General features: G+C 34.2%; 2 long non-coding RNA genes across 2 annotated transcripts; one reads left to right on the top strand and one right to left on the bottom strand.

Annotated features, from left to right (window-relative positions):
- Positions 1–45,807: 45,807 nt before the first annotated feature.
- Positions 45,808–48,699, bottom strand: LOC139873516 (uncharacterized). The gene is made up of 6 exons (XR_011767365.1): positions 48,556–48,699; positions 47,753–47,864; positions 47,503–47,610; positions 47,290–47,370; positions 46,854–46,933; positions 45,808–46,225 (listed from the first exon to the last, which is right to left on the bottom strand). It is a non-coding gene; the product is annotated as an uncharacterized lncRNA (long non-coding RNA).
- Positions 48,700–51,412: 2,713 nt separating this feature from the next.
- On the top strand, positions 51,413–53,946 carry LOC139873194 (uncharacterized). The gene is made up of 4 exons (XR_011767285.1): positions 51,413–51,631; positions 51,746–51,848; positions 52,159–52,267; positions 52,913–53,946. It is a non-coding gene; the product is annotated as an uncharacterized lncRNA (long non-coding RNA).
- Positions 53,947–72,089: the final 18,143 nt, after the last annotated feature.

Here is a 72,089-nt window from a genome sequence, read left to right as displayed (position 1 = left end):
ACCTGTTTATATCAAAAAGCCCCAAATTGCTCAAGAACACAAACCCTAGATTTCTAAAAAATTTTAAGTTTTTGGCTTCAAATCATGTTAAATAGCATCAATCTAGGTTATACATGCATAATATACTAACAATTTAACTGTAATTACACTAGAAATTAACAAAATCAAATTAGGAATATTATAGCTCAAGAACACTAAAAATCAAATTTAAAGAGGTTTAGGGATGTAATTGTTACCCTTCTTGATAAACTTCTTATCAAATTCATAATTAGAGCGGATTGTAGCAAGAAATTTGGTAGATTTTGGTGAAAATTTGATGAAAATTGGTGTTTATGTGTGTGTTTGCTCGTGTGTTTGTGTGTGTGGTGAGTGAGACAGAGAACCAGTCACTGGAAGTTTTGATCCTGTCCAGATTTTTGACACCATGCGACCGCATGGTTTTGAAGGCCAAACCCCATGCGATCGCATGGGGGTCTGGTTTTTTTTTAAATAAAAACCTTTACTACTAAAACATATAATTAATATATTTTAAAATTTTTGTTTCTTTTTAGGATGAGGGCGTTTCGGATCGTTGACCTAGTCCGTCCCTTGACAAAATTTTAAAAATTTGTCACGTTTTAAGCGCGGTTTTAAAAGTAAAGATTTTTGGGTTTTTTAATGTTTTTGGCATACTTTAATTCAATAAGATTAAAAATAATGATAATAAAAGTTCTCGCCCCGCCCTCGGGTAAAGCAATTTCGGTTCAACGACCTAGTTTTCAACTAACGACGAATTTTAAATATCAAATTTTTAACTTAACGAAATAAAGTAAATTTTGTTTTTTTTTTAATTCATACCAAACTAAAATTTAAAATGCATATAATTAAAAATTAAAAATTCACACCAAATTTATATTATATTTTTGTTTTTATACATACAAACTTATATTAAAAATATTAATTTTTCAAATATGTACAAACTTAAATATATTGCTTTTAAAAAGTTTACAATATTAATTTAATATTTATATATTAATTTTAAAAACAAAGTAAAAAATAAAATTAAAAATCTTTTTGGTCTTTTATCCCACTTTAATCAATCAAATATTATCAAAAATATACGCCCCTCTTTTCGGTAAAGTAATTTCTGCTATATTACCTAGTTTTACTCCTGACGAATTTCTGAAATATTTTGGGTTAATTGATTAAAGATATTTATACCTTAAGAATAAACGGTAAATTTAGCAGTGATGTAATAAATTTTTGTATGATATCAATAATTTCGGTTACGCATACCTAATTTTATTGAATACCAATTTAATACTTTATAGCGAACGATTCAGCGTTTATTATCAAAAGGTTAAAAGCAATAAAAAAAATAAAAACTGTACATACTTACCTGTGAGAAAGAATTCTCAGAGACCTGCTTTAGCCGACTCATAGGAGAGTCGTGTGATTTGGTTCCCCATAGCTACGTAAGCATAACCTCGAATCTTCAATATCTTTTCTTCTAAACATATGAACGGTCCTTCTCTGCATAGAGTAACAAATTCGGTATTTGAATATGTTTGATTATTTGAGCATTTACCTTAGTGTGACCATTTTCCGCATTTATAACATCTTTCAAGGTGTCGTGCTCTTCTTTTTGTTGCGGATTTTGATTTTCCTTTACCAAAATGTATCTTATGATGATCTTTTCTGAGTTCTTTTCTTACTCCGTCCATTTTTTCTCTTATGAATGATACCAGTTCACTCGGAAGTGTGTCATTATTACGTTTAGTAATTATAGCATGTAGCATTAGACCATGGTTCAGATCAAAGGAATTCTTCATCTCGTAAAACCTAAAAAAAATAAAAATTCAGAATGGGGGGAGAAGACTAGTTCTTTAGGGTCTGCTAGGGAAAGACCATTCGGATTCCATTCTCAGAAACTACACGAAAACAGAATAACTATCTCTAACAGAAATATATATTACCCTAAAAAGATTCGAACCTTCCCACACTTAATTAGCTGTGGTGTCGAAATTGTGATTAACTTCATCTTCAACTTCCATTAGATTATCTATGTAATGTTTAACTCTGTGACCATTAAGCTTAAATTCAATCTCATTTGAATTTATTAATTCTACTGTTCTGTACGGGAAAACTCTTTTGACTATGAATGGTCCAGACCATCTTGATTTCAATTTTCCAGGAAATAGCTTGAATCGTGAATTGAAAAGAAGAACTCTGTCTCCTTCTTTAAATTCTTTTGAACTTTTGATTCTTTTATCATGCCATTTCTTCGTTCTTTCCTTATAGATTAATGAATTTTCGTATGCTTCATATCTTAATTCTTCTAATTCGTTTAGCTGACTTAACCGTAGACGTCCGGCTTCATGTAAATCAAGATTACATGTCTTCAAAGCCCAAAATGCTTTGTGCTCAATTTCTACTGGAAGATGACATGCTTTTCCATAAATGAGTCTAAAAGGTGTGGTTTCAATTGGAGTTTTGTAGGCTGTTCTAAAAGTCCTGAGTGCATCCTCCAATTTCATGTACCATTCCTTCGGATTTGATCCTACGGTTTTCTATAGTATACGTTTTAATGCTCGGTTGGTATTTTCAACTTGTCCACTTGTTTGTGGATGATAAGCGGTTGAGATTTTCTGAGTTACTCCATATTTTTTGAGAACTTTCTCAAGTTGATTATTACAAAAATGAGTACCCCGATCACTTATTAAAGCTTTTGGTGTTCCAAACCTAGCAAAAAGACGTTTTAAAAAGTTGACTACAACTCGTGCATCGTTAGTTGGGAGAGCTTGTGCTTCCGCCCATTTAGATACATAATCAATGGCAACGAGAATGTAGAGATTATTATGAGATTTTGGAAATGGACCCATAAAGTCAATACCCCAAATGTCAAATACTTCACATACTTGAATGACATTTTGTGGCATTTCATGACGTTGACTTATTTTTCTGGCCCTTTGACATGCATCACAGGATTTGCAAAAAAGGTGTGCGTCTTTGAATATTGTAGGCCAATAGAATCCAGCATCGTAAACTTTTCTTGCTGTGAGTTGAGACCCATAATGCCCTCCTGTTGGTCCTGTGTGACAATGGTTTAAGATTTGACTGGCTTCATCCCCGAATACACATCAGCGTATTATTCCATCGGGACAGCTTTTAAACAAATGTGGATCTTCCCCGAAATAGTGTTTTATATCACTAAAGAATTTCTTTCGTTTTTGGTACGACAACCCTTTTTCAAGGTATTCACATACTAAGTAGTTTGCATAATCTGCAAACCATGGAATTTCAATATAATCTATCTTCAATAGATATTCATCAGGAAAGTTATCTTGTATGGCCGATTCATTCAGAACTTCTAATTCAGGATTTTCAAGACGAGAAAGATGATCAGCTGCGAGATTTTCTGCTCCCTTTTTGTCTCGGATTTCTATATCAAACTCTTGTAAGAGTAAATCCAACGGATTAATCGTGGTTTAGCATCTTGTTTCAAAAATAGGTATCTAAGAGCAGAATGGTCGGTATAGACCACCGTTTTAGCTAGAACGAGATATGAACGAAATTTGTCAAAAGCAAAGACAATAGCAAGGAGTTCTTTTTCGGTAGTTGTGTAATTCGTTTGTGATCCTTGTAATGTCTTACTAGTGTAATAAATAGGTTGAAATCGTTTTTCAATCCTTTATCCTAAACGCTCCCATTGCAAAATCACTTGCATCGCTCATGAGTTCAAACGGTAGATTCCAATTTGGAGTTATCATGATCGGAGCATTAGTGAGTTTTTCTTTAAGAATATTAAAAGATTTGATGCATTAATCTGAAAAGATGAATGGAGCATCCTTTTCTAGGAGTTTATTCATAGGAGTGGCAATTTTAGAAAAATCTTTTATGAAACGTCGGTAAAAACCGGCATGCCCTAGAAAACTCCTAACTCCTCTAACATTGGTGGGATGTGGAAGTTTAGCAATTACATCTACTTTAGCTCTATTCACTTCAATTCCTTCTTTTGAAATTTTATGACCGAGAACGATGCCTTCTTTAATCATGAAATGGCATTTCTTCCAATTAAGAACTAGATTTGATTGTTCGCATCTAATAAGCATACGTTCAAGATTAACTAGACATGTTTCAAAAGTATCACCGAAGACTGAAAAGTCATTCATGAAAACTTCCATGCATTCTTCTATCATGTCGTGAAAAATCGCCATCATGCACCTTTGAAAGGTTGCAGGGGCGTTGCAAAGTCCAAATGACATGCGTTTGTAAGCAAAAGTACCATAAGGGCACGTGAACGTGGTTTTCTCTTGGTCCTCGGGTGCTATTAGAATTTGAAAATATTCGGAAAAACCATCAAGAAAACAATAGTAACTATTTCCGGTTAATCTTTCCAACATTTGATCAATGAAAGGTAAGGGAAAGTGATCTTTTCTGGTGGCGTCATTTAATTTTCTATAATCAATACAAACACGCCATCCTGTTACAGTCCTAGTAGGAGTAAGCTTATTTTTTTCATTTGTGATGACAGTCATGCCACCCTTCTTAGGTACACATTGAACTGGGCTTACCCATGGATTATCAGAGATTGGATAAATTAAACCTGCATCTAGTAGTTTAATAATTTCTTTCTTAAAAACATCTTGCATATTAGGATTTAGTCTTCGTTGGCGTTGCACATACGTTTTATGACCTTCTTTCATAAGGATTTTATGTGTGCAATACGAAGGACTTATGCCTTTAATGTCATGAATCTTCCATGCAATAGCTGGTTTGTGAGCTTTTAGCACAAAAATGAGTTGAGATTTTTCATTTTCAGTAAGAGAAGACGATATTATTACAGGTAACTCAGATTCACCATGTAAATAAGCATATTCCAAATGGTTTGGAAGTTGCTTTAACTCTAATGTTGGTGGTTCTTCTATCGATGATTTGTATCGATATCTGTCTTCCTCTTTTAGCATTTGAATTTCTTCTTTTGTTGGTTCATATCCATTAGCCATAAGTGTAGCTAACATTTCAGCTTCATCAATTGGTTCAGTTCCTTCTCCTAAAGAACATTCTCCTGTTCCTTGTAATTCTGGAAAATGCTTCTAACAATTCTGCATGTAGATCTATAGTTTGAATATAATAACATGTATCATCTGTAGATTGCGGTTATTGCATTGCTCTATCAACAGAAAAGGTAACACTCTCGTCTTCTATACTTAAGGTCAGTTTCTTACCAAACACGTCTATTATTGCTTTAGCCGTGTTTAAGAATGGTCTTCCTAATATGAGAGGAACTCGAGAATCTTCTTCCATGTCCAGAATAACAAAATCTACTGGAAATACTAAAGTACCAACTTTAACTAGCATGTTTTCCATTATCCCTCTAGGATATTTTACTGATCGATCGGCTAGTTGTATGCTTATTCGTGTTGGTTTCAATTCTCCAAGGTCTAGTTTAGCGTATACTGAATATGGCATTAAATTTATACTAGCACCTAAGTCTGCCAATGCTTCTATTGAACTAAGACTACCCAGAAAACATGGAATTGTGAAACTTCCAGGATCAGATAATTTTTCTGGTATCTTATTCAATAGCACTGCAGAACAATTAGCATTCATTGTAACAGCCGAGAGTTCTTCCATTTTCTTTCTATTTGTGATTAGATCTTTCAGAAATTTAGCATATCTAGGCATTCCTGAAATCACATCAATGAAAGGAAGATTAACATTTATTTGTTTAAACATATCCAAGAATTTGGATTGCTCGACTTCAAGTCTTTCTTTTCTCATTTTACTCGGGTAAGGAAGTGGTGGTTGGTATGGTTTAACATAAGGTTTAGCCTTAACCGTGTTATCTTCATTAACCTTTTCAACTACCGGTTCTGTTTCCTTATCTTGCTCATGTTGTGGTTCTTGTGGAGTAGGAATAGAGTCATCAGAAATTATAGGTATTTCAGGTGGTTTAAGTATAATACCACTTCTTGTGGTAATGGCTTTAGCTGTTTCATTCCGGGGGTTAGCATTTGTATCGCTAAGTAAACTTCCTGGTTTTCTTTCACCTATCAACCTTGCTAGGTTGCTTACTTCTTGTTCCAAATTTTGAATAGAAGCTTGTTGATTTCTTAATGCTTGAGCATTTTGTTCATTGGTTTGTTTCTGAGATGTGAAAAACTGCGTTTGAGATTCAACTAGCTTCGACATCATATCTTCTAAATTTGGCTTTTTATCATCGGTTTGTGGTGGTTTATTTTGAAAAATAGGTCTTTGCTGATTGTAAGTATTATTGGATACTTGTTGATTGCTAGGACCTTGTTGGTTGTTGTATGGAACATTTCGATTATAATTCTAATTTTGATTTTAGATCGGTCTTGGCGGTTGATAATTATTCTGATAATTATTTCCAGGCCTTTGGTTTAGATATGAAACATTTTCTCTTTGTTCCATTATTTGTTCAATACTGAGATAATCTTTTGTCAAATGTGGTCCTCCACACTGCTCACAACTAATTCGTATTGAGTGAATATCTTTAGTCTTCTTTTCCATTCGTCTCTCGACAGCATCTATCTTTGCAGAAATGGAATCAAAGTCATGGCTAGAATCGGCTCTAGCTGCTTTAGATGATCTAACGATATCTTTTTCTTGGTGCCCCTCATGTGAGTGAGAAGTAGTGTTATCAATAATTTTGTAAGTGTCAGTTGCTGTTTTCTTCATAATGGAACCACCAGCTGCTATATCGATGTCTTTCCTTATAGTGATGTCGAATCCTTGGTAGAATATTTGTACTATTTGATAAGTGTCTAAACCATGTTGCGGACATCCTCTTAATAACTTTCCAAATCTTGTCCATGCCTCATATAGAGTTTCATTTGGCTTTTGCGTGAACGTAACAATTTCTCCTTGAAGTCTCACGGCTTTAGATGCCGAAAAGAATTGTTTAAGAAATTTTTCAACTAAAACGTCCCATGTATCAATCGCCCCTTCAGGTAACGATTCTAACCAATCTTTGGCTTCTCCCTTTAAAGTCCAGGGAAATAACATGAGATATATTTGTTCATCCTCCACTTCTCTTATTTTAAATAGAGTACAGATCCTATTAAAGGTACGAAGATGTTCGTTTGGATCTTCCTTCGGCGCACCACTAAATTGGCATTGATTTGTTACCATGTGTATGATTTCTCCTTTATTTTCATAATCTGGCGCATTAATGTCAGGTTGAGTAATTTCGTGACCTTGACCAGTGCGTTTAGCTCTCATTCGATCTTTCATACTTAGAGGTTCCAGATTTTCCATGATTGAATTTGTTGAATCTGAATCACTAGAGGATTATGATTTAATGGGTTGTTCCTCGACAATCTCTGTTTGAATGATTGGTGGTTCCGGAGGAAAGATTAATGGTTCAGGATCTCTGAATTGTCCCTGAATATCCTCCGGATTCTCAATTGTGAGGTCGGGTTCAAAAAATGGATTATCGAAAATTTGAATTGGAGTACTTGGTCGACTGGATGACGATTCTAAAGAAAAATTAACGGTGACAATATTGGCTAGATGTCTTAATCGAGTTACAGGTGGTGAACGTACGAAAGGTGGTGAACTTTTTGCTCGGTGAATTCACTGAATATCCTATTAGTTATAAAAGATAAAAATTATATAAGTTATCAAATTAATAGACTTTTCTGATTTTGCCCACGTTTCGAATAGCCAATAGATGCAGCAGGTAGCCAGGACCCTTTAAATCGGAAGCCCACAACTCTCCACTAACAAATCCAACTATTACTACGAACCAGAAAATTTTGGATGTCTATCAATTTAACCACTTAAAGTAATTTTTCGTCGAAATTTAAAGAAATTTTAGAGAAGAAATAGAAAATTCTATGTACTAAAAACTAGAGCGTCGAGAAATAAGAAAGAAAAAGAGCGCGTCAGAAAATGTCGAAAAATAAAAGGTCGAAAAATAATAAAAAGAACGTAGCGCGTCGAAACTTAAAAGTCTAAAAACTAAGAATTAAAAGTTGCGTCTAAAAATATTAAAGCTTAGAGAAATTCTAAATCCAAAACGGTAATAACTTAAAAAATACTAAAATCTTAAAATGGCGTCGCAAAATTCTAAAGCACTTAAATCTTAGTCTATAGAAAAAGTACTTAAGGGATTTTACGGCAAAGCCTAAAAATCTAGAAATAAAAATAACTACGGCAAATACTATATTTTAAAACTAATTACGAGCGATAAAAATACAAATTACGTACTAAATAAAAATACAATTTATAAAAAGAGAAAAAAATTGATAAAATTACTAATTTTTATAAAAATATTAATTTTATATTATATATTTTATAAAAGTATTAGGTTTATAATCTAATAAAACTAATTTAAACTAAATTAAATACTAAAACTAAAATAAACTATAAATTAATTAAACCCTAATTAGGTTAATATTAATAATTATTATTAATTTTAAACCCTAATTCGATGGAACTGATGTACCAGGCCTGCCTTTTCAAGCCATGCGATCGCATGGCTTCGAAGTTATATTTCCATGCGATCGCATGGGCTAGGGTTTTGGGCCAGAATCTGGGCTGCTACAGTACCAGGCTGATTGTTTTATTATTTTTTTTTTCTGTTTTTAGATTATTTAAAATATATAAATAACTTAAATAAAAATTTAATTTTAAAAACTAAAATAAAAATACTTTTTAACTTTTTATATATTTAACAACTCTTAAAAACAAATATATAGATTTTTTTTATATTTTCTTTTTATATATTTTTTATATTTTTAATAATTAAAATGTATTTTTACAAAAGCGTATTTTTACAAAAGTAAACTAAGAATCTTTTTTTTATAGCGTTGCGCTTTCGGCGTTTTAGTTTCCCCGGCAGCGGCGCCTAAAATACTTGATGTTATGCGAGGTGTATACAAAATAGTATTAATTTTATTGCGAAATACTATTAAATACGATACAATTTTACACAAGTTATTTATTTATTTATAGAATGGATATACCCAAACCTTGCTACAACACTTATAGGCAGTGTACCTAATCGTACAGTAGTGTAGTTTTTTGTAAGTCCGGTTCGTTCCACAGGGATCTTAGCCAAGTTTAACGCTATATTTTTAAAACTATATTTGTAAATATATAAATATATATAAGTAGTATTATTATAAAAGGGGGTTTTTACCGTTTAATGACCGATTTGTCAATTTTAAAACTTTAGTCGCAGTTAAAACCTAATGTAAAATATTAAAAATAAATATAACTTAATTTAAAGCGTAAAGTAAATAACGATAATGAAATTGCGATAAATAAAAGTGCGATAAAATAAAATTGCGATAATTAAAAAATACGATAATTAAAAGTGCAATTAAAAAAACGACAGTAAATAAAATGCGATAATTAAAAGTGCAATTAAATATGAAATAAAGGAATTATGCTTATTTAAACTTCCGTAATCATGATGTTTGACGTATTGATTTTAGTTTATTCCCATGGGTTAATTGTCCTTTGTCCTGGATTATTCAATATGTCCGTCTGGTTTTTGTCCATAACAGTCCATCAGTCATAAATATAAAGTGCGAGTGTCCTCGTCAAATTATCCTTATATCCGAAGTCAAATATTCCAACTAATTGGGGACTTAAACTATAATTACACCAAGTGTCCTTGTAAATAATTCACCCCTGTTTTAATAAGTCTATTAACTATTAATCTATTCCCGTGTCCGGTTAAATGAACGATTATTAGTACTTATAAATATCCCACCCATCGTGTCCGATCGAGTGTATATGGTTATTTATAGGTACGTCCAATTGTAAATCTTTATATTAAATTAACAAACTATCATTTAATTAAACAAATATAAAGCCCATTAATAGCCCATAGTCTAATTTCCACAAGTGTCGTTCTTTGTCCAAACCCCAATTATGGTACAAAGCCCAATTACCCCGTCTTAATATTTTAGCCCAACATCACGATTACTTCGGCTTAAATAAGCATAATAATAACTTAGCTACGAGACATTAATTTAAAAAGGTTGAACATAACTTACAATGATTAATAATAGCGTAGCATTACACGGACCGAATTTTGACTTACACCCTTACAACATTCGCTAACATACCCTTATTATTAAAATTAAAATTAAAATTAAAATTATAATATATATATTTATTTATTTATACGTTGAGATGAAGAGAAGAAAAAGATGTGTTTGTTCGCTGAAACTCGTCGCCTTTTATAGATGTGGCCAACATTTCAGGGTCATGCGATCGCATGGCTTTGATGCCTGATTCCCATGCGATCGCATGGAGGGCTGTTCCAGCTCACACTCATTTATTTTCCTGTTTGCCGACGGTTTATAAATATAATATAATATATATATAATTTTAAGAATTATTTATATATTATATTATATTTATGTGCATAGATGACTTGTAATTTTAAGTCCGTTGCGTCGAGCGTTGAGAGTTGACTCTGGTCCCGGTTCTGAATTTTCGAACGTCCTTTCGTACAATTTAATATCTTGTATTTTGCATTTTGTGGCTTGTACTTTTGTAATTTTGAGACGTTTCTCACCAATAATTTGAACCACTTTGATTGTACTTTGTACTTTTGAGCTTTTTGGTCGTTTGCGTCTTCAATTCGTCGAATCTGTCTTTTGTCTTCACCTTTTATTATTTAAACGAATATCACTTGTAAATAGAACAATTGCAACTAAAAGCTTATCTTTCTTGAGGGATAATGCTATGAAATATATGTTCGTTTTTAGCATTATCAGCGGCCCCAGTGGTTCGCGCGCCGTATAGACCTACACCCCCAGAGCTACAATAGTTGTTGGCTATGAATGCCAAGCTGAAGAGTTCAGATTTTGAACTCCGGTTCTTTTTGTTAAGAAGAAGGATGAATCTATGAGACTTTGTATTAAGAAAAGAGCCCGATCTCCTTCTAACGATAATCATGACGCCATGTGTGAAATCATGAATTTGCGAACGACAACCGAGAAGAACATCGATGGTTTGCTTCGCCATGTTACAAGGATCGAGGCTCGAATGGATGAAAAGGACCTAGTGATCAAGAAACTTTTAGAGGAGAATGCAGAGTTAAAGAAAGAGATAAAGTTGGTGAAGTACGAGGAAGAATGTAACACCCGTTGGGGAAAGCAATCGCTTGCTCATCTCAAGGAGAATGTTGATTTCTGGTTGGATATGGAAAGAAATTGAGTCAACAAGCAGCTTGCTCTAAAGGGGTGCGATAACAACGCAGTCAACAACCGCATTACTAACCTCTATGATAACCTCGAGTATCTCTATGAGAAGCAAAAGGCGAGGAATGAGAAAGTTGATGAGTTTATGAAGAAGGTGGAGGATGAGAAGAAGAAATATGAAGATTACTTCAATCTTAATATTTCCTAGACTATTTTTCCAGTTCCTTGTCTATGTAAAAGGTATGCCTTAAACTATTTCTATTTCCAAATCGTGTATTAAAAAAGCTTATTCAATGCCTCGTTCTAATAATATAAAGTGTTCTATTAATATCATGTGATATCAATGCTTTATTTTATTCATACTTATAATTGCCCAAACTTATAACTTGTCACCTTACCAAACTTATGTTTACTTCTATGTAGTGACATCATGGTTCGTCCAGCTGCACCTACAGTTAACAACATCGTATTGATAACTGAACAATTCCACCAGTTGCTTGCTGCCGCCCAAGGCAACGCTCAAGCTAATAATGTTAATCCTCAACCAAAACCTTGTTCTTACAAGGACTTTACAAACTTCCATCCTCCCGCTTTCAAGGGAAATGAAGAGGTTGTCGAACTAGTTCGATGGTTCGAGAAGCTAGAGTCCATCTTCAACATTTGCAACTGCGGGGATAACGATCGGGTCAAATATGCTACTAGCTCATTAGCTAGCAATGCTTTGACTTGGTGGACAACTTATGCTAAGTCCGTGGGAATTGACAATGCTAATGCAGTCCCATGGGACAAACTCAAAAGCATGATGGTTAATAAATTCTGTCCGAGAAGTCAAGTTCAAAAACTTGAAGCCGAGTTCTGGGAACTTAAGGTGAAGGGTACTGATATTGAAAGCTACACCAATCGTTTTCTCGAGCTTTCAAGTTTGTGTCCCGAGATGTTTCCTACCTAAGCTAGAAGGATTGAAAGGTATATTGAAGTTCTTCCCGAGGATGTTCAGAGGAATGTTATTGCTGCCGAGAAGGTTACTATTGATGCTGTGATTCTCATGGCACAAAATCTGATGTTGGCCAAGAGAAGAAGGGCGTCGGCTAATAAATAGGTTTACACTAAGAGCAATGAAGGTAAAAGGAAGTTTGAGCCATCTCAAGGTTCGACTCAGAATGTTAGTAAGAAGCCGGCGGATAGTACAACGACGAATTATAAGGGTACCTATCCTTTTTGTATTCGTTGTGAAAGGCATCACCTGGGGCGGTGTACTGCTATTTGTTCGTTGTGTAAGAAAGTGGAACACGTTGCTAAGACGTGTAAGACTCCTCCAAAGGATAAAGCTATTGTTCCTGCCAAAGCTCCTCCTACTTGTTACACTTGTGGAGAAAAGGGATACATTAGTCCAAATTGTCCTAAGAAGAAAGATAATCCCGCTACTGGAGCCAATACTACTGCTACAAAGGGGCGTGCGTGTGTTTATACTGCTGCTGAAGCCCGAGAGGAAGATGCGGTCATCACGGGTACGTATCTTGTCAATAATTGTTACGGAACTATTTTATTTGATACGGGTGCCGACAAAAGTTACGTGTCTAGTGAATTTTGTACCCTATTTATTGAAAAGCCTCAACCCTTAGAATCTAAACGATTAGTAGAAGTAGCCAATGGAAAGATCATGAAAGTCGATAAAATCTATAAAAACTGCAACCTATTCTTAGCCAACAAAGAATTTAAGATAGACCTTTTGCCGGTCGAGCTCAGAAGTTTTGATGTCGTAGTTGGAATGGATTGGTTACGTCCATTACATGCTGCAATCTTGTGTTTTGATAAAACCGTTAACATTTCATTGGGAAATGGAGAGACTCTAGTCATTTAAGGCGATAAGAGTGGTTCTAATCTCAACATTATCTCTTATATTAAAACACGCAAATACCTTATGAAAGGTTATCCAGCTATTCTAGCCCACGTTAAGATGATCAAATCGAAAGAGAAGTGTATTGAAGATGTACCAGTGGTTAAAGACTTTCCCGATGTGTTTCCCGAAGATCTTCCTGGTCTTCCACCTCCTCGACAAGTTGAATTCCAAATTGATTTCGCTCCCGGTGCTGCTCCTATTGCTAAAGCACCATACCGTTTAGCACCGTCTGAAATGAAGGAACTTTCTAACCAACTCCAAGAACTATTGGATAAAGGTTTCATTCGTCCAATCTCGTCCCCATGGGGAGCTCCTATTCTATTCATTAAGAAGAAGGACGGTACGCTGAGGATGTGCATTGATTATCGCGAACTCAATAAGCTTACTATCAAGAATTGTTATCCGTTGCTACGTATTGATGATCTATTCGACCAACTTCAAGGGTCAAGTATTTATTCAAAGATTGATTTAATGTCCGGTTATCACCAACTCAAAGTCAAGGAATCCGATATTCCTAAGACTGCTTTTCGTACACGTTATGGGCACTATGAATTTTGTGTCATTCCTTTTGGTTTGACCAACGCACCTGCCATATTCATGGATCTTATGAATCGTGTCTGCAAGCCGTATCTTGATAAATTTTTCATGGTGTTCATTGACAACATCTTAATCTACTCGAAGAGTGAGAAAGAACATGAGCAACATTTGCGCATGATTCTTGAACTCTTACGGAAAGAATAACTTTATGCTAAATTTTCTAAGTGCGAGTTTTGGCTTAAAACCGTACAATTTCTTGGACATGTTATTGATAGTAACGGAATACATGTCGATCAAGCTAAGATTACCGCTATTCAGAACTGGGAGATACCAAAGACTGCGAAGCATATTCATCAATTTTTTGGGACTTGCCGGTTATTATCGAAGGTTCATAAAATATTTTTCTCTTCTTGCTAAACCCCTTACGAAGTTAACTCACAAAGGGAAGAAGTTTGAGTGGTCCGAAGAACAGGAATCTGCTTTCAAGATTCTGAAGGAGAAATTAACCACAGCCCCGATTCTCTCTTTACCTGAAGGTACTGACGACTTTGTAGTTTACTGCGATGCCTCAAAGCAAGGCTTTGGTTGTATTTTAATGCAACGTGAAAAGGTTATTGCCTATGCATCTAGACAGTTGAAGAAACATGAGGAGAACTATACCACACACGACCTTGAGTTAGGTGCCGTGGTGTTTGCGTTAAATATATGGAGACATTATCTATATGGTACTAATTTTATGGTGTACACTGATCATAAAAGTCTTCGACACATATTTGATCAAAAACAGCTGAATATGAGGCAAAGCCGATGGCTCTAGTTATTGAACGATTATCACTGTGAGCTGAAATATCATCCCGGCAAGGCAAATGTAGTTGCTGATGCTCTTAGTCGAAAAGACGATGTTAAACGTGTTCGTGCTTTAAACCTGAAAATCAAATCAAATCTTATATCGCGAATCGGTGAAGCTCAATTGGAAGCTATTAAACCAACACTTATCGAAGGTGAAGGACCTATCGGTTTCGAGAACCAACTCCAAGTGAAAGCCAATGGTACACGGTACTTTGGTAACAAAATTTAGGTCCCTCGATTTGGTAATCTTCGTGAACTAGTCTTGGATGAAGCACATAAGACTAGGTACTCTATTCATCCCGGTTCCAGTAAAATGTATCACGATGTGAAGGAATTCTACTGGTGGCCTAACATGAAAGCCGACATTGCTACCTATGTTAGTAAGTGTCTCACTTGTTTGAAAGTCAAGGCTGAACATCAAAAGCCTCCTGGTCTGTTGACACAACCCGATATCCCGCAGTGGAAGTGGGAATGTATCACTATGGACTTCGTTACTAAGTTGCCTAAGACTTCAAATGGTAACGATACTATTTGGGTCATAGTTGACCGTCTTACTAAATCTGTATATTTCATACCAATCAAGGAAACCGACAAGATGGAGAAATTATCACAGCTTTATATTAAAGAAATTGTCTCACGTCATGGAGTTCCTATCTCGATTATTTCTGATCGCGACGGTCGATTCGTTTCTAGATTCTGGAAAACTTTACAATCTGCTCTTGGAACTCAACTCGACATGAGTACAGCCTATCATCCGCAAACTGATGGTCAAAGTGAACTAACTATTCAAACCTTGGAAGATATGCTACGTGCTTGTGTTATCGATTTTGGCAAAGGATGGGATAGACATCTACCTTTAGTTGAATTTTCCTACAACAACAGTTATCACTCTAGCATTAAAGCTGCACCTTTTGAAGCTTTATATGGCCAGAAGTGTAGATCCCCTTTGTGTTGGGACGAACTCGAGGACAGACATTTAACTGGTCCTAAAATTATTCATGAAACTACCAAAAAGATCATTCAGATTAATCAACGATTAGAAACTGCCCGTAGCCGACAAAAGAGCTATGCCGATAAGAAGCGAAAGGACATAGAATACCAAGTTGGAGATAATGTCATGTGGAAAGTATCCCCTTAGAAAGGCGTTGTCCGTTTCGGTAAACGAAGCAAACTCAGTCCACGATATGTTGGACCTTTCACAGTCACTCAAAGAGTCGGTCCCGTGGCATACCGATTAGAACTACCAACTGAACTTAGCCAAGTACATGATGTGTTTCATGTCTTGAATCTTAAAAGGTGTCTTGTTGATGACACACTTGTTATTCCTTTGGACGATATCCGCATTGATGAGCAAATTCACTTCATTGAAGAACCTATAGAAATCATGGAAGGAGAGGTCAAACAAACGCGTAAAAGCAACATACCTATCGTTAAAGTCCATTGGAATTCGCGTAGAGGCCCCGAATATACCTGGAAATGCAAAGACCACATGATACAGAAATATCCCCATCTCTTCCCAACTTCTGATGCAAACGAGGAATCTACCTAAAACTTTGGGACGAAGTTTCTAATAACGGGGAGGTACTATAACGACCCTCATTTTTCCATTCTATATTTTTCCATATTAAATGCCCAACAATATAATTAAACTTAACGATTAAACTTTAATTAACGATTGTTAAGCATTAAGAATTATAAAATATAATAATTAACTTTGTGTAATAAACGACAAGTTAATAAAAGATAAAAATAATGAGCTTATTAATTTTTGTGAACAAAATAAATAACCTTAAACCTTGTACACATAAAAAATTAAACTTGGATAATTAAGGAACTATTTAAGCTAATCTAAAGTACAAGGACTAAAGTGAAAAAGTTCCAAACCATCCCATGTAACCGTAGCCGAAATTTAGAGGGGGAAATTACCCTTTTGCCCTCCCAATTTTTGACCCAAAGCAACCCCATCACCTCCTCATTAACCCAACTTGTTCCCAAAGTAATTCCTAATTAAACCCTAATTCTAGAATTATCTAAACCCTCCTATAAATAGAGACCTAGGCTAGAGCTAATCTTGTACCAAAACACATTCACAAATCTCTCTCTCAAATCTCTCTCCCTCTCCCTATTTTCGGCCAAGAACCGAAAACCACCACCACCCCCCCCCCCCCCATCGAAAATCATCAACATCATCAAGATCTTCAAGTAATCTTCAAGTTGTTCATCGTGTTCTTTGCGTTCATCAAAGATCTTCAAGGTGTTCTTCGATCATCAAGGGTTTTGATCTTCATCTTCAAGTGTTCATCAACTTTTTCTTGTTAGTCTTCATTAATCTTCATCAAGGTAAAAACCCTAGATCCAAAACTCTTAAATCTTACTTTCAATTCATGTTTATGTTCATAATCATATGCATGTTCTTCATTTTATTCATATGTAGAGACCCGTCCTAATCCATCCGGACGAAGTCCATATCGATTATAAACGATTCACAACAGTTGATTACATCGCGAGGTACCTGACCTCTATATGATACATTTTACAACATTGCATTCATTTTTGAAAAGACAATCTTTCATTACAACGAAAATTGACGGCATGCATACCATTTCATAATATATCTAACTATAATTGACTTAATAATAATCTTGATGAACTCAACGACTCGAATGCAACGTCTTTTGAAATATGCCATGAATGACCCCAAGTAATATCTTTAAAATGAGCAAATGCACAGCGGAAGATTTCTTTCGTACCTGAGAATAAACATGCTTTAAAGTGTCAACCAAAAGGTTGGTGAGTTCATTAGTTTAACATAAATAATCATTTCATAATCTTAATAGACCACAAGATTTCATATTTCCATTTCTCATAAATATACGTCCCATGCATAGAGACAAAAATATCATTCATATGGATTGAACACCTGGTAACCGACGTTCACAATATGCATATAAGAATATCCCCATCATTCCGGGATCCTCCTTCGGACATGATATAATTTTCGAAGTACTAAAGCATCCGGTACTTTGGATGGGGCTTGTTGGGCCCGATAGATCAATCTTTAGGATTCGCGTCAATCATGGTGTCTGTTCCCTAATTCTTAGATTACCAGACTTAATAAAAAGGGGCATATTCGATTTCGATAATTCAACCATATAATGTAGTTTCAATTACTTGTGTCTATTTTGTAAAACAGTTATAAAAATAGCGCATGTATTCTCAGTTCCAAAAATATATATTGCAAAAGCATTTAAAAAAGGGAGCAAATGAAACTCACAATACTGTATTTCGTAGTAAAAATACATATGTCGTCATTGAACAAGCGTAGGGTTGGCCTCGGATTCACGAACCTATATCAATTGTATATCGATTAACACATATAATTGTAATTGAACAAGTTTTATATATATTATTATTAATAATATGCTTGTTATGTTATATGTTATTTAGTTAAATTTAATATATTTAATTTATATATTTTATATAACTAATATTTATCTTTCTTTATAACAGTTTATTAATAAAAATTATACTAGGGTTTTTATATGATTAAAATATACTTATATATCAATTGATATCTTTTATACTTAATTAGTATTATTTAGAAAAATATATAGTGATATTTATTACTAATATTATGATAATGAACTTTTATATACGAATATCTATTTGTAATAATATTGATAATGATCCGTGATAATAATAATAATGATATTTCATTTATAACTTTCTTGAAAAACAGTATTTATTTTTAAAATCTTTTCTTTTCATAATCCTACTAATTTAAAACAAAATAATGATATTGATAATATTAATAATAATAATAATATCTTTATTAGTTTTCATGTTAACAAATTAATATTGATTATAATGATAATAGTTTTTAACAATAACAATATTAATAATGATAATCATGCTAGTAGTAATAATAATGATAACCTTAATAATAATTCTTATGATAGTAATAATTATAAGTATAATAATAATACAAATATTAATGATAATAATATTAGGTTATATTATTTTCCTAATAATGATGATAATAATAATCATAATCATAATAATAATGATAATACTTATAATAATAATTATAATGGTGATACTAGTAATGATAATACTAATATTATTAGTAATACTTTTAATAATAATAATACTAGTAACAATAACAATTTATAATCATAATTATAACCTTAACAACTAATAATAATAATCATAACAATAATAATAATCATAGTAATAATAATAAAAATCAAAGAAATTGTATATACCCTTATAAGATTTGTTTAAAAAAACATTGTCCTGGACCAGGCTCGAACCCGTGACCTCTCGCATACCCGACACACACCCTAACCATTCAATCCATGATGTTTTTCTGATTTATAACAGAAATCATATTTATATAACCCGTATATATTTTGTGTTCATATTCTCCTTCTTCTTCACTGAATAATTCGACCAGAGAAAATTAAAATCAAAATAACGACTCTAGTTTTGTTTAAGATTATAAACAACCAAGTAAAATATATAGTTGCGTTCCTGATTAACAAGAAAAACGAAAAAAAAAATAAGGAATGAGAACCAGTTACTGTTCGTCGAAAAAAAAATAATAAAACTCAAACTTGAATTTCGATTTTTAGAACATTTGACACAAAGATTATAACATGAATTGTGTTTCAAATCACCATTAGAAACTTTCTGGATCCTCAATTTCACTTAATTCGAAACAGAAATTTCGAATTCGTTTGAAGAACATTCTTTGACTTTTTGATTTCGAAACTTTGACTCGAGAATTAGAATTCAAAACAAAGAATTGGAACTTGATAATTTACAGATAGTTTGAATGAAAGATTTAGAACAAAACTACATTAATAGATTTTGAAATAAAACGAAAATTTGAAGTTTTTATAAAATGGTATAAGAACAGAGGAACGACCTTTTTTTTTATCTGTTTTGCTTCGAATTTCAGGCAGTCAGTAATTAAATTAATTGGGGTAATACTTAAAATCAATCAAGGTTGTTGTGTAGTGATTATTTGATGTCGACTGGTAACAAAAAAAATGGACAAGAAGGACATAAGTATTCGATCAGGCAAGAAAATAAAAATAAAAAAAATATAGTATGATCACGATGGGTAACAGAATCGAATAATCTGTGCAGTGAATTTTATTGTTATCTAGTGATTGAAATTGACATATTAATTAATAAGATACAGGAGAAGATTAAAACAGATATCGAATTTAACAGAAATTGCACTCTTATTTTTATATTTTGTTTAATAAATATTAATAATTAATAAATATATTATTAATTAATAATAATAATAATAATTATATTGGCAACAATAATCATAATAATAATAATAATAATGAAATGATAATAATAATGTTATTAAGAATAATATTAACAATTAAATTATTTTCAAATAATAATAATAACATTATATAACGAATTACATGTATTAAATTTTATAACTATATATAATATTGACATATTAATATTCATAATACCGATACTAATATTAATATTTATATTTATTTTAATAAAAGTAATAATAATATTATTAATATAATAACTATAACCATTTTAAAATCAGGTTAATACAATACTAATGTTAATAATGATATTTTTAAATTACAACTAAAATATGATTTTTAACCATTGTTATAACAGTACTCATATTTAAGATCTTTAATTTGATAATCATAACCTTAAAATTATAATAATGATACTAATATTAGTAATTCTAATATTGATATTAATATTAATAGTAATAATAAATTTAATAATATTACTACAACATTGATATTTTATACTTGAAATTACATTTTAGCATAATAATGTTACAATTTATTAATTATATCATAATTATATAATATATATTATAACATATTTTGAATATTTAATATTTATAATTTTTATATATATTACAATACATATAATACTACTTATGTATAGAATTTATATCTATTCATTTTAGTAGTAACTTAATTATTCTATATAATTTTACATTTTTTACTTCTAATTGTCTAAAGGTATTTATTTAATCAAAACTATTATATATATACTTATTTATATTTATATATATACTTACATATTTTGTTATACACAATGGTTCGTGAATCGTTGGGAATAGTCAAAGGGTAAACGATTATATGAACACAGTTCAAAGTTTTTGAGACTCAATATTACAGATTTTGCTTATCGTGTTGGAAACATATGAAGATTAAAGTTTAAATTTGGTTGGAAATTCCCGGGTCATCACATCATAAACATATTGTGCATGTAAAAAAATATAAAAGTATACATATACATGCATACACACGAAAAAAAAAGAAGAAGAAAGGTTTAGATCTTGAAAACCCTAATGATTTACCTAGATTGTGTTAATGTTTAATAATGTAACAAGATATATACGTGCTATAAATAGATACACCATGCATATGTAAAAAAATAAAATATATATACATATATATGTATGTGCCGAAAATATAAAAAAAGAAAAAGATTTTTGTTAAATCTTAAAAACCCTAAAGATTAGTTAGAGATTTTGTTAGTGTTTAAAAAAGGAAACGAAATATATATACATGTACCACATATATATATATATATATAAATGGAAACAAAATAATATATACATATATATAACACCCCGCCAAATTACCATCTGACGTCGTGTTAATCCAGGTCGCGGAGTTAGTTATGCCCTCTATATGAGACGTTTAAAGCAATCGCATTTAATTTTATTAAAAAAAATTAACTTTCAAAAGCATAAGTCAATAATCCCAAAATAGAAACACTGTTGTGATCGTAACCACAAGCCAACAGTATTTAAACAGTATAAAAGTTTTAAATGCGAAAGTAAATAATGTTCTTTAAAATCATATGCTGACTCCACGGCCAGTCATGCAGCAAACACAGCGGAAGCATACCTCTTAAGGACCTGAGAATAACAACACGCAAAAACAGGTCAACAAATAATGTTGGTGAATCTACAGGTTTAAAAGTATAACAGTATCTGAAAAATAGTTATCAGAAAAATAGTTTAGTTTCCTTGACCATGAGATGTTTGCATAATCTGAGAACCTGAATACTAGCAATGACCCGAGTATAGAAGCCACTATACTAGCCTTACCTCGTAAAATGTTATACACTTGTTCAAATATATTTAATGTTCAAAGTAAATGCACCACAGTTTTTATAGCGGGTGAGGTTGTCAACCTAACGGATCCATCCATCTAAATTGTGCTTACATCGATGGTATTAAAAGTATTCAAGCTAGAGGTTTTTTGAACAAACTCAATATGCATATATAGTACTCATGTCAATACAAAAGCATTTGAAAATGTAAGTATAACAGCGTGTATTCTCATCCCTGAAAACATGTAAAAAGCGGGACTGTAGACTCACCTTTGAATAAGCTCGGATTGAAAAGTGAACAACTAACTTGTACGGTTTATAGCCGAGTAATGCAACCTAAGTATACGTATGTAGGTTGGTCAATATATGTATCTTAAATAAGTGTGGTTTCATAGTGTACGTTGTCTTATTGCTCGACTCGACGCGTTTCAAAGTAAAAGTAAACTATATCATGCAAGTCAAACAAAGTCAACCGAAGTCAAATCGAAAGTCAAACTTGGTCAATGTGGTCAACTAAAGTCAACATCAGTAGGTTCATGTCAAATATTGGTCAACATGTCAAACCTAAGTCAAACAATACGTTTTAGGTCATGAATGATCATTTTCACAATTTCAGTTTATCTTTACGCACAAAGTTCATGAACACGTAGCATACTTAGCACATTATCTCATAGTACAAAATTCACGTAAACATGAAAAACTCTAGATCATAAATATACTTAAAATTGATTCCAAAAAGTCCATCCAGGGACTCATACGACAATTAAAAGTCAGGAATCAGAAGGGGTACATTTGGGGTTTGGCAAGTCAGTTTTTGACCGCACACTGATTTCATTTTGGCTATAACCGGAGTTAGGAAAATGCAATTGATACAAGACCAGTGGACATAGTTCAAGGACAAATCAAAGTAACACATATAAAAAATCTCGCAACTTTTGTTTAGCCAATTTGTACAGTTTATTCGTGCAATTTGAACATTCAGTTTTCAGCTCAAATCAGAATTCACATAAAGTATGGCTCTATTGTGCCCAATGCATAAGGTCTCAGAGATTGATATAAACTAACAATAAGTCACATATCATGTTAAGTTTCATTTTCCAGAAGCATACATGCTCAATCAATAAACACAATCCACAGAGTATAAAACCGTGTGCAATTTACATATTCGATTCTCATTTAGTTAGTCACATTCGCACGCGATTATCCGAAGATCTAGATACAATTAGCCTATGATATCCATATGAAAGATGAATTACTTTTTGTCTAATTTTCAAATATGCAATGCTTTAATCACGGAAGTTAACACATTTTATCATACAAGGTTATTTTCATGCAAGTGCTGTATAAAACTACTTTTACACTAATTCAAGCATATCTCGGGATATACATAAGCAAACGACATGATATCCTAGTCTAAATTGAGTGTTTTTAAATTATATTTCCATTGGTATAAGTCTAACATGCCAATTCGTTGTCTAACAATTCCAGATTTCTGATCAAGCAACAAAAACACAACGATAATTCAAATTGACATAACTTAATCATACGGAAACGAAATCAAGCGAATCCAAAGCCTAAACTCAATAGTTTTTTGCAAGGAATCTGATTATAAAATAATAATTAACATTTGAAAAACTTAATTTTTCTGATCAAGCAAAAACAAATTCATTTTTAAACCCTAGCGCATCAAACAATCAAAATAACGATAACGATTAACACGTACGCGTATAGACTTGAGCAATTGACAACATAACTATGAAACTCTTATAAAAATCAGATTTTAAGAATTAGGGTTCATGTAAATATACCTTAGATCACAAAATTAAATACACCAACGCGTAGAGGAGATCGAGAATTGCAAGTTTGATGTTCAAGGTTTAATCAAAAATTGAAAATTGATGGTGGTAGTGGTGATGGTGATCGACGGCAGCAACAAGGGAGGGAGGGAGCAAAAAGTCGACTGGTATTGTGTTTGTGAGGGTTTAATTAGTTTAGGTTAATCACAAGTATTTATATCTAGCCCTAGTTTCACCAATCTAGCACTTAGGTCCCTCAAGTAGTCAAAGTTTAACAAAATAAGGGGAGAGCGGAGGGGGTCGGAAGAATTGGGCCCTCTATGGGTATCCCGGGCTCTCGTTTTGCAATCCCGTATAATCGTGGTCCGTTTTAAGTGTCGTTTAGTCGTACCGAAGGCCCGGAACGCTAACCCGATCGTTAAACGCAACCAATTGTTTAATTTATTAAAAACCCAATAAATTAAATATTTTAAAAAGTTAATAATTAATAAAATTAATTATTAAAATAAACCCGAGCGTTTCGTTGCTCAAAAAGCTATTATCAAAATCGTATCGTTTTAATCGTATTTCATCATCCGAAATATTTATTTGAATTAATATCAACCCATATTAATTATTATCACCTTCCAAAGGTAAAGTATGCATTTATTACACATAAACACATAAAAGTTAAATAATCGCTGTTAAATAAACTAACGGAAGATTAAAGGAAGTAACGAAAAAAGCAGGATTATTACATTACCCACCTGTTATTGAAAATTTCGTCCCGAAATTTTAGTGATCGTCCGCTGAAGTAGTTTCCTCAGGAAACAATTGCGGATACTTCAGCCTCATCTGGTCTTCACTCTCCCACGTGAACTCTGGTCCTCTTCTCACGTTCCACCGAACTTTAACGATAGGAATTCTGCTTTGCTTCAACTATTTGACCTCACGACCCAAGATTTCAACAGGTTCCTCAATGAAATGAAGTTTGTCGTCGATACGTAGTTCCTCTAAAGGAATAATCAAATTATCATCGGCTAGGCACTTCTTTAGATTGGATACATGGAAAACATCATGAATACTGCTGAGTGCTTGTGGTAGTTCCAATCTGTAAGCTACCGGTCCAACTCTTTCAGTTATCTCAAATAGTCCAACATATCTAGTACTCAGTTTACCTCGTTTCCCAAATCGTACAACGCCCTTCCAAGGTGATACCTTAAGCATAACCTTGTCACCAACTTGGAACTCTATGTCCTTCCGTCTAACATCGATGTAACTCTTTTGACGACTTCGAGCCGTTCTTAATCATTCCTGAATCTGTAGAACTTTCTCAGTTGTCTCCTGAATAATCTCAGGACCTGTCAACTGACTATCTCCCAACTCGCTCCAACAAACGGGAGATATACACTTCCTTCCATACAACGCTTCGAAAGGTGCAGCCTTAATGCTCACATTGTAGCTGTTATTGTATGAGAACTCAGCTAGTGGTAAATACTTATCCCATCCGTTTTCGAAATCAATGACATACGCTCTCAACATGTCCTCAAAAGTCTGAATAGTTCATTCGCTCTGGCCATCCGTCTGAGGGTGATATGATGTACTCATATCTAAACGGGTCCCCATTGCTTTATGTAATGATTGCCAAAATCTGGAAGTAAATCTACTGTCGCGGTTGGATATAATGGATATAGGCACTCCATGCCTAGAGACGACTTCCTTAATGTAGATCTGAGCCAACTTCTCCATTTTATCAGTTTCCCTTATTGGTAAGAAGTATGCGGACTTAGTGAGACGATCCACGATAACCCAAATAGTATCGTGACCTCCCGCCATTCTCGGCAGTTTCGTAATGAAGTCCATGGAAATTCCTTCCCACTTCCACTGGGTAATCTCTGGTTGAGTTAATAATCCTTATGGCTTCTGATGTTCAGCCTTGACTTTAGCTCAAGTCAAGCACTTCCTGACATAGGTAGCAATGTCAGCTTTCAAATTTGGCCACCAATAAAACGCCTTCAAATCTTGGTACATCTTATCTGATCCCGAATGAATTGAGTATCTCGACTTGTGTGCTTCCTCCAACACTAGTTCTCTCAATCCACCAAACTTTGGCACCCAAATTCGGTTAGCAAAGTACCGTGTTCCGTCCTCCTTGATGTCAAACTTCTTATCCATTCCTCTGAGAAATTCAACATCGACATTTTCTTGTTTCATGGCTTCTTGTTGTGCTTCGCGGATTTGTGATGTGAGATTTGTACGGACAACTATGTTAAGCACTTTAACCCTAAGAGGTTTCTCTCGCTCCTTTCTGCTTAAGGCATCCGCCACAACATTCGCCTTGCCCGGATGGTATTGAAGTTCGCGGTTATAATCGTTAAGTAGTTCCATCCAACGTCCTTGTCGCATGTTGAGCTGTTTCTGATCGAATATGTGCTGTAAATTCTTATGGTCAGTGAAGATAGTGAACTTGGTTCCAAACAGGTAGTGCCTCCACATTTTAAGTGCAAAGACAACAGCTCCAAACTCAAGGTCGTGCGTAGTGTAGTTCTGCTCGTGAATCTTTAACTGTCGCGATCCATAAGCAATAACTTTATTTCATTGTATAAGCACGCAACCCATTCCTTGACGTGAGGCATCACAATAAACAACAAAATCTTCACTTTCCTTGGGTAGAGACAATACTGGTGCAGTTGTTAACTTCTCCTTCAACAACTGAAATGCAGTCTCTTGCAGTTCTGACCACTCAAACTTCTAGCCCTTATGAGTCAATGCGGTTAGTGGTCGGGCGATCTTAGAGAATCCTTCAATGAATCTCCTCTAGTAACCAGCTAGACCCAAAAATTGCCTAATCTGTGTTGGTGTCTTTTGAAATGCCCCGTTCATATTAATTATAAACGTTTCATATTAATTGGTTTCTTTGCGAGGTTTTGACCTCTATATGAGACGTTTTTCAAATCTTGCATTCGTTTTTAAAAACAACCATAACCTTTATTATTGAATAAGGGTCTTAATGACATAATTTAGATTGTCTATCAAAGACAATCTACTCAAATAAATAAGTTTTTACACAACCCATTACAACATGATCAAATATATTACAACAAACACTCCGAATGCAAGTTTAAACAATATAAACAATTATGCCGACTCCAAATCTTGACCTTGGGATGGCATACAACAGTGGAAGCGTTTTTAATATTCACCTGAGAAATAACATGCTTAAAACGTCAACAAAAATGTTGGTGAGTCATAGGTTTAATTTCTATATAATAATCATAATATTTAATAAGCCACAAGATTTCATTTAATTAAATACACAGGATCATTACAACTGCAAAAATCATTCATACGATGAGTCGCCTGGTAACCAACCTTAACATAGAGCGCTTAAGATATCTGGCATCATACATTCCACTATTCAAATGTATGACAAGAACCCTTCGAAGTACTAAAGTGTTAGGTACCCGAGAATGAGTCAATTATACTCCCAAGAGATCCTTTAGATGAGGGCTATATAAAGGATCTAGGAACTCCATAGAAGGTAACAATAGCCAATGTTATGTAATGAGATCAAGGAAGCTGTGGAATAGAAATTCTCATTTTCTCTCAACTTCCTTGATTACTTTGTGGCTATTCGTTCCATTCATCGTGTTCATGTTGATCTTATGATCCAACATGTGGTATCAGAGTGGGATATTCAACGAAACGAAGATGATCCGCATGAATATCGATGAATGTTCATATCCTACACCATACACCTTCATATCTTCAACATGAAGATATTCATATCTTCGAACCTTCATCATGAAAATCTTCATATCTTCATGATGATCTTCAAACCTTCATCACTAAACCTTCGAATCTTCATATCGAATATTTGAATCTTCATCCGAATTTTTTTGAGAATACCGAATCTCACCAAAACACAACTAAATGAGATTTATTCGTTACCGAATCTCATTTACCGAATCTAAACCGAATTCCATCAAAACTTATTCAAATCTCAATTACAATTCACAAATAACAATAACAAATCAAAAACACAAATCACCTACACCTATCAACACATAAATCGTCAGATTCATAACATCAACTTGACTGCTACAGTGATCGAGCATTTGACTGCTACAGTGATCGAGCATATTGAAGCTTCAATTCTCAAATTGTTTCTCTGATGATTAAACATCAAATTGCCGTCAGATTAATGATTCCTTTACAACTCTTAAATCTCAACAACAATCAGAATAACTTAACTTCATCAAAATGAAATTGAATTTGGAATATATCACTCGTCGAGCATCAACTCAAGCATTTAGAGGACTTTGGATCGATTTACCAATTCAAATATCAAATTGATCTTCGATTTGAGTTTCTGATCAGTTGATTGAGCTTCGTGAATCATTATACCAGATGAATATTCATTACACAGGTCACGATCTTCAAGTCAAACTTTATGTTCATAAAGTCAATAATTCGATTGGAACATTTTATGATGTTTCTGGAGTTAAAAATCGATGACGAGCATTCGTATGATGTTTTTAAACGTCTTTGATTCAGACTTCAACAACTGAAACAAAGTAAATCGATGAATCAATTTCTTTGCTGTTCATGAAGGTCGTGACAACTCATGATTATTTTCTGAGATGTTGTTGCTGTTATGGATCCAATTGAGTCATGAAAAACTCAAATCGTTGCTGTAGGAATCGATTACAAGTGATTTTGAAGATTAATTTCATCATATTGGATGTTTGGCACTTTTGATATTCATCAGATGCATATGATGAATCAGATTCGGTATTGCACTTGTATCACATTCAGTATTGATCTTTGATTATGATTCAGTAGTATTGGCAGTTGAAGACTCGGTAATGAAAGTTTGATTCCATATTTGACAGTTCTGAGATGATTCGGTATTGACTGATGGATACTGATTCGGTATACATTCGGTATTTGTATTGATGACTCTCTTTCAACATTGATACAGTACAAAGAGTTGATACAGTAATCCACCGAATGCTATTGGGCCTAATTATCATTCTAAGCCTTCTTGGGCCTACCGAATATCTAATGGCCCATTTAAAGCTTGATTTGCCTACTGAATCTGATGATTGAGTACAACATGAGTATTTCAGTTCCCAGTTTGAGAAATATTCAGTTTCAGTCCCTGATAAGTTTGGGAATTTTGCAAGCACAATCCATTACCGAATCTGGCTCCAATTTTGACATTTTGGCCCCTGACTTTTAACAGAATTTTCAGAGATGGTCCTTTATCGAATCTGGACCTCAAAAGCTTATTTTTTTAATTATTTTCGAGGCTTGGATTCACACGGCTTTTCTCATACGCATTCTTTATGATATTTTGGAGATTTACCGAGCACGTCAACCATTTTAAACAATGACGCTCTTATTTCATGCGAGCATCATTGTGGGGGAGATATAGATATGGTTGATGTGCGTGTGACTTCAATACACGTACGGTATTGGACTCGGACTTTAAAGAAGACAAAATTGTTGCGTTACTTGTTTGATGAGTGAGCAAAGGAAAACGAAAAGGACTTCCACATCCTTGGGGGAGTATTTGAGACGTTAGGAACTTCGAAGGAGCCAATGATCTACACGCTTTATGAGATGATCATGTGTTTGATTGAAATCAAACTTGATCGGCCGTGCCCCATATTCTTTGTGAGGGGAGTTTCTCTAGTTTTTCGAGCTTACTAATCAAGGCAAGTGTTGGAGGGGAGTTATATTCTTCAATGACATGAAGTGATGTTACGATGAATGTCACGTGGTTGCGCATTTCCGCTGTGCAAACACAAAGACCATTGAAGGTAGAAGAATTCCAACATTGAAGATCTACTTCACTGGCCATGCAAGATTCGTGATGGGAGCTAGTTAGCAATAGCGTGTTTCTTTCATTGTAATTTTGTATGTATATCCTATGGAGTGTTCGTTTGGAAGTATGATTACCTCATGAGGGGAGATTGTTAGGTACCCGAGAATGAGTCAATCATACTCCCAAGAGATCCTTTAGATGAGGGCTATATAAAGGATCTAGGAACTCCATAGAAGGTAACAATAGCCAATGTTATGTAATGAGATCAAGGAAGCAGTGGAATAGAAATTCTCATTTTCTCTCAACTTCCTTGATTACTTTGTGGCTATTCGTTCCATTCATTGTGTTCATGTTGATCTTATGATCCAACATAAAGCATTTCCACTATTCAAAAATGGGGGTGGTTGGTGCCCGTAGATCTACCTTTAGGATTCGCGTCAATTAGTGGTTTTCACTAATTCTTAGGTTACCAAGCATAATAATAATAAGTACTGATATCTGGTATAACAAAACAGTCGTAGAATGTAGTTTCATGAACTTGTGCTTATTTTGTAAAACATTTATAAATTTGCATGTATTCTCATCCCAAAATAATTTAGATAGTAAAAATGGGACTATAACTCACTTGTGATGATTTCCGAATAGATGGTGATAAGACTTGGCCTTTTGACGAATTCACAAACCTAGTAATAATATTCTTGTGTCAAGATATATATATGTATAATTAATATTCCATACTTATGATACTTGTGATAATTTTAATTGTCCATTGTTAGTAGTCCAACGTTCGTAGTCCAATAGTCCGATAGTCCAACAGTATAAATATATATAAATATAAATGTGTATATTGTGTTAGAATTTACTAACACTATAATATATTGTCTTAATATAGTAAGATACATAATATGTATATTGTCTGAAGCAATCCGCGACCCATTGTATACATGTCTCAGGCTCGATCACAACTCAAAGTATATAATATTTTGGAATCCACTTCGACCCATAGCTAACTCGAAATTACTGCCAATGGTGTCTTATAGTTCTTTCCAATAATATATATAGAAGAAATCAAAATGATATGTCAAAACGCTGTATACGAATCCACGGTGATCAAGTCATATATATATATATGGTGCCTTACGATCTTTATTAAGACTATAATATATTGTCGTAGAACTTAATCACGACTATTATAAATTGTATTTCTATAAGTTCGGGAACAAGACATGTATAAATACATATAAGATACAAGGTAAGATAGCTAGGATAAGGTTAGCATCCATTTTTATGAATTATGTCCGTAGCTAAAAATTAAGAAAAATATCCAATTTTGTTTTACCCATAATTTCTTCGTTACAAATCCGTTTTGAGTGATTCGAGTTGCCATGGTTTCGTATCGAACTCAATATTATTAATATTAACATAAAAAGTATAGGTTTATAGTCTAAAATACAGCTTAGGTGTCAAATAAGAGAAGATAGTCATATCTGTTGTAAGAACGACATCTTGATGACCCTTTTGAAAAACATACTTTAACTTGGAGTTTAACCATGGATTTTGGATATATTTCATATCCATATTAAATAAGATTTTTCACCAAAGGAAATCTTTTAATTCAAAGTTTAAGATAAGTTTTTAAAATTAAACCCAAAATAGTCCCCGTTCGACTAAGACGTCGTATATTCGATTTTAAGGTGTTCTTCGTGTTTACAAGTTTTATATCCTTATGTTAGCTTGACATATAGTCATAATACATGTGTTGAAGTATTTTAAAAGTCAAGTTAGAAGGATTAAGTTTATTTGCAAACAAGTTTAGAAATAATCTAAACTATGTTCTTGTTGTTATTAGTTATAACTCAAAATAAGATAGCTATATGAATATGAATCGAACGAGATTTTGAACAAAGCTATTACCTCAAATTACTAGGGTAAAGTTACTGGAAAAGATAGTAAATAATCTTTAGCTCAAAGGTAGCTTTGATGGCTTGAAATTCTTGAAGTAGAATCATGGAATCAACAAAAGTTTCAAGTAAGAAATCTATCTTGATTTAAGATAGTTATGAGTATATAAATTGAACCAAAATTTATATATGATTCTTACCTTGATTATTAGATGAGAAGCTACTTATATGAAAGTAAGATTATGGATTCTAAAGAGTTGTGGAGTTGGATTGAAAGATTGGAAGTAAACTTGTACACTTGGAAGGTTATCTTGATATGTTCTTGATCAAACTTTCTTATGATGATTAAGTGTTGTTTTAAGGCTTGTAATAGATGATTATTTTGCTGAATTGAAGTAGGTTCCTTAAGGCTTTCAAGTGTGTGAGTTAGAGAATAATTGGAAGTAAGAATTTTGAAATAGAAATGAAATGGGGATGGCCATATATGGCGTGAAAATGGGGGGACAAAAACAAATTCCAAGCTTGTAATCTTGTGTAATTTGTCAAGATAACTTCCAATTTGAGTTTACCTCATATCTAGGGCAGATTTTAGGTTGATTAGTATGTTGATTTGATGTGTATATACTAATAGTGAATACATATAGAAGCTGGGTATGATACGGGTATAAATACCGAATGAATACAAGTAGAATTCTTGATAAAATTGAATGAGAAAATTGAGTATAGCTATCTTTGTTGAGTATAAGTATGTTAGTATATACGTTTAAGTCCTTCAAAAGTTTATTAATACATATTAATACAATACATATACATACATTTTAATTTAAAAGTTACTACAACGTTAATCGTTATATATATGTATATAGTCTTGAAGTCTTTAAGTTAGTAATCTCATTTTATGTATATAACCAATTGTTATTATATGTAATGAGATACTTAAATATCATTTTATCAAATCATAAGTATATATATATATATATATATATATATATATATATATATATATATATATATATATATATATATATATATATATATACATCATTATATAATTATTTCGAGTTATGACGTTCGTGAATCGTCAGACAAACTGGGTGGCCAAACATTTGTATAAAATTCATTTCAAATAACCAAATCTTAATGAGTTTGATTGCTTAACATATTGGAAACATTAATTATGTAAATATTAATCTTCTATATATTAGCGGAAAAATTCGGGTCGTTACATTACACACCCGTTAAATTAAATTTCATCTCGAAATTTAGAATAGTACCTAGTTAATGTGCGACATCGGGAAACAACTGTGGGTACTTCAGCTTCATTTGGTCTTCTCCTTCCCAAGTAAATTCAAGTCCTCTACAAGCATTCCATCGAACCTTAACGATTGGTATCTTACTTTGTTTGAGTCGTTTGACCTCACGATCCATAATTTTGACGGGTTCTTCGACGAAATTTAGTTTCTCGTCAATTTTAATCTCGTCTAAAGGAATAATGAGATCTTCGGTAGCTAGGCATTTCTTCAAGTTTGAAACATGAAAGGTTTTGTGAATCTTTTCTAATTGTGGAGGTAGCTCAAGTCGATAGGCCACCGGCTCAATGCGTTTTTCAATCTTGAATGGCCCAATGTATCTTGGGTTCAATTTCCCCCACTTTCCAAAAAGAATAACACCTTTCCAAGGTGATACCTTAAGCATAACCATGTCACCCTCCTCAAACTCTAAAGGTTTTCTCCTAACATCTGCATAGCTCTTTTGTCGACTCCGGGCTATTTTCAATCGTTGCTGAATTTGAATGATTTTATCGGTGGTTTCTTGGATAATTTCTGGACCTGTAATATATTTATCCCCCACATCACTCCAACGGGTCTCCTACCATAAAGTGCCTCGAATGATGCCGCCTCAATACTAGAATGATAGTTGTTGTTGTAGGAAAACTCAGCTAACGGTAGATGTCGATCCCAACTGCTTCCAAAATCAATAACACATGCTCGTAGCATGTCTTCGAGTGTCTGAATCGTCCTTTCACTCTGCCCATCAGTTTGTGGATGATAGGCATTACTTAAATCTAGACGAGTTCCCAACGCTTCGTGTAATACCTGCCAGAATCTAGAAGTAAATCTGCTATCATGATCAGAGATAATAGAGATTGGTATACCATGTCTAGAAACAACTTCTTTCAGGTATAATCGTGCTAATTTCTATATACCATCCTCTTCTTTTATTGGCAGAAAGTGTGTTGACTTAGTAAGACGATCGACTATTACCCAAATTATATCATAACCACCTGCGATTCTTGGTAGCTTAGCAATGAAATCCATGGTAATGTTTTCCTATTTCCATTCTGGGATTTCAGGTTGTTAGAGTAGACCCGATGGTTTCTGATGCTCAGCTTTGACTTTAGAACAAGTCAAACATGCCCCTACATATGTGGCTATATCGGCCTTCATTCCTGGCCACCAAAAGTTTCTCTTGAGGTCTTGGTACATTTTTCTGCTCCGGGATGTATTGAATATCTGGTTTTATGTGCTTCATCTAAAACCACTTTCCTCAAATCCCCATTCTTTGGTATCCAAATTCTTTCAGCCAAATACCTGGTTCCGTCTTCCCGAATATTAAGCTGTTTTTCTAATCCTTTGGGTATTTCCCTTCCAAAAATGCCTTCCTTCGAAACCTCCTGTTGTGCCTCTTTTATTCGAGTAGTAAGATTAGTATGAATAATCATGTTCATAGCTTTTACTCAAATAGGTTCTCTTTCCTTTCGACTCAAGGAATCGGCTACCACATTTGCTTTCTCCGGGTGGTAACGAATTTCACAATCATAATCATTTAGCAGCTCAACCCACCTATGTTGCCTCATATTTAGTTGCTTTTGATTTAAAATATGCTGGAGACTTTTGTGGTCGGTGTATACGAAAAACTTGACCCCATATAGATAATGTCTCCACATCTTTAATGCAAAAACAACGGCGCCCAATTCCAGATCATGTGTGGTGTAGTTTTGTTCATGAATTTTGAGTTGTCGAGAAGCATATGCAATCACCTTCTTCCGTTGCATAAGAACACACCCAAAACCCATTCTTGATGCATCGCAACTGTGATGACCCGAAAATTTTTGACTTATTTAAACCAATTCTCTATACGATTTATTATTTTAACACGCTAAACAAAGTCTGTTAGATTGAGTCACAAAATTTTAGAACTGTTTCATATATACAATTACCTTTGATTACTCTCGACGATTCATGAACAATTATATGTATGTATATATATATGTACAAGTAAAAACGATTTTCCTACAGTAAAACCCTATTTGCTACAGTAAAAATTACTTTGCTACAGTAAAACACTATTTGCTACAGTGAAACCGTATTTTGCTACAGTGCTACAGTGCTACGAGTTTGCTACAGTGAAACACTATTTGCTACAGTGAAACACTATTTGCTACAGTAAAATACTATTTGCTACAGTGAAACGCTATTTGCTACAGTGAAACACTATTTGATGTCGACGAACTAGCAAACAAAAACAGAAAAGGCGGCCATGCGATCGCATGGCAAAAACACTGAAAACTCATGCGATCGCATGAGCTACAGTAAATCGAAAAGTACTATAAAAGGTCAGTTTTGCTCGACATTTTTTTTTCATTCTTATTCTGTACTTAAAATTTATATTTATAATTTTAATTATAATTTTAAGTTTAATAATAATAAAGTATATTCGAGGGTATTTTTAATTCGGGTTTCAAACCGTTTTAAAATAAGGAAATATTGGGTATTGTTCGGGGTATTGTTCTTGAATCCAAGGCCAACCATACATTCGTCTACCATCATTACGTCTACGCAATTTGCCTACAATATTGAGTCTCAATATTGAATCGTGAGTTATAGTCTCCCTTTTTAAATACTTTAAATATTTTTGGGCTGAGAATACATGCAATTTATTTTAAACGCAATAAGACACAAGTACATACTAAATTCTACACTGAGTTAAACCAAAAATCCCTTAGCTTTGGTAACTAGTAGCTGCCAGTACATAGGATATGGACTGGTAGACGCGAATAATTGTATATGGATCCATAGGGCTTGACATCCCCGTCCGAGCTAGAGCGCTAGCCTTTTAACGGACGTATGTTATTTGAGTTTAAGACACGTTGGTTTGCGTGTATAAAAACGAATGGGGTAATTATCACTATAGCGTTAAGTTTAGTTACCAAGGTGCTCTGTTACGTAGAATCTATTGATAAACTTCTGATGAAATCTTGTGGTCTATCTTTATATATGTTTATGACTCCAGCAATTAAACCTATAACTCACCAACATTCGTGTTGACTTTTTAGCATGTTTTATTCTCAGGTCCTTAGAATGCTTCCGCTGTGATGTGCTTGTTGTCTGCATGGAGTCTCTCATGCTTTGTACAAAGTTTATTGCATTCAAAATAAAACTGCGTTGTGTAATAAATAATTGGACTGTGAAGTCAACCTGTAAATTAAAGACTTATATATTTTGGGGTTTTGCTTATACCTAAGCACTCACCCACATGTTTATAACTTTCTATGTTTAGAAAGTCACTTATTTTAATGAATGCAATATTTTATCAAAACGTATCATATAGAGGTCAAAACCTCACTGTGGAATCAATGATTAACGTGCTGCGTCAATAGCGATTTTGACGGGTCGTTATAGTTGGTATCCGAGCTTGAGGTCATAGGGAACCAGAAATTACATTAGTGTGTTTAACTGGTAATTGTTATGATGCATTAGTGTGTCTGGACTATGACCATATCTGTTTTTATTGATTTTTGCTTATTATTTGGTCAAAAACATTATATGTGATATATTTATATGCTAACGTAATTGTTGTTTCAATTATGTGATAGATGACTTCCTCTAATCCTATCATTTTGTACGACTCGGAATCGGACACTGAATCTATTCTATCCACAACTGAAAAGGGCGTTCCAATACCTATTAAAGAAGAAATTGTATTAGCCGGGGAATCTCAACTCCCGGTAAACCCAGAGGAGGTTCCAGCTCCACCCAGCTTTAGTTTTCCGGAGCCACAGTATCGTTGGCATGGACCCATGATCCCTGGAGTAAAAGAGGATCGTCCATTTCTAAACAAATATGGACATTGGTCCAGATATACCGCCGACGGGCGGGTTGTGCCGATTACGCCTGGCAGATTTCGGTTCATGACCACCGGTACATATTCTTGCAGTTCGTCATCATATTCTCCTACACATGACTCAGACAGTTCGTCATCAGACGAGATCAGTAAGGAGGATGATTTCGCTAATGAAATAAAAGAGATCACTAAGGAGAAATTCCAACTTGCTATAGATAATAAAAACAACCACAATAATAAAATGTCCTTAATTATTAAAAAAGAACAGGACCATTCGATCCGTAACCACCCTTATTGTATTAAACCTACTGAGGCAACGGGTACCTCAAAACCCCAACTAAAAATAAAATACACTGCCAGAATTTCTGTCGGACCATGTGCACACAAACAATTCGCAGAGAGAACCAAATGGGAAGAAGTTTCTGATAGTTCTGAATAAACGACCTCGCAACCATAAATCTTCCATGCGCTATTTTATTGCTTATGTGTGCTACTCTATCTTGTTATGTAAAATAAGCATATGTAAAATATCAGTATTGTATGGTATTGTATTATTTTGGTTTATTAATAATAAATGCATGGAATGATTATTTGTATTATTACTACTTCTTATTTTTTATTATTATTACATAATAATGTAGTAACTCGCTAAAAATTTTATAGTGGAATATTATTAGGATTTTAGTAGTTAATTCCTTGTACTAGCTATTATGTATGAACTTAACGGGTAGGTAATACCCTAGAAATAATTATAAAATGCTAATAAGAAGAAAAGGATTTTATAATAATTGGTTCATATTATTAATATGCTACGATTAACTATTGACAACTCATTTTACCTATAATATTCTATATGATTAAATTATATCTGTTGTGTTTATTGAAGAAACATGTCTCAAATGTCGGATACTGAGTTTGAGCAACTAGTCGAGAAACGTGTGAATGAAAGAATTGCTGCAACCGAAGCAGCAAAAGCAACAGCCGAAGCAGCAGCCAAAGCAGCAGCCGTAAACACAAACTCACGAAACGAATGCTCATACAAAACTTTTCAAGGATGCAAACCACAGACGTTTAGTGGAACCGAGGGACCAGTCGGTCTAACCCGATGGTTTGAAAAGATGGAGTCCGTTTTCAAAATCAGTAATTGTGCGAACGGAGACAAGTCAAAGTATGCTTCGTGCACATTGCAAGATGGTGCACTTACTTGGTGGAACAATTATGCTAAAGCAGAAGGAATAGATACGGCATATGATATCTCTTGGGAAGAACTGAAAAAGATGCTAATCGAGGAGTACTGTCCTCGAAACGAGATCAGAAAAATGGAATCTGAGTTACGTAATCTGAAGGTTATCGGCGCGAATCTCAATAACTATGAAAAGCGTTTCATGGAACTAGCCTTGTTGTGTCCCGAATTGGTGCCAAACGAGAAACGAAAGATAGAAATGTATATTGACGGTTTATCGATCAATATCAAAGGAAATGTTACATCGTCCAAACTGAATACGATGCAGGAAGCCATGACAATGGCACACCAACTCATGGACCAGATCACAGAGAGTTCGATTAAGGCACCAATTACCGAAGTCAAGACAACTGAAGGAAAGAGGAAATGGGAAGACTATAAGGGCAAAAGTACTCACCTGAAGAAACAAGAAACTTTTAAAGGTAAACAAGATGGGGCAACTGCAAGTCCAAACTATAAGGGACCCCATCCGTTCTGCAAAATATGTTACACACATCATGCAGGTTATTGTCAAGTGGTCTGTGATAAGTGCAACAAGAAAGGACATGTGGCGAAAGATTGTTATGCCACCGTTTCTGAAGTAAAGACAAAACTGACCGATGTCAAGAAATGTTTTGGATGCGGGAAGTCTGGTCACTTTATAAATCAATGCCCTGATAAGGAGAAGAACAAAGAACCCGCACGTGGGAGGGCATTTAATGTTAGTGCCAGTAAAGCACGTGAGGATCCTAATCTTGTCACGGGTACGTTTACCGTTAATAATCAACTAGCTTCTATTATGTTTGATACGGGTGCTGATAGAAGTTATATGTGTAAAGACTTTAGTTTTAAACTAAAATGTGCATCATTACCTCTAGACGATAAATATACTATTGAATTAGCTAATGGTAAACTGATAAAAGCCGATAAAATTTGCCATGGTTGCGAAATGAATCTCGCTGGTGAAACCTTCAAAATCGATTTGATACCCGTAGAATTAGGAAGTTTTGACGTAATCGTTGGCATGGACTGGATGTCCAAAACAAGAGCGGAAGTTGTTTGCGCTGAGAAAGCAATTCGCATCCCTCGTAATGATGATACGTCATTAATGATTTATGGGGAGAAGAGCAACTCAAAGATGAACTTTATCAGCTGTATGAAGGCCCAGAAACTTATAAGAAAAGGTTGTTATGCTATTCTGGCACATGTAAAGAAGATCGATACTGAAGAAAGAAGCATTAATGACATGCCGGTTGTAAGAGAATATCCCGGAGTATTTCCAGAAGAATTACCGGGGCTACCTCCACACAGATGTGTAGAATTCCAGATTGATCTCATACCAGGAGCTGCACCTGTAGCCCGATCTCCATATAGACTTGCACCTTCAGAAATGCAAGAATTACAAGACCAGTTGCAAGAATTATCGGACCGTGGATTTATTCGTCCTAGTTTTTCACCTTGGGGTGCTCCTATTCTGTTCGTCAAGAAGAAGGATGGATCTATGAGAATGTGCATAGATTACCGAGAATTAAACAAATTAACGATCAAGAATCGGTACCCATTACCGAGGATTGATGATTTGTTTGATCAATTGCAAGGATCAAGTGTTTATTCCAAGATTGATCTACGCTCCGGATATCATCAGCTGAGAGTGAAGGAAGAAGATGTTCCTAAAACCGCGTTTAGAACCCGTTACGGTCACTATGAATTTCTAGTCATGCCTTTTGGATTGACTAATGCTCCAGCAGTATTCATGGATCTAATGAATCGCATCTGTAGACCGTATTTAGACAAATTTGTCATTGTTTTTATCGACGACATATTGATTTACTCGAAGAACAAGGAAGAACATGAGCAACACTTAAGACTGGTACTAGAGATACTCAAGAAAGAAGAATTGTACGCAAAATTTTCGAAGTGTGATTTCTGGTTACAAGAAGTACAATTTTTGGGACATGTTGTCAGTAAACATGGAATTAAAGTTGACCCTGCCAAGATCGAAGCCATTAGTAAATGGGAAACACCGAAGACTCCAACACAAATCCGCCAATTCTTAGGTCTTGCTGGTTACTACCGAAGATTCATTCAAGATTTCTCTAGAATCGCCAAACCCTTAACTGCATTGACTCAAAAGGGAAAGAAGTATGATTGGTCCACAGAACAGGAATCCTCATTCCAGTTATTAAAGAAGAAGTTAACGTCTGCACCCATTTTGTCATTACCGGAAGGAAATGATGATTTCGTGATCTATTGTGATGCTTCACGCCAAGGTTTAGGATGTGTATTAATGCAACGCACAAAAGTCATCGCATACGCCTCACGACAACTAAAAATTCATGAAAAGAACTATACGACGCACGATTTGGAACTTGGAGCAGTAGTTTTTGCACTCAAAATATGGAGACACTATCTATATGGCACCAAGTGTACAGTGTACACCGACCATAAGAGTCTTCAGCATATTTTTGATCAAAAACAACTCAATATGAGGCAACGTCGCTGGGTAGAGTTGTTAAACGATTACGATTGTGAAATCCGTTACCACCCCGGAAAGGCTAATGTTGTAGCTGATGCCCTAAGTCGAAAAGAAAGAGTAAAACCTCTTAGGGTCCGAGCTTTGAATATTACAATTCGTACTGATCTCACAAAGCAAATTCAAGCAGCACAGTTAGAGGCTTTAAAAGAAGAAAATGAAAAAGGCGAAATGAGCAGAGGGTTAGAAAAACAGCTTGAAGTAAAAGCCGATGGAACCCTGTATTTTGCTGATAGGATATGGGTACCAAAACATGGTAATCTAAGGCAACTAGTACTAGATGAAGCACACAAAACGAGGTACTCAATTCACCCAGGAAATGGGAAAATGTACCACGATCTCAAGAAGTTTTATTGGTGGCCTAATATGAAGACAGAAATTGCAACTTATGTAAGCAAATGTTTGACGTGTGCAAAGGTCAAAGCTGAGCACCAAAAGCCGTCAGGATTACTGCAACAACCAGAAATTCCGCAGTGGAAATAGGAAAGAATAACTATGGATTTCATTACGAAATTGCCAAGGACTGCAAGTAGTCATGATACTATTTGGGTGATAGTTGATCGTCTAACTAAATCAGCTCACTTTCTACCAATAAAGGAGACAGACAGTATGGAGAAATTAGCACGCCTATATTTGAAGGAAGTAGTTTCCAGGCATGGTGTACCCATCTCTATCATATCTGATCGTGACACCCGATTCACATCACGTTTCTGGCAGTCATTACAAAAAGCATTGGGAACTCGATTAGATATGAGCACCGCTTATCACCCACAGACAGATGGTCAAAGTGAAAGAACAATACAAACATTGGAAGACATGTTACGGGCATGCGTGATTGACTTTGGAACCAGTTGGGATCGACACTTACCGTTGGCAGAATTTTCATACAATAACAGCTATCATACGAGCATCAACGCAGCGCCATTTGAAGCACTTTACGGTAGAAAGTGCAGATCTCCTATATGTTGGAGTGAAGTAGGAGAAAGACAACTTACTGGACCAGAAATTATTCACGAAACCACCGAAAAGATCATTCAAATACAACAGCGATTGAAAACGGCCATGAGTCGCCAAAAGAGTTATGCTGATGTAAGAAGAAAACCGCTAAAATTTCAAGTGGGCGACAAAGTCATGTTGAAAGTGTCACCCTGGAAAGGCGTTGTACGCTTCGGTAAACGAGGAAAGCTAAGTCCTAGGTACGTAGGACCCTTTGAAATCACCGAAAGAATTGGAACAGTTGCTTATCGATTAAAGCTACCGCAAGAACTTAGTAGTGTTCACAACACATTTCACGTGTCAAATTTGAAGAAATGTTTAGCTGAAGAGGATGTCGTAATTCCTCTTGACGAAATACGAATCAATGATAAACTCCATTTTATCGAAGAACCTGTTGAAATCATGGACCGTGAGGTCAAACAATTAAAACAAAGCAAAATACCGATAGTTAGGGTTCGTTGGAACGCAAGACGAGGACCCGAGTTTACTTGGGAACGTGAAGATCAGATGAAGCAAAAGTATCCACATTTGTTCACTGATATCGCTCATGAAACAGGTACTACTCAAAATTTCGGGACGAAATTTTCTTTAAGGGGGAGGTACTGTGATGACCCGGAAATTTTTGACTTATTTAAACCAATTCTCTATACGATTTATTATTTTAACACGCTAAACAAAGTCTGTTAGATTGAGTCTCAAAATTTTAGAACTGTTTCATATATACAATTACCTTTGATTACTCTCGACGATTCATGAACAATTATATGTATGTATATATATATGTACAAGTAAAACCCTATTTGCTACAGTAAAAATTACTTTGCTACAGTAAAACACTATTTGCTACAGTAAAACACTATTTGCTACAGTGAAACCGTATTTTGCTACAGTGCTACGAGTTTGCTACAGTGATTTGCTACAGTGAAACACTATTTGCTACAGTGAAACACTATTTGCTACAGTAAAATACTATTTGCTACAGTGAAACACTATTTGCTACAGTGAAACACTATTTGATGTCGACGAACTAGCAAACAAAAACAGAAAAGGCGGCCATGCGATCGCATGGCAAAAACACTGAAAACTCATGCGATCGCATGAGCTACAGTAAATCGAAAAGTACTATAAAAGGTCAGTTTTGCTCGACATTTTTTTTTCATTCTTATTCTGTACTTAAAATTTATATTTATAATTTTAATTATAATTTTAAGTTTAATAATAATAAAGTATATTCGAGGGTATTTTTAATTCGGGTTTCAAACCGTTTTAAAATAAGGAAATATTGGGTATTGTTCGGGGTATTGTTCTTGAATCCAAGGCCAACCATACATTCGTCTACCATCATTACGTCTACGCAATTTGCCTACAATATTGAGTCTCAATATTGAATCGTGAGTTATAGTCTCCCTTTTTAAATACTTTAAATATTTTTGGGCTGAGAATACATGCAATTTATTTTAAACGCAATAAGACACAAGTACATACTAAATTCTACACTGAGTTAAACCAAAAATCCCTTAGCTTTGGTAACTAGTAGCTGCCAGTACATAGGATATGGACTGGTAGACGCGAATAATTGTATATGGATCCATAGGGCTTGACATCCCCGTCCGAGCTAGAGCGCTAGCCTTTTAACGGACGTATGTTATTTGAGTTTAAGACACGTTGGTTTGCGTGTATTAAAACGAATGGGGTAATTATCACTATAGCGTTAAGTTTAGTTACCAAGGTGCTCTGTTACGTAGAATCTATTGATAAACTTCTGATGAAATCTTGTGGTCTATCTTTATATATGTTTATGACTCGAGCAATTAAACCTATAACTCACCAACATTCGTGTTGACTTTTTAGCATGTTTTATTCTCAGGTCCTTAGAATGCTTCCGCTGTGATGTGCTTGTTGCCTGCATGGAGTCTCTCATGCTTTGTACAAAGTTTATTGCATTCAAAATAAAACTGCGTTGTGTAATAAATAATTGGACTGTGAAGTCAACCTGTAAATTAAAGACTTATGTATTTTGGGGTTTTGCTTATACCTAAGCACTCGCCCACATGTTTATAACTTTCTATGTTTAGAAAGTCACTTATTTTAATGAATGCAATATTTTATCAAAACGTATCATATAGAGGTCAAAACCTCACTGTAAAATCAATGATTAACGTGCTGTTTCAATAGCGATTTTGACGGGTCGTTACAGCAGTATATAACAAAATCTTCCATTCCGTCAGGTAATGATAAAATAGGTGCCGTAGTCAACTTCTTTTTCAACAATTGGAAGGCACCCTCTTGTTCGGAAGTCCATTCCACTACAACAAAAGTGCACTTATAGGACCTTTTTTTCTGGGACCTAGTAAAATAAGGTCGTAAAAGCTACTTAGATAGGACCAGGCGATATTTAGGGTCCTATTATGATATACTCTTTTAGAGTGAGGTCCTAAAGAGCTCTTTTGTGGGACACATTATTTTTTTGTGTCCTATTATCAAATATTTTCATATGACACTTAGAAAGTGGATCCTAATAGAGGAGCTTATAAGATCTTTATTCATTATTGTCTCATTATGTGTTTATGTAATAGGACACTTGTTATGAACGTCATATAAAATATACGTTTAGAGGCCAATTATTTCCGAGAGTCTTATTATATTGTAGCATAACAGGACATTTTGTAATTATGTCCTATAAATGTATGTTATTAGGACGAATGAGTTTTTGGGGTCCCAATTGTCATAATTGTTAATATGATATAATACGACATTTAAATTGTGTATCATATAAAGGGACTTTATAAGACATTTAAATGTGTGTGTCTTATTATTTGGTAAAGTAATAGGACACATGATATGACGGTCATATGAAACTTACTCTTTATAAGACATTTATTTGTGTGAATCGTATTATAGTAGATATAATAGGACACTTTTAGTTTTTGGGATCATGATTATCATATGATTTCATATGACACTTTAGTTGTGAATCATAAAATGGTACTTTATAAGACATTTAACGGTTTAGTATCGCATTATGTGTTCTTTTAATAAGACACTTTATGTAAAAGTCATATGAAATAAATTATCATAGACATTTATTTGTCCTAGTCGTATTATATCATAAACTAATAAGACATGTTATACTTATGTCGTATCACTGTAAATTTTATAGGACACTTTAATTCTTTAATACGACGGATGATTATTTGAGGTCTTAATTATCATATTATTTCATATGACACTTTAATTGGGAATCATTAAATGAAACTTTATAATACATTTGACGATTTCATGTCGCATTATGTGTTAATGTAACAGGACACTTGATATTATGGTCATATGAAATGAACTTTCATAAAATATTTATTTGAGTAGGTCTTATTATAGTGGGACATATTAGGACATTTACTACTTAAGTCGAATCATATCATATTAAGTTTTATAGAAGACTTCAACTTTTTAATATGACACGATGAGATTTTTGAATATATATATATATATATATATATATATATATATATATATATATATATATATATATATATATATATATATATATATAAAAGTTCTATTAAATTCTAAAATGATGATGTCATAAATAAACATTTCTAAGTATAAAAATAATTCAAAATAAAAAAAAAAATTTTAAAACATCTTTGATGATGTCATTATTTTATATTAATTTAATTAAAAATATAATACGAAATCTTTTATAAAAGAAAATACTAATTTTTTATAACGATGAACACGTCCTTTCTTATTTAAGTAATCATAAGATCATCCAAACATACATAAACACCATGACTATACATACTATTACACCCTTTGTAAATAAACTTCCATCACCAATTACAAGTGATAGATCAATTAACAATAACCTAGCGAATTAAGTCGATAGTAAGTGAAACTAAGCAATTACCTGATATCTAAAACTGAAAATAGTTATGATACGGAATGTAAGTAACATTTGTATCATTAGTTCATTACTATGTTAGTCACTGATGTACAACAACAATTGTAATATAGTTGGTCATTAAACAAATTTTACATTATGTCTTTGATTTCTTTAACGTATGACTTATGCATTTAAATTGGTTACCCAATCCTTATGTATTTAGTTATTTACATGCCTTCTATAGCAGATCCATTGACGAATTCCCAAATACTCGAATGAACTATATAGCTGGATTATGTTGACATTAAGTAACGCACTCAGGTCCAGTTTAGTGTACCACCCATAAGTCGTAATTTGCAGAAGTTGTAGTGGTAATATGTCACAAGATCAAATTATACAAAATAAGAAAATGGATCCATAAACCAAAATTTCATTATACATGAACAGTGGGCCTGACCATGAGACATGATCTTTTCCAACCAAAAGCTAGTTTTGAATCGAAAGTAATAACGATTTCACAGCCAATTGTACCGGGGGTGTAATGACTGAACTTCATTTCTCATAGATATTGACCTTACACCTGATGCAGATCACCAAAGAATGGTAGCAATGTGCAGGTGGATATACTTTCACCTGCAACACAGGTAAGTTGGGCATTTGAAAACTTCGAAGGTATGCAAAGTGTAGTATCTCTTCAAAAATTCAAATTTGGTTATACTTTCAAGAATACATGGTTAATTGTGGAGCACAATTTTATTGATACTTACCCGAGTTAAAGGATGGACACATAACATTGACACCTGTAGCCATCTTATGTACTTGACCATTCTAAAAAATCAACTAAGGGCAAGTTCTTGTCACAAAAATAAAAGAAAAAACAACCAAGAATAATATAAACACCTCACAATCACATGCCAATTTTAAATGGCAACATGAGAAAAAAATCAAGCAAAAGATAGAGATAAACAATATGCTACTTCTACTTAATTTAAATCATTAAACTCAAGCCAACGTTACCAGGTTTCTGCTCGAAAATCCAACAGCCTTCAAACCAAACTCTTTATTTTTGCTTCCACTTGTATATAAAATGTTCTTGTTCAAACTAATGATGTTAGATATCTCATGTCATCCATAAGAAAATAAGACTGAACAAACCATATAAACCAAGATACTAATCTTACCAAACTCTATCTCCACCTACCCATAACCGCCGTAATAAGGCGACATGACGCCAGCCATAGGTACCACCAAAATGATCGCCATCATAACCATCCCCATAAAGACCGATGAACCACAGGTCACCTCTTCAAATGCAATATAAAATTTCGATTTGAGTTGAAAGGAAAACCTGGTGGTCTATATGAAATCTGAAACAAAAACAGTAAAAATTGAATAAACTAAATCAACAAAGAAAATACACTTTAGAAACGGCTGAGATCATCATCAACAGTAGAAAATACTCCCTTTCTCGAGTAGTCTGAAAAAGAAAATCCCTTATCCATTTACCATAACACTTATGCAGGAAGTAGACATGTCCTAGAACAATGTTGATTATAAGTTTTAAATCACTCTTGAGTGTTTTAGTTACAAGTTACTACACCTCTATAATCTGAACACATAAATTACATTATCAAACATTACAATTTTTATATCACATCAACTATAATGTACAAATGATGTATGAAATGTTTTAATACACAAATGATGGTAATATGTATCTATACTTTCTAAAGTATATAGCCATGGTATTGGATTATTAGTGAACTTAATAGAAATAACCAATCAAAGTATCATGTCTAGCAGAAAATCCTATTGAGATCCAACTGGTTTCATGAAAACCACAAGTGTAGATGTATATCGTGACATTAGAGCAGAGAAATCGCAACTGATGGAGCAAACGAGAGCTAAATAGCAAATAATTAACATATCTATACACAAATATAGAAATATAGTAACCCTAATTATCATCATCATTCAATCCTTATCATTTTATACCTCAACTTGTTGACCACACTAAACAAGTGCAAACTTCCATTCTTCTCGTTTTTCTTCACTGGAGATTAGTTTTTAGAACCCTAACAAACACAAGCATAAAAGTTGGGTCAAAATAACACTGCATAACAGTTGGGTCAAAATCTACACTTTGACAAACTATAGTGTACTAAATTAAGTGGGCAAACTGCCCAAAACTGTACAAAATGCAGTCCCGAAAGTGTACAACTGGACAAATTGTAGTGTACTAAATTTGGTGAACCACTGAACCCACCCGTTTTAACACCTCTATACATATATGGTAAACACAATTTCACCTTAACTCAACGCAACAAACAGAATTTTCACTTCCGGTTATTATAGCATGTTGCACTTAAGTAACATGAAAACAACTGATTTAATTGATTAGCAATGTTAAACACGATCATAATGCACTTACAAATTTCTAACGAACATACAAGATTCTTTCTTATTAGCTCTCGCATTTTAAAAACAAAATAGTCAAAATGCTCCGTAGGCCCTGTTAACATACAATGAGCAAACACAAAAACATCACTTAGCTGAAAATTTAAAGGAACATCATGTTTAATTTCAAATAATACAGATAGTTACCTGACCCAGTTAAATTTGCATTCAGGAACATAATACTTACTTTATGTTTCATCAGCAAAAATCTTCCTTGGCTAAATCATAACCAGCCATTGAATGATTTCAGCATTAGCTTTCACCCTAAAGTGTTTTCCGTGATGTGTAAAGCATCCTGAATCATTTTATTCAAAAAAAACATATTATTAGTGAAAAACTACTGTCTATTTTTAAATACGCCAACTCTTACAGAAGAAGGGAAAAGAAAAAAAAAACTCAAGTCCCGCAAACATGAGAATGGATAAAAGTGAAGTAACCTGAATAATGTCATCAACAATACCCTATGCAACTCTTGAAGCCACAGTACCGATTAGGAGTTCCGCCCCGAGTTCAACAGCAACCCTAGCTTTAGGGTTAATCTGCTCATCTCTAAAGGGATACATTAATGATATTAATATCATAACCCCAATCAACCCATTCATAAGTAAATGGGGGCATGATTGTCATCAGTTGTACAACAGTTATACAAAGTCAAGAATAGATACACAACTTATGATTATGGGATTCAAAAAATATTGTACCACTTTGTAGGCTATACGGGTTATACACTAAACAACTGGAGTTAGAAAGGGAAAGGGACAAAACGGGTGATAACTTATACATACTGTTACTAAATTATTACACATGCTAATCCTGAAAGAACTCGGCAAATTCTAGTTCAACAAAAAAGCATGTAATTTCATACATACTATTACTGAATTATTATGTTACTATATTTTCTAAAACTCAGCAAAAGAACTCAGCAAATTATACTGTTTCTAAAAATCCTAAATTATAGTGTTACTAAAATTCCTTAAGGAACTCAGACAAAGCTAACAATTCACATAACTCATTGTTTGAAAACGTCATTCAGACTTTTAAGTTACTAAAATTTTTAAAAACATTAACATCATCGGGTCTTTTATATATAACTTGTATCAAAATTATTGTGTACGGATATACCAAATATCATTCATAAATACAAGCAAATAACAAAAATTTTATAATCTTTTCCCTAAAACCACTAGAACAAAATAGAGCTAAAAGTTGAAATAAAGTAAGAATTTTAGATGGTAAATACCTTGGATAATTTTAGGAGTGTGGATTGATGCTTGAGTCTTTGAAAAATGGCAAGTTACTAAAGTTATGCCCGGATTTGGTAGATGGGTCGGCAGTTGGGAGAGAAAAGGGGTGGGGTGAGCAGGTGTAGGTGAAATGTGTTTGATTGAATTAAGGGTTTTATGGTAGCGCTCAATATTTTCATTTAGCGCGTAAAACAAATATTTTCCCGGTTAAGCTAGTGCGTCGACAAGTATACTGTTTTAAAACTCACTTGTTCCCTAATTTATTGTCCATATTCCATTTTTTGATGTCACAAATTAATTGTCTATTTTTATAAATAATAATATAAGAAGAATAAGTTATATTATACTCTTAATGTATGTGGATATGATTAAATGAGAAAGAAAAAGTAAGGGTAAAACTGAAAATTAAACAGAAAGTACAGTACTTTTATAACATTTTCTTAAATTATATGTTTTTTTGTCTTGGGACAATTAATATGGAAAGGAAGTAGTATATCTTTTCTTAATTAAAAAATCAGTTTTTTTAAGATTTATTTTTTATTAATTTATTATAATATACGGAGTAGTTAAATATATATTATTACCATATTAATTGTTACAGTTAAAGAAAGTTTATTATTACACTATAATTTTTATTACATTATAGTTTACTCCTTAATTTTTACCTATTTTTTTTTATCTTGTATACACAAAACAAGGGGTATAAAAAAAACTTTACATATTTATTCTTATCTATTTCTAAAAATTAACAATTAATTTGAGACATTCAAAAATCAAATACTGAGCAATTAATTAAGGACGGATGAAGTATATTTTCACATCCTAATTAAGTATTATATTTTCTTGTCCTATATAACGGTTAATATAAATATAATATAAATATAATTACCACACTTAATAAGTTTAGGTGGAAATTCTCCTGCGATTAGAGTTCGTCTAGATGACGAAAATGATATTTTATTCATTTTAGGGTTTAGGGTTTATCGTGCGAAACTTTAAATCATAGCATAAATTATGAAGAGGTCTGCCAATATCATTCCGTTATTGGCAGTGTAACTTGTCAATACACATTAGACGCGGAAGTTAATCAATTGTTGCAAGTAGGGATTTTCCAAACTACAGTCCAATATTCGGATAAACAACAAAAAACAAGTCAAAATAAGGGAGCAATGGTGCGATTGTTAACCGTAAACCGTAAACCCTAAACTCTGTTCCGTCACTTTAGAGTAATCTGACGTTGAGGCACTATATATCCAACTCGTCAAGATCCATCGTTGTGACTTCCATACGTATACTCTCGGCAACAAAACATGTGGTGTCATGACAAATTGTATGAAGAGGTCTCCATAGCACTTATTGTCAATGCGATGAGTATTCTTTTAAATGCGAATCACTTGATAAAATAAATAGTCGGGACTATTACGTCTCGGTTGTTGCAAAGCTATAACGCGTTGAATGCTTCAGTGTATGAGTAGTAACAATAGGTCAGATAATCATGAACAGTCCACCTGCAAAAAAGGTCAACCTTTTTGCAGCATTCAACGTTTTGCTGCAAAAAGGATTACTGTCATCTGCGATAGGCTTGAAGATTCTGAATAGACAGCAACGTCCCTTACCTCCGACGCGTTATAAGAAAATGTAGTTTGGAAAAAGAGTTTGAAAATAGTGGAATCGGAGTGAGATGACTAAATTAGAAATAAAAAACGTTAAGGGGTGTATTATGAAAAAATTGATAAAATGAGAGAATAATGGGTGAAAAGTAAAAAAGAATAAAAAGAGAGACAGGAAAGGGGGAGCCAAGAATCGAACGGTTTACCCTTCGGTATATACCTCGGATGGTTAGCCAGTAAGCCATTGTTGCATTTATTTTGAATTTACAATGTTTAGTATTTAACCTAAGAAATCTCATTTTTAAATTAGCCAAACAGTTGTTTTTTACCCTTCGAAGTGATTGCTATTGTAATTATATCCTAATTGAAGAGTTCCGGTTATCATGTTCTCTTTGAATATATGTATAATATATTTAACATGAAACAGTTACTCGTAATATACATTATATAGTTTACTTTTTAGGATGGTTGGATGGGCATAAAAAAAATATTTTACTTTTGAGGATGGTTGGATGAAAAAAAACAGCTGACGTGTTTTGAACCCAAGACCACCAGGAAACCAATCATAGCACCTAACCACTCCATCAACATTGTATTTATATATGTGTGTTACTCATTAAATTAAATAATGCTTGTAAAAGCTGGGTTTTTTTGGAAGAAAACAAAAGCAGCCATAGTTTTTTTTTTTTTTTTTGGTAACCTTGGTATCCAACATTTTTTAACTGACTAATCCCAGGGCGACTACCCGCTTTGCGAGCAGCCCGGAGTCACTGCAGGAGAACCTCCGTGGCCATGACCGCTTTGTGAGCAGACCAGAGTCATTGCAGGCGAACCTCCGTGGCCATGAGGGGGAATAACTCTGTGGGTGCAAGTAATCGAACCCTTGACCTCCACATTGGAAGGTCAGGGCCTTACCATGCCACCACCACCCTCATGGTTAGGAGCCATAGTTTTTTTAGCCAAGGAGTTTGTGGGTAATTACACTTGGGTCCTAATTGAATAGTACTCGTATGAAATCTCAATTGAATATATTTATTATAATTATATTATAATTATAATTATAATTAAAATTATAATATGGTAATTAATTAATTAATTAATTATAAGTATAAATTATATTAACATAATACGCAGTAATAATCAATGAAAATAATGGCGGCAAAAATTATTTGGGTATTCCCTCCCATCTTTCTAAAACATTTTAAATTCCTTAATTTTCTAACTTCCTAAAAGGTCACTAATATTCCTTAATCTATCTTCTTTCTTTATCTACCTAAATTCACTGGTATATAGATTTCTGATCCTATTATTCAATAATCAGATATTGAATGTCAATCCATCAGTATGATTATGGTTATTTCGATTATTTTTATACGATTATTCGATGTTTATTCTCCCTTATCTATTTGACCTAATTCCAAAAATCCTTTGTTCCGCAATTACAATACGATCTTCGCCGATGGTATGTATCATATCAATACCTTATAATTCATTCTAAGTTTTGATATATAATTGTTGTTTGATTTAATAGGTGTCTCTTTTTTCTTGCTTACGTATATTTTAAATTGGAGATTAGGGTTTAAAGCTATTGACTTCAAACCGTTAATTGTTGGCGATTACCGTTGTTTTACCTGCTATTGCTGCTGTTTCCGTTAACTCCACTGTCCTGTTTGAATTTGGTATGTCACTGAATTTTGCATACTAACTGTTTATAAATTTATAATTGTTATGCTTAATCGGGTGGAATTAGGGTTATGGTTGTTGATTTGTTATGTTTAACTATGAAGTGATGTAAAAATATTATCAAAATTTTAATTATTAAGTGATGTAAATTTTACACCAAACGATAATATTTTGTATGTTTAATTTAGTACAACTGACATAAAAATGGGTTTATGGACGAATTTACAATTACAATTAGACGAAATTATTCTTGATGTGCAGTTCACTGAGCTTCCCATTTTACTTATCACTTCATTTTTGAAATAGGTATTGTTCTTGATGTGCAGTTCAAGTACTGCATTTATCGTTTGCAAGACCAAAGATTTAGTCACAACTCATAAAAAAAGACACAGTAACAACTCATAAAACGTTTGCAGTAAGTTGCATATCACTTTATGTCGATATTCTGTTTCTTAAATCGTGTCACCAACATTTTGGAGCTAATGTTATGTGTACTAAATGTGGTCAACTAAGTATACAGTTAGTATAAATTAGCTCTATACATTTAGTATACTAACTCTAATCGTTGGTCCTCTCGGGCATTCCCACTTACATCCGTCCCTTTTCTCTCGATAAATATTGTTACCGCATTTGATTTTGTTTGATAATAGTTGGAGTATTTTTATTCAAGAATGATTATATTATATACTAGAGGTTTAGCAGTTTAAATTTAAACAAAAAAGCAAATTCTACTCAATACTTTGCGACTTCAGACCAACAGTAAAGTTCAAGATTCATGAGTTGCTTACAACTACAACACCTTCATAGATCCAACAGGATACCAAGGTCAAGTAGATATCCCTGGTATGAAGCTATAAAACTTCTAGTAAAATAGAACTTAAAATCTTAAAAAAGTTTGGTATGCATAACTGTTGTAGTCATGATCTTTGAGGTTTGTTAACTTCAGTTGATATAAAGTTCTATATTTAAACTTTATTACATATAGTTCATAGTTCCAATCTGAATCATATTTATCTTTTATAAAAGTTATTTTGATTTCATTTTTCGTTCAAATTTCCAGGCATCATCAAGAGAATCGAACACTAAAAAACAGTTCTACTGTTCCGAAACAGCTCATCCACAAGGACACCACTAGAATTCATCATTGATCACACATTCGATGTAACAACAACCGCAACACCAACAGCAGACACACTGGCCAGCAACACAAAAGGCAACACAAAATCCATGTAAAGACCACAAAGGTTATGTTACTTAGAGTTATAATCAATTGCACTAATAAGTCTCATGCATCCATATCATTCCAAGTAACAAACAACGACATAAAAACCAACCCGCAGTGAAGCACGAGCCCAATACCCTCGTTTCTAATTGTATACACAACTACTGTTATATAAATTGTTCTTTTATTAAACATTAAAACCCGTTATACAAAATTTAGGATCACTAAATAGTACCAGCTGACTGTCTAACTAATGATTACATGAATGAAAAAATACAAGGCGTATTGTGGCTGTTTTGTGTTGGGAAAAGAATGACAGTTTAAATACCATGTTGAGATCTTTAATAAAAGTGATTGAGATTATAGTTTAGTTTTTCATGTAGCTTTTTAGTTTACACATTTAGTTTTCATATATTCATTTGGATTACTTCCTGAGAATCACCATTCAACAGCTGGTATTAAATTTTTATTCATTTAAATTACGAGTTCTAGTCATTCTCTATTGTATGTTTCCTAAATTTGCAACTTCATGTTCTTTTATTGTTTGCAGCTGCAACAGTTGCTCCTACTACTTTGTTTCAGCGACCTATGCTATTGCTATGTCAAGCTATTAACTATAAGTGTTCATCATTGCCTGAAACCTCCGTCGCCCTTTATCCCTAAGGTATATAATTGTGTTCTTTTCTGCTTAATCAGTTACCTATTTCTCACTTCCAAATTTTGTGAAATTAGTTATTGTAGTAGATGTTTAATTTGTCGTTATAGTAGGAACCTAAATGCTATGCTAGATAAATATATTATTGGACCATATGGTTTATTTATGATAGTTGGAGACGCTATTGGTACGTCTCTCGCTTGGCCTTGTCTGTTTATATCGGTATGTCCTTGTTAAACTTGTAATAATTAACATTAATTTCAACGTGTACCTTTATGTTTATACATGGATGGTTTATTTGTAGTTGGTACGTGAAGATTGATAGAGATAGATGTTGACCTATGACATTATGCACCGCTTGTCATTGATTTTATGTTCTTGTTAAATGTTATTCGAAGTCATTGTGAATTTTTATGTTTAGTTTTGTTTGTGTTATGAGAATAATTTATTGAAAAATAATTTTGTTTTATTTTATATTTGTTTTAGTATAAATTATTAATTAGGTGTCCATGATCATGTTAAATAAAAATCGAATTCAATAAAATCGCTCAAAATCCGAAAACTAAACCGGATTCGAATGTTGGAACCAAACCCGATTAACTGAACCAGACAAGAATGCCCGATTTGGATCTGATTATCCGAACCGGACTCAAAACCCAGACCCGAATATTCGAACCGGATCTTAATATCTGAACCGGAACCAAATATCTGAACTGGATCCAGAACTGCTATGACTTTATAGGACATATAATTATGTCATAATAAATTTGATATAATATTATTATATTAAGACCCATTTTTAGTGGTACTAACCTTGAAAATCATTGCATTAGGACCTTTTTTCTTAGTACTAAACTAGTATATCGATACATTAGGACCCTTTTTATTAGTACTTTTGTAGTATTTTTTTATAATAGGAGTTTTATTTGGGTACTAATATACTATATACTTATAATTGGACCATTTTTGTTAGTCCTTAAGAAATATAAAATTTTATTAGGACCCCTTTGTTGGTGCTAACGTAATTTTTTTTTACTTTTGGGACCCTTTTGTATGTCTCAATCTAAATAAAAGTCACTCGATATGTACTTGTAAAGACTTTTCCGTGTGGTCGTTAATTATATTATAGGACCCGATAATTGGTTTCATAATCTTATTACCTTTTACGACACTTTTTTGCGTCTATACTTTATACGACCGCCTTAGTTGATACACACCTCATGTTGGTCCTATCAGCCCAAAAGGTCCTATAAAGTGACATTATAGGACCAATTTGGGTGTCCTATATGTACACTTTTGTTGTAGTGTTCATACTTTTTCCCCTTATGTGTCAAGGCAGTTAAAGGTTTGGCTACTCGGGAGAAATCTCGAATAAATCTCCTATAATAACCGGCTAAACCCAAAAATTGACGTATTTGCGTTGGAGTTTTCGGGGTTTCCCAATTTTTGATGGCTTCGATCTTGGCGGGATCAACTTTGATTCCATTACTACTGACTACGTGGCCAAGAAATTGTACTTCATTTAACCAAAAAGCGCACTTGGAAAATTTTGCATAAAGTTGTTCTTTTCTTAACAACTCTAACACAAGTCTCAAGTGTTGTTCGTGTTCTTGGTTATTCTTCGAATAGATAAGAATGTCATCAATAAAGACAATGACAAACTTATCTAAATATGGACTACATACTCGGTGCATGAGATCCATGAAAACTGCGGGTGCATTGGTTAGACCGAATGGCATAACCATGAATTCGTAATGGCCATAACGAGTTCTGAAGGCTGTTTTTGGTATATCAGCTTCTTTAACCCTCAGTTGATGATAACCCGACCTTAAGTCGATTTTGGAGTATACGCTCGAACCTTGGAGTTGATCAAATAAGTCGTCGATTCGGGGTAAAGGGTATCAGTTTTTGATGGTTACTTTGTTCAGCTCACGGTAATCGATACACATGCGAAAAGACCCATCTTTCTTTTTAACGAACAAAATTGGAGCTCCCCAAGATGACGTACTCGGTCGGATAAAACCACGTTCTAATAATTCTTGTAGCTGACTTTGTAATTCTTTCATTTCGGTGGGCGCAAGTCTATATGGAGCACGAGCTATTGGTGCGGCTCCTGGTACAAGATCTATTTGAAATTCAACGGATCGGTGTGGAGGTAGTCCCGGTAATTCGTCCGGAAACACCTCAGGAAATTCTCTTGCAACAGGAACGTCATCGATTTTATTTTCTTCTTTTTCAACCTTCTCAATGTGTGCTAGTATGGCATAGCAACCTTTTCTTATTAGTTTGCGCGCCTTCAAACTACTAATAAGATTTAATTTGGCATTACCCTTTTCTCCGTACACCATTAAGGGTAACCCATTTTCTCTTGGAATGCGAATCGCCTTCTCATGACAAACAACTTCGGCTTTCACCTTGGACAACCAGTCCATTCCAATAATTACGTCGAAGCTTCCCAATTCCACCGGTATTAAATTAATTGCAAACGTTTCGCTAATTAAACTAATTTTTTGATTTCGGCAAATTTTATCAACCTTAATTAGTTTACCGTTTGCTACTTCAACTATACACTTTTTATCCAAAGGCGTTAACGGGAAATTTAATTTGGCACAAAATTCTCTACTCCTATAACTTCTACCGGCACCCGAATCAAATAAAACATAAGCAGATGTATTGTTGATAAGAAACGTACCCGTAACAAGCTCCGGGTCTTCCTGTGCTTTCTCCCCATTAATGTTGAAGGCTCTCTCACGGCCTTGCCTATTTCCATTTCGGCACTGGTTTATGGTATGGCCCGGTTTTCCACATCCATAGCAAACAACGCCATTATTATTTGTTCCGGCATTATTTACTCCATTGTTTGTATTTGGTCCGTAGACTTCTTACTTTGCCGCAATATGGCCATTCCTATTGCACTTGGTACATAACTCTCTACAAAACCATTCTGAATGAAACGTATCACACCTTAGGCATATAGTTCTTTGCATTTTGTTGTCGTCGTTGTTGTTGTTGTTGTTGTTGTTGTTGTTATTGTTGTTGTTGTTGTTAGGGTTATTGTTGTTGAGACGTTTGTTGTTGTTATTGCTGTGATTGGGATTGTTGTTGTTGTTATTATTATTGGGATGGTTGTTGCGGTTATTGTTGCGGTTATTGTTGCGGTTATTGTTGCGATTATTGTTGTTGTTGGGGTGGTTGCGATTGTTGTTGAAATTGTTGTTTTGATTGTTGTTGTTGTACTGGTGACCCTGATCATCGCTTTCCTCCCACTTTCTTTTCCCCTGTTTCATTATGGCCTCCTCGACCGCTTCTTTCTTTATCCCTCCTGTAATTTGGCCTATCAATTTGTGGGCTATACGGCTCGCTTTCTGCATTGTTGCAGGGTCGTTAGCACCTACATGCTCTTGGATTCGTTCCGGCATCCCTTTTATGAATGCTTCAATTTTTGCTTCTTCGTCCTCAAATGATCCAGGACACATTAAAGCCAGTTCATTGAAACGTCGCTCGTAGGTAGTGACGTCTAACCCTTGGGTTTTCAGTGCTTTAAGCTCTGCCTTGAGCTTGTTGATTTCGGTTCTGGGACGGTACTCTTCCTTCATCATGTGTTTGAAAGCGGACCATGGAAGTGCGTAGGCGGTATTCTGTCCTACGTAATCCATGTAGGTATTCCACCATGTCAAAGCAGTACCCTTGAAAGTATGTGTGGCATACTTAACTTTATCCTCTTTTGCGCAGTTGCTGATTACGAATACAGCTTCAACCTTCTCTGTCCACCGCTTTAGTCCAACGGGTCCTTCGGTTCCTTCAAACTCATTAGGTTTGCAAGCCATAAAAGCTTTGTAGGAACATTCTATCCGGTTGCCATTGTTTCCTCCACTGCTGGAACCCGATTGGTTATTGTTATTCATTGCATTCACCACTGCAGCCACATTTGCAGCGAAAGCTTGAAGTTCTTCTGTGTTCAATTGTTGTTGTCTAGTAGCTGGAGGAGCCATTTCCTTCAAAAATAGCTGAATGAGTTAACCATATAGAATTTTTAGAAGTAGCCAAAAAGTATTTTATAGCTTAATATGAACTTATTATTATAAAAGCCTTTTCTTCATATTAGCGTTTTATAACTGTAATAATGTTCATACTTGGCAGCTAACACACAAATTAACTATTAAAATTATAATATGAAAAACTGTGGTAAGTTATTACGTTACTACGTAATAATAAGTTGTAATAATAATAATAATAAACCTTCCATGCTTATTCTTATTATTATACAATCATAAGGAAAATTACATCGCAAACTTTCATACAAACTTAAACATACAATATACTACATATTTCACAATGCATGGAATACAGGATAGCTGCCGATGGTTCAAGAACGGCGAGATTTCTTAGATGTTGACATTGTTTCTTTCTCGGCCAAACGTTTGGATTTTTGTTTGGATAGTTCTTTTCCCAATTCCTCCCAATTGGTTCTTTTGGCTAATTGTTTGGGAGCAAAACCAACAGTCGTTATACGAGCGGTCATTTTATAAACTGGTTTCTTAGGTAGTTCAGGTGGATGATCACAAACATTTTGGGTCATAATAGGTTCATCGGGTTTGGGATCGGGTATAACAGCCAAAGATTTTCCCAAATCACGTTGTGGCTCGGTAATTTCCACAACTTCTTCAGGATCCTCTTCTTCGGGTTCCTCCTCTGGATCTTCTTTCGGATTCTCTTCTGGAACCTCTTCTGGCAATTGTGAATCTTCCCAATTTTCCCAACAATTTTCCACTTTAATGGTAGTACCAAAAGTTAACTTTTCCGTTGGTTCATAAGTCGTATGCTTTGACTCAGCCTCCGAATCACTTGATAAGTAAATGAAATCTGAATCACTAGAGATGCTTATATGATCGGATGAAGTCATCTATCACATAATAGCAGGCACGTTAAGGGAATAATATATCTTAGAATATTTACATATTAATAATATTATGTTTCTAACAATTATGTTAAGCAATCATTTTTAAAACAAATATGGTCGAAGTCCAGACTCACTAATGCATAAAAAAAAATCCGTTAGACACACTAATAAAAAAAAAATTCTGGTTCTCTAAGACCAACGCTCGGATACCAACTGAAATGCCCCGTTCATATTAATTATAAACGTTTCATATTAATTGGTTTCTTTGCGAGGTTTTGACCTCTATATGAGACGTTTTTCAAATCTTGCATTCGTTTTTAAAAACAACCATAACCTTTATTATTGAATAAGGGTCTTAATGATATAATTTAGATTGTCTATCAAAGACAATCTACTCGAATAAATAAGTTTTTACACAACCCATTACAACATGATCAAATATATTACAACAAACACTCTGAATGCAAGTTTAAACAATATTAACAATTATGCCGACTCCAAATCTTGACCTTGGGATGGCATACGACAGTGGAAGCATTTTTAATATTCACCTGAGAAATAAAATGCTTAAGACGTCAACAAAAATGTTGGTGAGTCATAGGTTTAATTTCTATATAATAATCATAATATTTAATAAGCCACAAGATTTCATTTAATTAAATGCGCAGGATCATTACAACTGCAAAAATCATTCATACGATGAGTTGCTTGGTAACCGACCTTAACATAGAGCGCTTAAGATATCTGGCATCATATATTCCACTATTCAAATGTATGACAAGAACCCTTCGAAGTACTAAATCATTTCCACTATTCGAAAATGGGGGTGGTTGGTGCCCGTAGATCTACCTTTAGGATTCGCGTCAATTAGTGTTTTTCACTAATTCTTAGGTTACCAAGCATAATAATAATAATTACAGATATCCGATATAACAAAATAGTCTTAGAATGTAGTTTCATGAACTTGTGCTTATTTTGTAAAACATTTATAAATTTGCATGTATTCTCATCCCAAAATAATTTAGATAGTAAAAATGGGAGTATAACTCACTTGTGATGATTTCCGAATAGATGGTGATAAGACTTGGCCTTTTGATGAATTCACGAACCTAGTAATAATATTCTTGTGTCTAGATATATATATTTATAATTAATATTCCATACTTATGATACTTGTGATAATTTTAATTGTCCATTGTTAGTAGTCCAACGTTCGTAGTCCAATAGTCCGATAGTCCAACAGTATAAATATATATATATATAAATATAAATGTGTATATTGTGTTAGAATTTACTATAATATATTGTCTTAATATAGTAAGACACATAATATGTATATTGTCTGAAGCAATCCGCGACCCATTGTATACATGTCTCAGGCTCGATCACAACTCAAAGTATATAATATTTTGGAATCCACTTCGACCCACGGCTAACTCGAAATTACTGCCAATGGTGTCTTATAGTTTGTTCCAATAATATATATAGAAGAAATCAAAATGATATATCAAAACGCTATATACGGATCCACGGTGATCAAGTCATATATATATATATGGTGCCTTACGATCTTTATTAAGACTATAATATATTGTCGTAGAACTTAATCATGACTATTATAAATTGTATTTCTATAAGTTCGGGAACAAGACATGTATAAATACATGTAGGATACAAGGTAAGTTAGCTAGGATAAGGTTAGCATCCATTTTTATGAATCATGTCCGTAGCTAAAAATTAAGAAAAATATCCAATTTTGTTTTACCCATAATTTCTTCGTTACAAATCCATTTTGAGTGATTCGAGTTGCCATGGTTTCGTATCGAACTCAATATTATTAATCTTAACAGAAAAAGTATAGGTTTATAGTCGAAAATACAGCTTAGGTGTCAAATAAGAGAAGATAATCATATCCGTCGTAAGAACGACATCTTGATGACCCTTTTGAAAAACATAATTCCACTTAGAGTTTAACCATGGATTTTGGATATATTTCATACCCATATAAAATAAGATTTTTCACCAAAGGAAATCTTTTAATTCAAAGTTTAAGATAGACTTTTAAAATTAAACCCAAAACAGTCCCCGTTCGACTAAGACGGCGTATATTCGATTTTAAGGTGTTCTTCGTGTTTACAAGTTTTATATCCTTATGTTAGCTTGACATATAGTCATAATACATGTGTTAAAGTATTTTAAATGTCAATTTAGAAGGATTAAGTTTATTTGTAAACAAGTTTAGAAATAATCTAAACTATGTTCTTGTTGTTATTAGTTATAACTCAAAATAAGATAGCTATATGAATATGAATCGAACGAGATTTTGAACAACGCTATTACCTCAACTTACTAGGGTAAAGCTACTGGAAAAGATAGTAAATAATCATTAGCTCAAAGGTAGCTTTGATGGCTTGAAATTCTTGAAGTAGAATTATGGAATCAACAAAAGTTTCAAGTAAGAAATCTATCTTGATTTAAGATAGTTATGAGTATATAAATTGAACCAAAATTTTTATATGATTCTTACCTTGATTATTAGATGAGAAGCTACTGATATAAAAGTAGGATTATGGATTCTAAAGAGTTGTGGAGTTGGATTGAAAGATTGGAAGTAAACTTGTACACTTGGAAGGTTATCTTGATATGTTCTTGATCAAACTTTCTTATGATGATTAAGTGTTGTTTTAAGGCTTGTAATAGATGATTATTTTGCTGAATTGAAGTAGGTTCCTTAAGGCTTTCAAGTGTGTGAGTTAGAGAATAATTGGAAGTAAGAATTTTGAACTAGAAATGAAATGGGGATGGCCATATATGGCGTGAAAATGGGGGGACAAAAACAAATTCCAAGCTTGTAATCTTGTGTAATTAATCAAGCTAACTTCCAATTTGAGTTTACCTCATATCTAGGTCAGATTTTAGGTTGATTAGTATGTTGATTTGATGTGTATATACCAATAGTGAATACGTAAAGAAGCTGGGTATGATACGGGTATAAATACCGAATGAATACAAGTAGAATTCCTGATAAAATTGAATGAGAAAATTGAGTATAGCTATCTTTGTTGAGTATAAGTATGTTAGTATATACGTTTAAGTCCTTCAAAAGTGTATTAATACATATTAATACAATACATATACATACATTTTAATTTAGAAGTTACTACAACATTAATCATTATATATATGTATATAGTCTTGAAGTCTTTAAGTTAGTAATCTCATTTTATGTATATAACCAATTGTTATTATATGTAATGAGATACTTAAATATCATTTTATCAAATCATAAGTGTATATATATATCCATATATACATCATTATATAATTATTTCGAGTTATGACGTTCGTGTATCGTCAGACAAACTGGGTGGCCAAACATTTGTATAAAATTCATTTCAAATAACCAAATCTTAATGAGTTTGATTGCTTAACATGTTGAAAACATTAATTATGTAAATATTAATCTTCTATATATTAGCGAAAAAATCCGGGTCGTTACATCTTTGGAGTTTCCCAGTTCTTAACTGACTCAATCTTTGCTGGATCGACCTGTATTCCATTGGCCCCTACAACATGGCCAAGAAATTGTACTTCTGGTAACCAAAAGTTACACTTAGAGAACTTTTCATACAACTGCTCTTCTCTAAGCATTGTCAATATCGAACGTAGATGCTGTTCGTGCTCTTCCTTGTTCTTGGAGTACACCAATATATCATCAATAAACACAATGACGAACTTATCTAAGTATGGCTTACACACAGTTCATGAGGTCCATGAACACTGCGGGTGCGTTCGTCAAACCAAACGACATCACTGTAAACTTATAATGTCCATAACGTGTTCTAAACGCTGTCTTCGGGACATCAGCTTCTTTGACTCTCAATTGGTGATACCCGGATCTCAAATCAATCTTTAAATAACAACTGGATCCCTGCAGTTGATCAAATAAGTCATCAATCCTCGGTAATGGATACCGATTCTTGATTGTCAACTTGTTCAATTCTCTGTAGTCGATACACAATATCATCGACCCATCCTTTTTCTTAACACACAGGACCGGAGCTCCTCAAGGCGAAGAACTCGGTCGAATAAATCCCTTTTCTAACAACTCTTGCAATTGACTAGACAACTCTTGAAGCTCTGGGGGTGCGAGTCTGTACGGTGCGCGAGCCACCGGTGCCGCTCCAGGCACTAAGTCTATCTGAAACTCAATTTCTCGATGCGGTGGGAGACCAGGTAATTCCTCAGGAAAAACTTCAAGAAATTTCTTAACTATAGAAACGTCTTCGGGTCTCCTTTCTTCTGGTACAATTTGGCTTACATGAGCCAAGAATGCGATACATCCCTTTCTCACATACTTCTGGACTTTCAAGCAGTTAATGAGATGTAATTGTGAACCATTCTTTTCACCATAAATCATCATAGGTTCTCCGTCAGCAATAGGAATACGAATAGCCTTTAGGTCACAGACCACCTCGGCTTTGTTACCAGTTAACCAGTCCATTCCAACCACAAGGTCAAAACTTTCCAGTTTAATAGGTATCACATCAATGCTAAAAGGCTTACTTTCTAATATCAAAGTACAACCATGATAAATCTTATCAGCTCTCATCAAGTTACCATTTCCTAGTTCTATGGAATACACGTTATCCAAGGAAGAAACAGGATTTTTAACATTGTGACAAATATCCTTAGATATAAAACTTCTATCGGCGCCAGTATCAAACAAAACATAAACAGGTTGATCATCGAGTGAAAGCGTACCCGTGACTAGTTTCGGATCATAACGAGCTTCCACAGAATTGATGTTGAACGCCCTACCTCGAGCATTCCCATTGTTGTTGTTCTTAGGACATTCCTTATTGAAATGACCTGGCTGTCCACAACCATAACAGTTCTTAACATTATTAGCATTGTTTGCGTTGCTTGCAGTGCTGTTGTTGTTGGTGTTACCATTGAGATTAACCTTGTAATCTTTTGACAAATGACCAAACTTCTTACAACGGTCACAATATAGAATAGAACAGTTTCCAGTATGATGCTTGCCACACTTCTGACATTGTGGCTTTTTGCCCTTGTACCCGGAGTTAGTTCCTGTGATTCCAGTGTCGTTGCGGTAAGAATCTTGCTTTTTGAACGGCTGTTGATTAAAATTCTTGTCCTGACCACCATTCTACTTCCTCTTACCATCATTTGACTTATTCTCATTCACTGTAGTGCCCTTCCCTCTCTGGGCAATCTGATCCAATAGAAAACTAGCCATGTCAATAGCTTCCTGCACGTTTGCGGGTTTTGAAGTAGTGACCCCGCCTTGAATATTCTCACTCAGACCTTCAATGTACAGTTCCACCTTACGCCTTTTTGGAGTAACCATTTCAGGACACATTAATGCCAGCTCAAAGAACCTCTTGTTATAGGCGGTGAGATCGTTGCCTACGAACTTCAGCTCTCAGAACTCGCGTTCCATTTTCTTAACCTCATTCCTCGAACAATACTCCTCGATCATTCTTTGCTTCAGAGTGTTCCAAGGTAGGGCATAAGCCTGATCATAACCCAGGGATTGAGCATAGTTGTTCCACCAGGTGAGCGCACTATCTGCCAGTGTGCCCGTTGCAAAGCCTACCCTGTCGTTATCATTACACCCACTAATGCGGAAAACCGACTCGAGCTTCTCAAACCACCTAGTGAGACCAACTGGTACCTCAGTTCCGTTGAAAGAATGCGGGTTGCAACTAGTGAATGTTTTGTAAGAACATCTATTACGGCCTTGAGTGTCGTTTCCATTGGTGTTGCTCGAGCCACCACGATCATTACTGTTTCAAGCGTTGTTGAATTCTCTCAGTAGTTCAGCTCTTTCAGCCGCGATTCCTTCGGCGACCATTCTCCTGATTTGAGCGGCGGTTGATTCCTTCAGAGGCATCTTTAACACAGAAAAACACACCAGGTCAGTGTCAAAACAATGCTATATATATGAAAATATACTAGCAACGAGTGTTGAAGACTAGTAAATAACAGTGCGAAAAGATTCGTTAGTAGTGAGAAGTAGTGTAAGTAGTGATAGTAGTGATAGTAGTGTTAGTAGTAACACTAGTGGTAATAGTAGTGGTACTAGTGTTATGTAGTGATAGTAGTGGTAGTAGCACTAAGTAGTAACATTAATGGCAATAGTAGTAGTATAACATAACACAAGTATTATGATCATACAAAGTTACTAAATATAGAATATTACCATGCAATAAAAGATAATAGTTACTAATAGCATAAACCACCATTATTATAAATAAAATCTGGAAGTGATAAACCAAATTCCAAAGTAGTAAACCAAACAATAAACATAATGTACTAGTAGCCCGGTTTATAACAACCGGTAAGTCTTATATAATCAATTAAAGAAAGTATAGGTGATGAAAAAGGAAAAGAAGCTCATGGTCAACGACCCTTCACTTCCTCTTCTGTCGGGTACGGAAGGCAAGTCCATCATTCCTCGGCCTATTACGTTCCGCCTCCAATGCAGCAATCCTGACAGTCAAGGCTGCTATCAATCCCGCCATCTCAACGAACCTCACTTCAGCCTCGTATGTATAAGTATTTATACCTGTGACCCTTTCGTCCAACCTATCAAGATCATCGGGGTGCAGATATGTCCTAGCAATATCGCTCAAAGTGTTAACACGTTCAACAATATCCCTGTTACGGTTAGTATGAACCAAATCCAATGCATAAAGGTTCACGGGATGGTTAGGTATCTGATGCAGAGCAGGTGCTGGTGCTGGGGCAGGAGCATTCACCTCAGCCACACTGGAGTCGCTGTCACTGTTTTCGGAATCCTGTGACATCTAACTCATAGTACAAGAACACATACAAAACAGATTAGTCAAGTGAATAACGTTAGTCACAAAGTACTCATGTAATGACTAAGTCTCGGTCGTAGTCTAGACTCATCAAGGTGTCCTAATGACCAAATCAGACACACTAATACAAGTCCTAGTTTCCCTACGAACCGTTAGCTCTGATACCAACTATAACACCCCGCCAAATTACCATCTGACGGCGTGTTAATCCAGGTCCCACGGTTAATAGTTACGCCCTCTATATGAGACATTTAAAGCAATCGCATTTAATTTTATTAAAAAAAGTAACTTTCAAAAGCATAAGTCAATAATCCCAAAATAGAAACACTGTTGTGATCGTAACCACAAGCCAACAGTATTTAAACAGTATAAAAGTTTTAAATGCGAAAGTAAATAATGTTCTTTAAAATCATATGCTGACTCCACGGCCAGTCATGCAGCAAACACAGCGGAAGCATACCTCTTAAGGACCTGAGAATAACAACACGCAAAAACAGGTCAACAAATAATGTTGGTGAATCTACAGGTTTAAAAGTATAACAGTATCTGAAAAACAGTTATCAGAAAAATAGTTTAGTTTCCTTGACCACGAGATGTTTGCATAATCTGAGCACCTGAATACTAGCAATGACCCGAGTATAGAAGCCACTATAACCGCCTTACCTCGTAAAATGTTATACACTTGTTCAAATGTATATAATGTTCAAAGTAAATGCACCACAGTTTATATAGCGGGTGAGGTTGTCAACCTAACGGATCCGTCCATCTAAATTGTGCTTACACCGATGGTATTAAAAGTATTCAAGCTAGAGGCTTTTTGAACAAACTCAAGATGCATATATAGTACTCATGTCAATACAAAAGCATTTGAAAATGTAAGTATAGCAGCATGTATTCTCATCCCTGAAAACATGTAAAAAGTGGGACTGTAGACTCACCTTTGAATAAGCTCGGATTGAAAAGTGAACAATTAACTTGTACGGTTTATAGCCGAGTAATGCAACCTAAGTATACGTATGCAGGTTGTCAATATATTTATCTTAAATAAGTGTGGTTTCATAGTGTACGTTCTCATATTGCTCGACTCGACGCGTTTCAAAGTAAAAGTCAACTATATCATGCAAGTAAAACAAAGTCAACCGAAGTCAAACCGAAAGTCAAACTTGGTCAATGTGGTCAACTAAAGTCAACATCAGTAGGTTCATGTCAAATATTGGTCAACATGTCAAACCTATGTCAAACAATACGTTTTAGGTCATGAATGATCATTTTCACAATTTCAGTTTATCGTTACGCACAAAGTTCATGAACACGTAGCATACTTAGCACATTATCTCATAGTACAAAATTCACGTAAACATGAAAAACTCCAGATCATAAATATACTTAAAATTGATTCCAAAAAGTCTGGCCAGGGACTCATACGACAATTAAAAGTCAGGAATCAGAAGGGGTACATTTGGGGTTTGCCAAGTCAGTTTCTGACCGCGCACTGATTTCATTTTGGCTATAACCGGAGTTAGGAACATGAAATTGATACAAGAACAGTGGCCATAGTTCAAGGACAAATCAAAGTAACACGTATAAAAAATCTAGAAACTTTTTTTTAGCCAATTTGTACAGTTTATTCGTGCAATTTGAACATTCAGTTTTCAGCTCAAATCAGAATTCACATAAAGTATGGCTCTATTGTGCCCAATGCATAAGGTTTCAGAGATTGATATAAACTAACAATAATTCACATATCACGTTAAGTTTCATTTACCAGAAGCATACATTCTAAATCAATAAACACAATCCACAGAGTATAAAACCGTGTGCAATTTACAAATTCGATTCTCATTTAGTTAGTCACATTCACACGTAATTATCCGAAGATCTAGATACAATTAGCCTATGATATCCACATGAAAGATGAAGTAATTTTTGTCTACTTTTCAAATATGCAAAGTTTTAATCACAGAAGTTAACACATTTTATCATACAAGGTTATTTTCATGCAAGTGCTGTATAAAACTACTTTTACACTAATTCAAGCATATCTTGGACTATACATAAGCAAAAGACATGATATCCTAGTCTAAATTGAGTGTTTTTAAATTATCTTTCCAGTGGTATAAGTCTCGCATGCCAATTCGTTGTATAACAATTCCCGATTTCTGATCAAGCAACAAAAACACAACGATAATTCAAATTGACATAACTTAATCATACGGAAACGAAATCAAGTGAATCCAAAGCCTAAACTCAATAGTTTTTTGTAAGGAATCTGATTATAACATAATAATTAACTTTTTAAAAACTTAATTTTTCTGATCAAGCAAAAACAAATTCATTTTTAAACCCTAGCGCATCAAACAATCAAAATAACGATAACGATTAACACGTACGCGTATAGACTTGAGCAATTGACAACATAACTATGAAACTCTTATAAAAATCAGATTTTAAGAATTAGGGTTCATGTAAATATACCTTAGATCACAAAATTAAATACACCAACGCGTAGAGGAGATCGAGAATTGCAAGTTTGATGTTCAAGGTTTAATCAAAAATTGAAAATTGATGGTGGTAGTGGTGATGGTGATCGACGGTAGCAACAAGGGAGGGAGGGAGCAAAAAGTCGAATGGTATTGTGTTTATGAGGGTTTAATTAGTTTAGGTTAATCACAAGTATTTATATCTAGCCCTAGTTTCACCAATCTAGCACTTAGGTCCCTCAAGTAGTTAAAGTTTAACAAAATAAGGGGAGAGGGGAGGGGGTCGGCCGAATGGGTCCCTCTATGGGTATCCCGGGCTCTCGTTTTGCAATCCCGTGTAATCGTGGTCCGTTTTAAGTGTCGTCTAGTCGTACCGAAGGCCCGGAACGCTAACCCGATCGTTAAACGCAACCAATTGTTTAATTTATTAAAAACCCAATAAATTAAATATTTTAAAAAGTTAATAATTAATAAAATTAATTATTAAAATAAACCCGAGCGTTTCATTGCTCAAAAAGCTATTATCAAAATCGTATTGTTTTAATCGTATTTCATCATCCGAAATATTTATTTGAATTAATATCAACCCATATTAATTATTATCACCCTCCAAAGGTCAAGTATGCATTTATTACACATAAACACATAAAAGTTAAATAATCGCCGTTAAATAAACTAACGGAAGTAACGGAAAAAGCAGGGTTGTTACAATATATATACATACATATACACGATATATATATACATATATACATATTAAATATTAAAATCCTAATTAAACCTAACCCTAAATTATTAAACCCTAATTTAATAAAACCCTAATACATTAATTAAAACCCTAATCATTAAATACTACTTTAATTAATTAACCCTAATCATTAATTATTATTACTATATTAATTTACTAAAACCCTAATATTATTATATAACACTTATACATTTATATTATTACTAACACATACAATACACTAATATATTATATTATACGATTACAATAGTCATTCACGATAACGTGTGATTACTTGAACGTCAATGCTACTTAAGGAATAGGGTGATCCTTGGTACCACTATGGGACGCTTGTGGATTACGAATGCCAAACTTAGATTTTGGTCAAGAAATCATGGGCCAACCGGTAACAATTGTTCATTCTGGTGACTCGGCGGTGGAATAGATGTTTGAGTATGGTGCACAATGTCAAACCCGACTATAGTAATCATACACTTAGTTATCTTCACACTTAATAGGTGGTAGACTTATTAAGGACAACTCACTAGTGTTCAACGCTAACTTACTAAAAGTGGAAACTTACTAAAAGTGAAAACATACTAAGAATGGAAACTTAGTATAACGAATTATACTTAAAACACTTGCATACTTAAACTTAAATTTGGGCAAAACACTTAACTACTCTTAAATGTTCTTAGGTTGACTTTCTGCTCATCCATCCAAACTTGCTATTCCGAGGAATAACGATCTTTCTCCTACTTACTAAGGTAAACTCATAGCTCCTCTCTTTATTGCTAGGAAACTTATTTAACTTTTTGGGGTGAGACACATGCTATTTTTACTTTTTACGATTTAGACACAAGTAACAACTGTTAAACTATGCTATACCCGGCTATGTCCGACTAAGTCCCTACAGTGATATTTTTAGTTGCTCGTTAAATGCATTATTAATTATTGGGGGTAGGCCTGTCGGGAGTAACGTCTCCGATATATTTGACCAAGTCATTGTATTACTTAATAATAGAATTAAACCGACAAGTATAGACACAACTTTATATCATGAATTGGCATAACTTTTTGATCCCTGCGAGATCAACTTTATAAACTAAATCTTGTGGTCTAAAACAACGGTCAAACTTATTTGTTAAACCTATGAACTTCACTCAACCTTTTTGGTTGACACTTTAGCATGTTTGTCTCAGGTGCTGATTAATCAAGCTTATTTACTTACTGCTTATGTGATGCTACTTGGACTTAGGATCAAGAGATATCGCATTTATTATTCTTGCATTTGAAACAATTACTTTATTGTAATTTCCATTATTGTAACGACATTCATTTTTCGCTGCGTACTCAATAAAGTTTGTTTTTATCATTTAGTATTGTTCTCGTATATTATAATATGTTGGTTTATTTGATATTAATGTCACATTCACCCAGGCCCTAATTGGGGGTGTGATACACTACTTGGCACTACGAAGACACTGCTTGGAACATACTCATCATCTCATACCACTACTCCTTACTATTTATCGTTACTAACTACTACTCAACGACGCCTCACACTGCTAGTCACGACTAATCACTAATTCTCAAGGCTTGTCATTACTAGTTTCTACTTAATGTTACCCATTGCGCTTGTCATTACTAGTTTCTACTTAATGTTACCCATTGCTACTCACCACTGCTAAATACTACTCATCACTACTAGAACCTCTTCGATTGACTACTATCTACTATGCATCACGACTCATTTCTGATATATCTTTAGAGGATGAATTCCATGTAACAGCTCGCGCAATCCGTAGTAGATATTGTCTACTTAACTTTCGACTTATCTATCATTCAGCCACCCACGGCTACACAATTTAGCTTTCCAATACGAGTCTACCGAAAGAGGTATTCATAACCTCCCTCATAAAGGGTATTCCGTTCTTCTCCCCACCGATGTGGGACAAGTCTGATAACTCACCCTGCTTTCAACATCAACTTCAATGAAGTTCGTCTCGAGTTTGTTCTTACTCATCAACCATAGTGTTTATATACTGTCAACACCGATGCTGATAGAAGCTTTGTCGCTAGAGAATTCATTCACAACATTTAGAATCCAATACCTCTCTTAGACAACGTGTACTCTATAGAACTAATAAATTGGGAAGTTTTGACCTCGTGGTTGGAATGAACTGGTGATCTGACGACAAAATCGAGGCTGCTGTGACTAGAAGGCTATTCAAATTCCTCTCACCAACGGAGATGGTGTATGGAGAGAAGATTAGTACACCGTTGCGTTACATAAGTTACTCGAAGGTCCAGAAGTACATGAGATAAGAATGTCTCTCAATTCTGGCACATGTGATTAAAGTTGAATCAGAAGTTGAGAGACTTGAAGATGTCCCAACGTTAGTAATTTTCTTTAGGCTACATCCGAAAGAGTTACCTGGTCTTCCACCTCACCGGAAGGATGAATTTCAGATTGATCTAGCACCAGGAGCGGCCCCAGTAGTTCGCGCACCGTATAGACCCGTACCTCAGAGCTACAATAGTTGTTGGCTATGAATGCCAAGCTAAAGAGTTTAAATTTTGAACTCCGGTTCTTTTTGTTAAGAAGAAGGATGGATCTATGAGACTTTGTATTAATTACAGAGAACTGAATAAGCTGACTATAAAGAATAGATATCCATTACTGAGGATCGATGATTTGTTTGATCAGTTGCAAGGGTCAGGATGTTACTCTAAGATTGATCTGAGTGAGAGTAAAGGAGACAGATATACCGAAGACAACGTTTAGAACACGCTACGGACATCTTGAATTTACAGTAATGCCATTTAGATTGACGAACGCACCGGCAGTGTTCATGGATCTCATGAACCGTGTGTGTAAGTCATACCCGGACAAGTTTGTTATTGTGTTTATTGATGATATTCTGGTATATTCTAAGAACGAGAAGGAACATGAACAACATCCCCGTTTGATACTTAAGATGCTCAGGAAAGAGCAGCTGTACGCGAAATTTTTGAAGTGTGAATTCTGGCTACAAGAAGTTTAATTTTTTAGGTCATATCGTGGGTATTAACGGCATTCAGGTTGATCCAGTGAAGATAGAAATGGGAGACTCCTAAGTCGCCAACGTAAATTCGGCAATTCGTAGTCTCACCGGTTATTATAGGAGATTCATTGAGGGATTTTGATGTGTTGAATCTAGTATATAATTTATCTTGGAAAATGCCAGTTTAAAGATTACTGCACATTAACGGGCAGTGTACCCGATCGTGCAATAGTATAAAGTTGGTAATTCCGAAATCATTCCAATGACAGTTTTAAATGTGAGAATTAAGATTGCAACTAATAAAATACTAAGTTAATCTATGAAAATCGAAAGTACAATATAATTTGTTTTGTGG

This window comes from Rutidosis leptorrhynchoides, chromosome 10, assembly GCF_046630445.1.
Source record: "Rutidosis leptorrhynchoides isolate AG116_Rl617_1_P2 chromosome 10, CSIRO_AGI_Rlap_v1, whole genome shotgun sequence".
Taxonomy (NCBI): Eukaryota; Viridiplantae; Streptophyta; class Magnoliopsida; order Asterales; family Asteraceae; genus Rutidosis; species Rutidosis leptorrhynchoides.
The sequence above is the reverse complement of the archived record's forward strand: the minus strand, read 5'-3'. Positions and strand labels throughout refer to the sequence as shown.